Here is a 72,089-nt window from a genome sequence, read left to right as displayed (position 1 = left end):
TTGTGTCATTTTGCTGTGTTTTTAGAAATTTTTTATTGGTTTAATCAACTTTGTTGAGCCAAAATTCACTATTTCACATGCAATATTCTTAGGTTGACTTTTTATATATATTTTTTTCTTTATTCACTATTTTAAGTACAAACACATTGTTTTACACAAAAAAACAAAAACAAAAACTTAGGAAAAAAAAATACTTTTCATCCTTTATGTTTGGGGTAGTTTAGAATTCTTTTTTAAACATCAAAATCAAGCAATTTTTCCCTTAATATTTTGGAAAATAGCAAATATGTCATATTATTATTCTCTCAGTTAAACCCTAATGAAAACTTATTATTCTTAAAATATTTTATTGTGTAATGTCTAAATTATTCCCGCTAAATTTTAACATCCTAAAAATTTTCTTTATGTATTTTGAGTTTTAAATGATAGAAATTCTTAGAAAGTTAGAATGATGATAGAAGGTGTTTTATTTGTTATCTAAAGAACGTTGATTTTCTAGGTTTAAATTTTCAAAACTTATAATTTATCTAATGAAAAATTCGATGACACGTGTCTTTTGTTATCTTTTATTTTATTTTTTAAAATTTTCTTAGCAAAACTCGGTTGTGTATTATTGGAAGATGATGATATTCATTATCATTCTTAAAAGTTTTTAGAGAGTAGATATATCGTCTTTAGCAAGTAGGTACTAAAAAACTATTATAGTAAAATAAATATTTATATGTTAAATAGCTACCCTAATTTTGTGGTTGATTAAAATTCTTATACGAATAAGATTAACTTTTTACAACATAATTATCAAAATTCTTAAAATTAATATCTCTTTTGATTAATGTAAATCTCTATATACTTTAAAAATAAAATGATTTATATTTTTGTTTGTGATATAAATAAAATCTAGAATTGACTTTTGTGGGGCCAGAAAATCGAGTAGCCAAGGCTCACTTCAACCCAGGCCCAAATGGCCCACGCCGAGGACGCACGATGGGTCCGAGGATGACCCTATCCTCGGTCGTCCGAGACCTCGGTACGGAGAAGGGCAAGCTCTAGGCGAACCATCACCTCGGCATTGAATACGTTCACCTAACCCCTCTGGCCGCATTAATGGGGATGTAACCCCTTGCCAGGGCGACATCGATCATGGTGAACCACTTGATCACGGATATGACCTTTGATGGGATAGGCGGTCAGGAGGAAGGCCAATAAATGATTAACAGGAGGAAGAAGATGAGGATATATAAGAAATGTGAGCAAAATGTATGAGGGGGGTCTTTTTGAATGATGGAAGTGAAAGCCTCCTCGGCCATGGTCCGAGGAGGCTCCCCCAGTTGTAAATTGCTCTAAGTATTTTTCAAGGAAAGAAAGGGGTTTATGCTTCGTGAACGTCGGCCAGCGCCTAAACCTTCAATCCACTCTCTACAAATTCATTGTTCTGGGTTCATTGGGCCTTTAACCCATATCCTTTGGGCTTGGGCAACAAAAACCGACCCTACAATTGGCGCCGTCTGTGGGAAGGATTAGTGCGCTGGCCGGCGCAACAGGCGATGGCTCTAAGTAATCTTTCTATGAAAGATTGGTGGTGATGCAAAAAAAAAAAAAAAAAAAAACTACCATACAAACACTGCAGAAAGATAAAAGTTCGAGACAGAAGATGCAACAGCAAAGAAAGAAAGTTTGGTATTATTTCATAAAAAGAAAAGTACAGAATAAAATCAGAGGCTCAGGCAGGCGTGTTTTAAAACTATTCCTACAAGCTAGTCCTACAATCAGAGGCCCAGGCGGACCCGTCCTAAAACTAGCTAGAGGGAAGTGTCAACCCATACCCTTATTAGCATTAAGAGAATGGGAGAACTTGACAATAAGGGGGCGGAAGGGGGCTGAGGCTGGCTCGCTTCAAGGCCACCAGAACTCCTTTCTTGGAGCGGCGGAGCTTGAACAAAGTGAGGAGCAGATGCAGGGGCTCCGGGACGCCCTCCCCCGTGATGTTCCCTTGATTCTCTCCAATCCTCACGAGCGTTGGCCGTTGGAGACGTCAACACTCGAGCACCGCCCATGATGTGAGTTTGCACGTCTCCTCCTTCGGGGGTGCGCTCCGAAGAGAGACATTAGGTACTTCAACGACATCCTTCCGAGCCACCATGCATGGCGCCATCGAGGTTACGCCTAGACTCTGTCGCACCGGAAGCCCAGTGGGGGCTGCGGCCACAACGGCTCTTGGCACAGATGTCCTCACACCCGCCCAAAGCCGCCCCATATCTACTAACTCCAGTCACAATTTCGGCGGGGTTATTAAAGGGGCTTGGGGAGCTGAAAGGGTGCGTTCTTTCTATTTGTGTTGGAAGGTTTATGGAGTATGGAGAAACCATCCCCCCGGAAAGCCTTATATAGAGGATGAGGGTTGGTGAGAATTAATCCACGCAGAATTCAAAAAGAGAGTTATCAGCAGGGCTAATAATGAAGCTACCAAATTCCAAGGGGGCCGTAGACCGTTGGACTTGTGTTAATTCATGAGGACATTAATGAAGGCGCGTCTCGCGCACCGAAGCCTCAAGCGCGAAACATGAACGGCCAAGGGACGCTTCGCAAATAAAAAAGATGGGGGCTCGAGCTGGAGGCCAGATCAACGCCATGTGTAAGATCATATTCCGAACCAAGGAGGAATTGCCTCCAGCAAAGTGGTCCGAGGACAAACCCATACTTACAGAGAAATGAAAGCGTTAGACAGAACCAAGGCACTGCATGGTCCTCGGACTCAGGCCTATGGGGAAACTAACCGCTCCTCTACACCTGGGTACTAGACAGAACCAAGGTATTGCATGGTCCTCGGACTCAAAGCTATGGGGAAACTAGATACTTACAGAGAAATGAAAGCGTTAGACAGAACCAAGGCATTGCATGGTCCTCGGACTCAGGCCTATGGGGAAATTAACCGCTCCTCTATACTTGGGTACTAGACAGAACCAAGGTATTGCATGGTCCTCGGACTCAAACCTATGGAGAAACTAGATGCTTACAGAGAAATGAAAGCGTTAGACAGAACCAAAGCACTCTATGGTCCTCGGACTCAGGCCTATGGGGAAACTAACCGCTCTTCTACACCTAGGTACTAGACAGAACCAAGGTAGTGCATGGTCCTCGGACTCAAACCTGTGGGGAAACTAGATACTTACAGAGAAATGAAAGCATTAGACAGAACCAAGGCACTGCATGGTCCTCGGACTCAGGCCTATGGGGAAACTAGCCGCTCCTCTACACCTGGGTACTAGACAGAACCAAGGTATTTTATGGTCCTCGGACTCAAACCTATGGGGAAACTAGATACTCACAGAGAAATGAAAGCGTTAGACAGAACCAAGGCACTGCATGGTCCTCGGACTCAGGCCTATGGGGAAACTAACCGCTCCTCTATACCTGGGTACTAGACAGAACCAAGGTATTGCATGGTCCTCGGACTCAAACCTATGGGGAAACTAGATACTTACAGAGAAATGAAAGCGTTAGACAGAACCAAGGCACTGCATGGTCCTCGGACTCAGGCCTATGGGGAAACTAACCGCTCAATTAGACCAAGGTGCCGAACAGGACAGGGGCATCGCATGGCCCTCGAACTCAGGCCTACAGGGAGGCTAACTACAAAATACCCCAAGTTAGGAAAGGACCAAGCCCCACCTAGCCCTTGAGACACAAGAGAGCTGCCCATGCATACGTTCTCTCTCCTTATCGTCGTTACTGGAGCGATTGGCCAACATACAATTCAAGCTAAAATCGTACAGATCTATGGAAAAAAGAAGAAGCAGGCAGCGCGTACACAAATAAGCAATTCAAATAAAGGGAGATTAAATTAGCATTACAACGATGAGTTCGTAAAAATTGCATGGCAAGAGCCACAGTACACAGAGGAGAAGCACAACAAAATAAAATGACAACGTGAAAGTAGGACAAGCCGAGACGCCGGGGAGCCTACTCCTTTTGCTCAGGCAGTACAGAGGCAACCCCTGATACCTCCGAGCCCTGGCCTGAGGGGACGGCTTGTGGGGGTACGGCGAGAGCAGCTGCTTCCTCAGTGGTGGGGGTTGGATCATCAGAAGGGATCTCCATTATCTCTTGGGGCAACTCCTCGCTCGAATGCTCCCCCAGTTTAGCTGCCCCCACCTCTTCAACAATCTCCCCAACCTTAGGGTCCTCAGGGTCGGCCTCGCGGATGGCGGGGGGGTAGTACACGTTCTCTGCCTTCCATAGGTCAGACATGGCCTCCACCCTAGCTTGTTTGAGGGCCTCAGCCCAGACCTGAGAACAATATCGCCTACACACCCCCGAGACTTGAGCCTTGTAGGCGGCCTCTATCGAAGCCATCCCATCAGCATAGGCTGCAGTCTCAGCCTCCTCCTTGGCACGCTCGGCCATCTCCCTGCCATGGTCAGCCTCGTCCTTAGCCTGCAGAGCCTGGTCTCTGGCCAATTCGGCCTCCCTCTAGGACTCCTCGGCCTTTGTCACTTTAGCCTACAGATCAGCGATGAGACCCCTCGCGGTCTGCAATTGCTCCTCCGCCTCGCCCAGGCGCCTCGTCTGCTCATTGGCCTGGGTCTGGGCACCCTTGAGACCAGACAATGTCTCGCTCCCTGGTCGCTGCCATCAAAGCCTCTCTGGCCTTGGTAAGGTCAGCCTCAGACTTCTTCAGAGTCCCGGTGGCCTGGTAGCGCCAAGCACGCTCCCGTTTGAGGTCCTCCTTCTGCTTGTTTGTCACCCCCCCCAACATAAAGATAGCTTGGACAGCCTGCCAGAACAACCAATATGCTATAAGCCCAATAAAATAAAAAGAGTGGGGGAAGAGTCGAGGTTCTAGCCCTTACCATCCCCACGTAACTCTTGAGGCTGAGGAAGACCTGCTCGCTCGTCAAAGAGTTAAGCTCAGCCATATCTGCTGGGGGTAGCAAGCTCCTTTCCAGCGCATCAGCCACGCGCGCGCCTTCACCCTCATTGAAGTCCCTGAGGGAGGCGTTATCCCTCAAGGGCTCCGCACGGAGCATTGGGGTTGGGAGCTAGGCCTGGACCTCGGAGGAGATGGTGTCGACGACCTNAAGTCGACTTAGCCTTCGGAGGAGGAATAGGAGGTTTCTGTTGGGACTCCCCTAGCTGGCCCTCAAGCAGGTCCAGCAAGTTGGTGGTGGGCTTCCTCTTATAACCCATTGTCGGCCGAGGAGGGGCTTCTAAAGCAAAGAGGTCTGCTTCGGTCAAATTGGGATCACCCAAGTCCCCGGGAGGGTCCTCAGACTGATCAAGTTGAGCGAAAACGTCAAACGCGTCCCCTTCCCCCTTTGGAGCTTCCTCGGCGGCCTCAGCGAACGGTTGGGAAGAGGAGGGGACGGTTAGTGTGACAGCTTCCTGGTCGGAGGGATCCTCGGGGAACGAAAATCCGTCCTCGGTCACGGTAATCCTCTGAAGCCAAGGATCGCCGGCGAGGATGACGTGCTTCGGAACCAAGAACGATTTCTGGGTAGGTTTATAACCCAAAATTATGTGGGCGGCCCTAACCTAATTGTCGTCCTCGTTTATATACACCGGCGCCCTCAGCACCTTTTGCAAATCTTCCCGGTTGACCAGATGGAAGTGACGCTGAAAGGCGTGCGAGTCTGCAAACGAAAAGCACCATCGCGTTAGTAAAAAAAAAAAGGGGGCAAAGAAAAAAGACTAGAACTTGAAACCCTTGCTGTCTCCCACTGCCCTACCTGGTGTTCCTTCTATTGTTGGGCAGTGAAGACCATCGTGCCACTCCCCTGACACGATGAGGAAATCCTAGTAGAATCCCTTGCTGGACTCTAGGAGGCACTGAATGAGCCGCACCCTGTCATCTCTCGTCTTCAGGTAATACGACTTGCCCTTGAGAAGCTGAAGGTTGTAACACCAGTTCACGTCGTGGTGGGTCAACCTCAGCCCCATCTTCTCGTTCAGGGCGTCCACACAGCCCAGAATCCTAAAGACGTTTATCCCACACTAGGTGGGGGCCAACCGGAAGTGCATGAGGTAATCCCTCATCACCGGCTCCATGGGGATCGTCATTCCCCCTTCAAGGAAGGCAACTATGGGAATTACCACCTCGCCCTCCTGCCTGTGTATGCGCCATTCCCCGTCCTCACAGTATTTCAGGCCTACATTGCCGGGAATTCTGCGGGCGGTGATGAACTCCTCCATCGCCTCCGCGGTATCAACGTATTTCTTAAACCTACCCATCCCGGTTAACGCCTAAAAGAACTAAGAAAGAACAGGCGAAGTAGAAAGAAGGGTAAAAAGAAAGAGAGACAGAGCGACTTACTGGAAAGAGGAAGGGCTCCTCGGACGGGCTTTTGCACTGGAGGTGCTAGTGAGAGTATGGCTGAACTTAGGAGAGGCGCGCGAATATTCTTGATTACAAATGAGGAACAGGAAGAAGCGGTTCGTACGGGTATTTATGCCCCAAATCGAGGAACCATGCGGGTTTTCCCGCCCATAAATGCAAGACGAACCTCCACCGTTGGATGGGTAACGCCTCATTAGACGTGGGGGGCACAGAGCTGCCTGAATTTAATGATGGGCACGTTATGTGCTCCGAAACGTCAACGATGTGCCTTTGGCAGGTGAATGGACCCCAGCACTGACGAGGGGTGGGGGGGGTAAGGCCGAGGATGTCAAAATCCTTCTCTCCGCCCGAGAATGCGTGCAGCAAGATTTTGAGGGGCTATTGTGGGGCCAGAAAATCGGGTAGCCTCAGCCCACTTCAACCCAGGCCCAAATGGCCCACGCCGAGGACGCATGATGGGTCCGAGGATGACCCTATCCTCGGTCGTCCGAGACCTCGATACAGAGAAGGGCAAGCTCTGGGAAAACTGTCACCTCGGCATTGAATACGTTCACCTAACCCGTCTGACCGCATTAATGAGGATGTAACCCCTTGACAGGGCGACATCGATCAGGGTGAACCACTTGAGCACGGACATGACCTTTGATGGGAGAGGCGGTCAGGAGGAAGGCCAATAGATGATCAACACGAGGAAGAAGATGAGGATATATAAGAAATGTGAGCAAAATGTATAGGGGGAGGTCTTTGGAATGGGGGAGGAAAAAAGCCTCCTCGGCCATGGTCCGAGGAGCATCCCCCAGTTGTAAATTGTTCTAAGTATTTTTTTTCTTCAATAAAAGAAAGGATTTCATGCTTCGTGAACGCCGGCGAGCGCCTAAACCTTCGATCCACTCTCTACAAATTCATTGTTCTGGATTCGTTGGGCCCTTAACCCATATCCTTTGGGCTGGGGCTACAAAAACTGACCCTACAAATTCAATTTTGAATTTTAATACTGGTAAACAATTCCTATTCACACTTTGCCCTCCCAAAGCTAAAATTCTGCTTTGGTCCTCGGAAAAGGATACTATTGACCAAGTTTCACAATTTTACAAAGCCCCAATGCAAAGTTATTCAAATGCTAATTGGAATGGTTGTTTATGTTACATAAATGCTCTATATTGGAATATTGCACCTTTTTAGGTGGAAAAATCTGTTGTCATGGTTTGCTATGTTAATGATTGATTTAATCCATCTCAAAAAATGTATAATTTTTTAAAGGCTCAATTTTTTTTTACATATTATAAATTTTCCAAAACTTATTTTTAAAGAAAAATAAATCGATGAGAATAAGTCATATAAGATAAATACTAATAAACAACAAAACAAACACATGAGAAATTGAACATGAAAGCAGAAAATATTACTCTTTAGCATTTAGTGTGACATATCTAAGATATAATTTAGTTTTGCCCAATATTACATGTTGTACACGTTTCTTTCCAAGTCTAATCATTTTTATTGTGATAATATTGGTATGACATATATTTGTCTATAAAATTTTATGTTTTGAGCTAGGATGAAGCACGTTAAGATTGATTTTTATTTTGTTAAGGAAAGGGTATTTTTATGGTGGCATTATGATGCTATGTACCCCACGAGTAAGCCCATAATTTCACTAAAGAGCTTTTTTTTGCTAAATTTTAGAAGATCAAATTCAAGCTAAACCTTCTTTCAATTCGTGCTTAGGTTATTGCCAGCAAATATTTGTGTAATTGTATTTGTCGGTCCTTCATACAGTTGGTACTTATGCCCTTCATATAGCTGCTACAAGTACATACAACCACACGCATTGTGGGGGTGGAGTACGAAAATTTTCATTTGTCATTCTTTACCTATTGAAACTAGAGTACAGATTTTCTTATTCAAAAAGATTTTAGAATGTCAAACAGAATATCTTTATAAAATAATTTAAAAGCTTGGCATATTAACTACAAATACTAATAACTTGAGATAATTTTGACTGATTTTGGTCCCGAGTAACATACTACTTGTAAAGCTTATAAAATTAGATGACATACCAAACTAGGGTAACAAAATTACACCTTGAAAAATAACTTGAGCAATAGCGTAAATATCAGACACCCCTATTTCTGTTTCCAAGAAGTGCCAATTTGATTTTGTTGACCTTGGCCACTACGTCCTTGATTTCAGGTCTTTCATCTGGTAATTCTTCAGAACACCTCAAGCCTAATTCCAAGATAGATGAAAGGATAGTTTGCACGACAGTTACATCTCTTCCATCTTCTATACCAAGCAAACCATCGTCCATAACTTCCATTTTGTTAGGAAGTGAAGCAATCCATTGCCTCATACCTAGTTCTCCAACAAACATTTCATCGGAAGGTTTTTTTCTTGTGATCATCTCCAACAATATTATCCCATAGCTATAAATGTCACATTTGGTGGATACTCTCCCTTGAGAACCATACTCTGTCATACTCAAATATGTCAACAAGTTTTTAAGTTAATGATCCACATGTTTGTCCAAACAAAGTAAAAACTATACAAATAAAAACTTTTAGTGGGTACACACACCCACACCCCATTCATACAAGGATTAAAATATGTATATATATATATATATATATATTTTAACTGTATCCATTCATTTTTTTTTTTTTTTTTTTTTTTTTGAATATTTATATGAGCATGCATATATATTGGTACACTGACACAACAATTGTTAAAAAGTGCGAATGCACATAGCTACAATGTTTTTGGTTTGTTCAATTGACTCTGTAGCTACAGTAGCATATATATATATATATATTGTTATACTAACACAATAAATTTCACAATATTTTCATAATTATTGAGGTATAAATTTCTTATAGGTCGAAATAAAATAATAAAATATGAGACTGTGACTAGTCATAATTGAAAATAAATGTTTTTTAAAAATGTTGTAAAACTTGTTGTGTAAATATGTAAAGGCTACTGTACTTTTTGGTTTACTCAATCAAAGTTTTAAAAACCAGACGGGACTGACCAGTCTAACCGGTTGAACTGGGAATTGAAGGCCAGTCTGATTCGGAAAAAATGGTTAAAATCGGGGTAAAACAGGAAAAAACCGATGAAAATTGGTCAAAAACCAGGAATCAGAAAAAAATCTTGTTTTATCTCCAATTCGGTTTTTAAAACATAGTGCTCAATATGTACTGTTCATCACTTCATTAGTTTTTATTTTTTATTTTTTATTTAATTTTTAATTTTTTTCAATCATCTGTTTGTGCTCTTTTTAAAAAAAAAATATTTATATGCGTTGGCATATATATTGTTATACTGATACAACAAATTTCATAATATTTTCACAATTATTGAGGTGTCAATATATTATAAGTCGAAATAAAATAATAAAATATGAGACTATGACCAACCACAAAATAAATGTTTTGTGAAAATGTTGTAACATTTGTTGATCTTACAATATTTTCACAATTGTTGAGATCTTAGTTTCTTACAGATCAAATGAAAAAAATGCTAAGTACACAACTTTTTCACTTTAATTTCACAACAAATCATAAGTAAACTACTATTGGTGGACAAAAAGTGATATTAGTCGTGGATCTATTTTAAAATCAGTTACAACTTTCTATCTAGAATTTGTTATAAAAATATTATGGAGATAGCATTTCTATAAAATAAATAACAATATATCAGACTGAAACTTACCATGGCTGAAAACAAATGTATTGTGAAAATATTGTGACATTTTGTTGTATTCCTAGACTTTTTTTTTTTTTTGGTTTAATCAAATTTGGTGAGCAAAAATTCACTGTTTCAAGTACATTTTTTTTATTGGTTTTTCTTTTTTTTTCTTTTAATGCATAGTTTAAAGTGGTTGTCCCAATTAAAAACCAATAACAATTTATCACCTAGGATTTATTGTGAAAATGTTATGGATGAAACATTACTTTAAAATAACATTATAAAAAGATCATACTAGGGCACACCATAGCTAAAATAAAGGTTTTGAGAAAATATCGTGATATTTATTGTGTTTCTGGCTTCTTCTTTTTTTTCTTTAGCCAATTTGTTGAGTCAAAATTCATAGTTTTACGGACAGTTTTCTTAGGCTTTTTTTTTTCTTTTTTTTTTTAACACATTGGTTAAAGTAAAAAATACATAGTTTTACTAACAAAAATGAATTATGTAAAAAATTATTTTCCCCCTTTATGTTTGAGGTAATTTCATCCCTCGACTTTAAAGTTGAATAATTTCATCTTTTATATTTTGTAGACAAATATATAGTCCCTGTTATTACTCTCTTAATTGAACCTTAACAAAATATTATGATTCCTAGAATATTTCATTGTGCAATATCTAAAATGCCTCACAAAATTTTAATGTCCCAAAAATTTTCTTTGTGTATTTTGAGTTTTATGTGTTAGTCATACTTAGAAAGTAAAAGTGGTGATTTATGGTATTTTATTTGTTACATAGAGAACACTAATTTATCAATGGTTTAAATCTTCTAGATTTATAATTTTATCTAACAGAAACATTAATGACATATGTTTTTTGTTATTATTATTATTATTTATTTGTTTTCTTTCTTAAAAGGTGTTCATTATAAATTAAGCTAAGCATCGTAGTTAGGCTCATAAAATAAAATGATAAAGAAGGAAGTATGAATAAGAAAATATTCATTGCAAATGGTTGTAGGTATTTAATTTGATGAAGAGTTTCAATTGTAGCATATGTTATGATTTATTGTGAAAATTTAAATATAGCGACAGTGTTTTATCAAACCTTAGTTGTTTATTGTTCGAAGATGACGAAGTTATCATTCTTAGTAGATTTTTTTTTTTTGGTGAGTAGATATATATTGTTTTTAGTAAATAAGTTATATGAAATGAAAAAGTATTTTATATCAAATAATACCACATCATCCGTATCAAAATCTAATAAATGAGAGACGTGTGGGCAAAAATAACTACCTACTAGCACATGTCTTTCAATTGTTAGTGAGTTAGTTATTTTTTGCTTACATGTCTCACATTTATTAGATTTTGATATCGCTGACATGATATCATTTGATACCAAATACCTACTTTTAAGAAATTATCACACTAAATAGATAGTCATATGTTAAATGACTATTCTAAATTTAAATACATGGTTTTATACTACTAAAAAAAAAAAAAAAAAAATTCTATCTTAAATTTTCCCATTCAAGGGCAACACGTTCAACCCTTACTAGTATATAATTATATATAAAAAGAGCCAATAGGCTCATGAACAGTGCTTTTGGTTCAGTGAGCTACCCTTTTTTTTTTCTTCAAGTTCCCCAATTTGGTTTGATCTTTTATTTATTTATTTTTTTTTTAATGGATCTTTATATGTTTATTGTGTACTTGTAATGTAAGCTTACATTGTATACACACAAAAAGTGGCAAATATTATATCCATTTGCAAATATATATATATATATATATTGTACAAATTTTGCAAATGTGTACAACATTTGCCAATTTTTATGTGTTTACAATATAAATTTACATTGTAAGTACAATGTATATTTCTATATATAAAAAGAGTGAATGGGAAAAGTCACAATAACTTCACTATAATAGTTTTGGTTTGTTAAATTTTCACTGTTTCACTGACCGCATTTTATTTTTTATTTTTTATTTTTATGAATGCATAAAGTTGCAGTAGATTTGCTATATTAATTTTTTTTTTGTATAATTCGTACTGTTTTATGTTATAATAAAATATTAACACAACAAATTGACGTAATATTTTCACAATTGTTGAGGTTTTAATTCATTCTAAGTCAAAATAAAATAATAAAATATCATATTGGAACCAAACACAACTAAAAATAAAGGTATTATGAAAAAAGAAGTGCTACATCCACAATATTTTTCACAACACTTTTATAACAAATCATAAGTGGTAAACTGTTATTGGTTACAATTTAAACTAACCAATGGAACTACTTTTTTGCCCACTAATAACAACCCGTAGCAATTTACTACTTATGATTTGTTGTGAAAATGTCATGGACATAACATTTTTTGTGTGAAAATGTTAAGGCATCTTGTTGTCGTTACAATATTTTCAAAATTGTTGAGTTGTCAATTCTTTACAAGTCAAAATAAAATATAAAAATATTATAAAGGTATTATGAAAATGTTGTGCCCTTCCATTGTATTTTTAGAAATTTTTTATTGGTTTAATCAGCTTTGTTGAGTCAAAATTCACTATTTCACGTATAATTTTCTTTGGTTGACTTTTTGTATTTTTTTTCTTTGCCCACCATTTTAAGTAAAAACACATAGTTTTACACAAAAAGACATAAGCTTAGGAAATAAGCACTTTTCATCCTTTATGTTTGGGGTAGTTTACTATTCCTCCTTAAACTTTAAAATCAAGCAATTTTTCCCTGAAAATTTTGGAAAAGTGCAAATATGTCATATTCTTATTATCTCAATTAAACCCTAACGAAAGCTTATGATTCTTAAAATATTTTATTGTATAATGTCTAAATTACTCCTGCTAAATTTTAACATCCCAATTTTTTTTTCCCATGTATCTTGAGTTTTAGATGATAAAAATTTTTAGAAAGTTGGAATGATAATATAAGGTGTTTTATTTGTTATCTAAAGAATGTTGATTTTCTAGGTTTAAATTTTCAAAACTAATAATTTATCTAATGAAAAATTCAATGACTCATGCCTTTTTATTTATTTATTTATTATTATTTGAATTTTTTTAGCAAAACTCAGTTGTTTATTATTAGAAGATGATGATATTCGTTATCATTCTTAGAAGCTTTTAGTGAGTGGATATTGTAGACACTCGATTTTGTACCCATAATTTAATCAAGGAAGATGACTAGAGTGACCATCCATGTACCAAAAAAAAAGTCATTCTCGCATCACATGCATCATTTTATTCTTCAATCACATGCATCATTTTTCCTTTGCATTAAATGCATTAATTAATTCATTTCATATCATAAAAATGATCTTGAGATTCTAACGGTCGCAACGGTGTTTCCAGTTTCCGAATCGGACCATCGGATTGAAAGATATCGTATGATCAAGTTTGCACGGTCAGCATGTATTGTGTCTAGGTAGAATCGACCACATATGATCAATTTAAATTAATTCTAATTGGTTAAACAATTAAAATTAATTAAATAATTTTGTGATTGGTTGATAATTAGTGTTTAAAATAGGGATGCATGCATGGGAATAAAAGGGATGATTGGATAACAATAAAACTGTGAATAATCAGAACTTTATCAAGATTTATTTTAAGATATTTATCTTCAAGATAATTACTCTTAAAAAAGCCTAAATTTTACTTTCAAGTGTTTATCGGTCTTACTTGAACTCCCACTTTGAACATTGCTCACATAGTTCACATTCACTTTAGAATTGGTGTTAGTCTCATCTCTAACGCTATTTTTTTCTTCAATTCGAAGATGTTGTCTGAATTGTTCTAGAGTGAGATCTTTCAACATATGCAGAAGTTTCTTCCTAAAACTATTCCAACTTGGTGGGAGTTTCGCAATGATTTCACTCACTTGGAATGATTCAGGAATATTGATTGACAAATCACGGAGTTTATTGACCAAAATCTATAACTCATGCACTTGATCTAAAACTGAGATATTATCAAGCATTTCATAATAAAATACTTTTGAATAATAAACTTATTTATACCTACTTTCTTTGTTTTGTACTTTGTCTCCAAAGCATTTCAAATCTCCTTCAGTGACTTCATTGATGTGTAGAGATCATAGAGATAATCCGAAAGAGTATTGAGAATATACCATCTGCAAATCAGTTCATCTTCCTCCCATTTCTTTCTTTGTGCCTTTATCTCATCAGTGTCTTCATCACTCGTAGTAGGAAAAGGCATCAAATTCGGGTCCAAGACATAGAAGAGTTTGAGTGCAATAAGTAGGAATTTCATCTTGTCTTTCCATCGAGAGAAATTGGTTCCATCAAAGTGATACAATTTTACCAACTTATGATTCAACATCTTCAATGCTGAAGCATCACTTGCTCCTTCAATCGTAGGAAATATTATCTAAGATTGTTGGGGATATTAAACAAAGTAATAATGGAAGAACAAGGTTAACACAAAAGACAAACAGAAAATAGATAACTTGGAGGCACAATATCATTTTCCTTAGACAATATTTGCCCTCCTCACTCTATTGTTACTACAGGGTAATCGCAAATTTGTCCACAAGATACATCCAAGATGTTGGGTTCTATAGATAGTAATTCTAGAGAATGACCACATGATTTCTTGTGTTTTCTCTAACTTACTATTTTTTGAGGAATTAGTTAGTTTTAAAGTAAACATAAGCCTCTATTTATACCCATAGGGTTATATTTTATCAAAAGGCACGTATGGATAGTTAAAATGTTTCATAAAACTGTTCACAAGGCTTGAAACCTCTTAAACCTTTTTGAACAGTCACTAGAAAATTCTGCAGAAAATCTTGTTTAACGACTTTCGATTGGTTGAAAGTTCCTTTCAATCGATCAAATGCTCTTTTAGATCGATCGAGCAGGAATCAAATAGTGATCAAATCATCTAGAGGATTATTTTCTTCATCATTTTGATTGATCGAGCCAAAGTTTCTACTGATCGAAAATACTGAATTTCGAATTTTCACTTAGAAAATTCCAGAACTTGAATTTTCACTTTAACAACTTTATGAAACAATATTCTCCAAGCTCAAAGACCATTATTACAACCTATCCATGTATATACCTATATACAATATTGAGGACCAAAATATGAACCAAATTTTTTTGATCATTCAATAATAGAAAATATATTAAAATTTAAAACTAAATTGATTCATAAAAAATAAAATTAATATCTATTAAATAATATCATAATATAAACAAAATAAAAGATACAACATAACTATTGTTTAATATATTTCAACTTAATCATTAATAATTTTATATATTAGTAAAAATATTTCAAAATGTCAGGGAGGCCTTTACTGCATTAACCTATGGAAGCTCTTCAATTGTCACAAATTTCATCAATAAAGGTAAAAATAAATAGCTCTTGTTAAAAAAAAGGAAAAGACAGTTAGATGATCAATTTCCACTTTGTTATATCTTCTATAAGAGGCACTAATCTATTAAAGAACTTAATTTAATCATTATAGGTAAAAGTAGGATAAGTTCCTGAAAGCTTGAAAATGTGTTAAAAACATAAGAGCTGTTTAGACCCCTAAATTAAAGTTACGGCTCAATTGATTTTACACTAACTTAATACTAAGTGCGGAATAGTGTAAAAGTGAGCGGAAGAACAAACAAGTTACTCTAATCCATAATCAAAGCAACACAGCAGTAAAATGGAATGTAAAAGAATAGGGAAGAAAGATGCAAACACAAGATAACACGTCGATGTGTCGTCGAAGAGGAAACCAAAGAATTCAGTGAAAAACCTCTCCGCCGCCCTCTAAGCAGAAATCGATCCACTAAACAATCAGTTGAGATACATGAGTTAGCAAGAGATTCTTCAAACCTAATCTACCCGATGTATCTAAGCCTTCCAAGTTCCTACTCCAACAGGGCTTCTCAGAGCCATGTCTTTTCTAGCTTTCCAGATCCTGCAATACACCCGATTGCATCCACCAAGCCTCACGGCTTCTTTTAGCAAATCCCCAAAACTTCTCAAGATCCAAAACACTCTCTACACTCTGAATAGGTGTGGGTTGTGTTTGGGTACAAATCTCCTCTCAAGGTATGACAATGGGAGAGGGAAGAAGAAGAGGCTACAATGATTTCTCACTAAGGATGAGTAGCTTTCTCTCTAAAAGATGGGTGTGTGTGTCATAGAAAGCCTATCTAGGGTTTTTCTCTTTGAATGGCCTCATTTACATTTGTGGGTAATGAGGGTATAAATAGTATGGGTGAAAGGTAAGAAAGTCACACTTAAAAATCCTCTAGGCAAAATATTTTACGACTACCTCGCAGAAAGGCCTTAGCCGCGAGACACTTGCGAAAACGATAGCCTGTCATGACTCTTCAGCTTCCAGTTATGTGCTTCTCACATGGCTCTTTCGCAAGTTAGCTTCTCGCGAGCTTCTCGCGAAATCCACTAATCTTTAATTAAGCTTGAGTCTTCACCAACTTAATACTAAACCCAATACAATAAAATCTCACAAAATATAAGGAAATAAAATAAAGCAATTACAACACTTTTTGTCATGGAATAAAGCCAACATAAAACGTAGTTGTAAATCACAACTTTATAATCTCCCTCTTTGGCTATTCCGTGACAAAACACCTTATAATAGACTCTAAACTTAAACATGAGTTTGGGAACAATGACAAAACTCACTCACACCTAAATCTAGAAGCTGTGAAGCACTTGGAACATGTATACTTGTAAAATAAAAATGCTACAAAGCATAAAGAACATGATATGCTGAGGATGATGGAACATGATATATAACTAGGTATGACATAGACACAAAGAACATGTTATATGTGCTAAAAGGTCTAAAAAATCTTAACTAGCATAAGTGAATACAAAAACATGTTAGGTTTTTAAGTCTGTGTAGCAAATATGCATCTAGTGTGCATCTAGTGTGCATGTGAGATGTATAACCAATACATGAATAAGCACTCACAGGGTAAGATGTATAAAACACATAACCAATGATTAAAACATGATAAACATGAATAATTATAGTGATCCCCAAAGTTTGGTACTCATCAGAGTTCAAAATAACGAGAAAATGCCATTTGGGTATTTTATCAAACACTTAGAATGCACACACTACACATGTATGTTAAACAATGCATGAACATATGAAAATCTTGCCTAAATACATGTTATTTTTGTCACAAGGGGCTAACATCCAAAGAAAATCATCATTTAAAACAAAACCTAATAAAAAAGATTGACAAAAATTAAGTTATCCAACTCCCATTTGAGAAAATCCTAACTATGAGCATAAAACCCCCAAAAACATAACCTAAGGATCAAAATCAATGAAAAGAGTTAAATATTACCTAAGAGATGTTTATGGAATATACAACACTTGAAATTAGTTGGGTTTTAATGTTGAAGCATTAAAATAGGGGTTTGGGAGAGGATGGGAGATGTTTAAAACAAAAAACCCACAAAATGCCCTTTAAAAAGCTGATCTGAAAATTTTTGTGGTAAGCTAACTCACGAAATTACTCGTGAAATTTTTCGCGTGTAAGTCTTACTCGCGAGACAATCACGAAACAATCGCGAAAGTCTCTATCCAAAGTTGAAAAAACTTTAAAATTGGACCATTTAACTCCCAATTGAGCCTATACATGAAATAGGTTACGAAAACACCCATAAAACATGTTTTTCACACAAAAACACTTTAAAAACTTTGATAAACATAGGTGATACAAATCACTTCCAAAAGTAAACAAAAAAAACAAAAATCTTTTTGGTTTGAACCACATATGGTTGAGCGCACACACATCATATTTGAACATGTACAATCACACAAATGAAATAAGCATTCATTGAACAATAGACTTGTGTGTTGTATGTGAGTATCAAATGTAGAATAATTCTTAGACTAGAGTGAAATTTCAATGATCAATTCAATCAAGTTATACACAACTAATATTAAGACAAGTGGACTATCTTAATTACCGAAATGAACATATATGACCTCCTACAAATTGATTACAAATCTTAGAAGCTTTTCATTTGGCTTCTGCATAAATCATAACTTTTGATCCATTTTAGATAATACATTTCTTTTTGAGATCGGTGCTTGATATTTTTCATATATCAACATTTAGAATTAGCTTTTGGCTTTTTGAGCATCATACATTTCAATACAAAAGTCGCTTTCCCTTTTTCCTAATCAAATACTAGTATGTGCGACAAACTTTTGCAGCTCATTATCTCTTTTCATTTGGAGATTTACATTTGGTGAGCTTTATTGCAAAACATAAAAATAAAGTGGGAAGAAATATAGGCACAAGTCTATGCAAGTATCAAGACCATTAAGACTATAGACCAATCATTCATGACAAGGTTGAAAATCTATTTACAACAATCACACATAATTTTCAAGATTTCTCCCACATAGATATATGTGCATACAGAACAAGTTAAGCTCGAAAATGCACTATGCCATTAGTACGAAGGTACTAAGCCAAACTCACATGAGATATGTGCTCAAACATATATGATCAAACTTTTTAAATTTTTCACTTTTTATGTGGTTTTGGATTTTTACACACACAAAACAAAGACATAAAAGTAAAATCAAAAATCAAAAAAAAAAAAAACAATGCATATAAAGAAATGCACAAATGCATGACAGTGAAGTATCTAATGCATGAAGGGTCCTACAAAGATCGAAAGAATTAGATCAATGACCAAAATAACAAAAGCTCAACCATAGGAACCCTTCTTCATCCAAACGGAATAATTCTTTGGAATGAGTGTCTCATGAGAAGTGAGACGAGGGTTGAAAGAATGAGAACAGGAGATGCACATAGACAAGGTGTTAAGAGCATTAAACACTTTCTTTAATAGTGTGTTATTTTCACTCAAATCCGGTTTACCATTTTTAGCATGACTTCCAAGAAGTTTAAGTTTCTCTTTTCTTTTAATTCTTTTAAGAGCATGAAACTTAGAGTAATGAGGTCTTAGATGACCAAAAACACCACAATGGTGACAAACAATGTGTTTAGGTCCACTAGGCCTTTTGGAAAGGGATCTAGTAACATGAGTTTGTTCTCTCTTCAACTTATGATATTGAGATCTTATATGACCAATCACACCACAATGGTGGCAAGTAAGAACAAACTTAAATCCACTTGATTCCCTAGGATGGAACCTAAACAGTGGCATAGGCTTAAGAGCCTTTCTCTCAATTTTTTTATTTCTTTTATGTGGAGGAATGTACATCAATTTGTCCTTTGAGGTAGAACACACAATAGGAACACAATTAGGTACCACAACATGATTGCAACATATATTTTCTTCCTTTTTAGCAATAGGTTTAGCAATCAAACACTTGATATGCATTTTAAGAGATTCATTTTCACATTTAAGATCATCAACAAGTTTGTTAGACAAAACAAATTTAGCATCCAAGTCCATATTCAAAAATTCAAACTCTTTCAGCTTTTCAAGAGAATTTTCAGCAAGTTTCTTATATTTTTTAACCAATTTGTTGGATTCATTGTGCTTAGTAATCAAATAATTATTTTCACAAAAATAACTTGCTCAAATTATTTTAAAACTTCTTAGCATTTTTCTTCAAGAGTTTGTCAATAGCACCTATAGATTCAAGTAACATGTCATCACAATTATGAGGATTAACACTCATAGAGGCATTTTTACAAACACATGGCATGTTACACTCACAAACATCCATAGAAGCATACAAAGCATTATCAATGGCAAAACACACAAGGGGTCAAGGATTACACTTAGGTAATGAAACCAAATCAAGTGTGCTCGCTCTAATACCAATTGAAAGCTCGAAAATGTGTTGAAAACACAAGAGCTATTTAGACTCCCAAATTAAAGTAACGGCTCGATTGATTTTACACTAATTTAATACTAAATGAGGAATAGTGTAAAAGCGAGCGGAAGAACAAACAAGCTACTTTAATCCATAGTCAAAGTAACGCAGCAGTAAAATGGAATGTAAAAGAGTAGGGAAGAAAGATTCAAACACAAGATAACACGCCGGTGTATTATCGAAGAGAAAACCTCAGAACTCAGTGAAAAACCTCTCTGCCGCCCTCCAAGCTATAATCGATCCACTAGACAATCAGTTGGGACACATGAGTTAGTAAAAGACCCTCTAAGTCTAATCTACCCAATGTATGTAAGCCCTCCAAGCTCCTACTCCAACAAAGTTTCTCGGAACCATGTCTTATCTAGCTTTCCGGGTCCCGTAATACACCTGATTGCATCCACTGAGCCCCACCGACTTCTTTTGGCAAATCCCTAAAACTTCCCAAGTTCCAAAACACTCTTTACACTCTAAATAGGTGTGGGTTGTGTTTGGGTACAAATCTCCTCTCAAGGTATGACAATGGCAAAACACATCCATAGAAGCATACAAAGCATTATCCATAGCAAAACACATAAGGGGTCAAGGATCGCACTTAGGTAACGAAACCAAATCAAGTGTACCTGCTCTAATACCAATTGAAAGCTCGAAAATGTGTTAAAATCACAAGAGCTGTTTAGACTCCCAAATTAAAGTTACGGCTTGTGGGAAGGCCTTACCCGCGAGACACTTGTGAAAACGACAGCCTGACACGACTTTTCAGCTTCTAGTCATGTGCTTCTCACATGGCTCTTTCGCGGGTTAGCTTCTCATGAGCTTCTCGTGAAATCCACTGATCTTCAATTGAGCTGGAGTCTTCACCAACTTAATACTAAACCCAATACAATAAAATCCCACAAAATACAAGGAAATAAAATAAAGCAATTATGACACTTTTTGTCATGGAATAAAGCCAATATAAAACATAGTTGTAAATCACAACTTTACAGTTTCAATCAAGATTGATACGATACTATCCTATCATAGTTTCACCTTATTTTGTTATGTTAGAAAGTGAAGAATCAATTTAATCCAAATAATTAGGGATATTGAGTTCCACGATTCTATTTCTTATGGATGCGTGTATAACTTCATATAAAACTAGTGTGCAACCCCGTGTATATGCACGGTACATTTTAAAAAAATCACAATTATATATATATATATATATATATATATTGTTTGCTTATTGATTATGAATTATATGCACGGTACATTTTAAAAAAATCACAATTATATATATATATATATATATATTGTTTGCTTATTGATTATGAATTAAAAACAAATTGAAATTAACATTTAGAATAATAAATGTAAAAATAGAATTAGTCATGCTAGGACAACATTTCCTAAAGGACCAATCCCTTCACCAAAATAACTTGGAAAATAGTTTGACAAAGAATATCTTGCTAAGAAGTGTAGCTTTGTTAGCATTCCTATACACCCAATTAAACTCCAGCTGATCAAATTTACTAGGGCAATTTGGATCTATTGGTCACTACCTCAACTCAAATTTTGGAATTACCCTTAATTACCACATTCTAAAGCTACTTTTGACCTGCTAATTCCACTGCCCACAAAAAAGCTTTGGCTTCCACTTGAATAGGGACCTTAGTAGCAAGTGGTTAGGGGTTGAGATTATATTTTGAGAAAAATGTAAGAGAGAGAGAGAGAGAAAGGAGCTTGAGAGTCTACGTAGAAGTGTCCAACTGAAATGTTCTTGTTTAGGTTATTTTTGTGGCATTCTTGGTTTTTGTATTAGGTGTTAATGTATTATTTATTTTGGCACAAAAATTTTAAAATTTAGATAGGACACATGACGCAAAATTGAGAATCCAATTCACTCACTTGACCCAAAAAAAAAAAAAAAGACATATGGCACAAAATTGAGAATTCAATTGAAATCTAATTGAATTTTCTCTCAGCTTCACCTATTATTATATATAGAGATGAAGTGTGGCCATGCACATAGCATGATTCTCTTCTATAGAATTTTTTTTGTTAAAATAAAATACATATATCTAAAGCAAACTTGTATAGCTTTTCAAAAAGTTGTATAAGAGTAGTCTGAAATTTAGAAAATAAAGATGTGGGCTACGCTGGTTTGGCAAATTTAGTTTTTAGATACAAATAATGAACGTTGCATATGGATTGTTAGTTGTTACAGGACTTCAAGCAAGTGAATTAATGTATGTTTCAGTTAATTCAACTGGTAAAATTTATTATTTTAAATAAGAGATATGAAGTTTGATCTATGCATACAAAAAAAAAAAAAAAAAACTAATTTGTGTATTGATATAATAATAAAAAGGGATAATTACACATAACCCACCTGTGGTTTGGGCGAAAATCACTTTGCCTACCCGTGGTTTGAAAAGTATCACTTAACCTACTTGAGGTATGTTTCTGTCACTCTCCGTAACCCACCTCGGTCTCTGCCATTACAAAAACACCTTCTGACCCCAAAACAGAACATAACGAGAATCAAAACACCTAAAACTCAAAAGCTTTTCAAGAGAAAGACCCGAGGTGCGATTAGCTTATTCTTCGTGGTTTGGAGCGTCTGGAAGGGGAGAAAACACTTTGTTTGCATCATCGAAGCTAGGCAAGGTATGTGTGACTACTGTTCATCTGCATTTGAGTTCTTCCACCTATGTTTTTTATCGCGACCCACCCACGTAGTTAGGTTTTGTTGTTCATCTGCACATTTAATTTTTTTTTGTATGTTGAATGTGCATTTTGCTATTTATATGTAGAATCGCTTAGGATTAGATGTACTGCTATGGTTGTTTATATAATGCATATACCTGAAAGAATCGTGTTTATTTGTCAATGATTGCACTTGTTTGTGAATTGTGGGTAGTGTGGTCCCTATGAATTTGTTAGGAATTTGGTTTTGGATGTGCTTTATGTGGTCCTTTGTTCGTGTGTTGTTGTCTTGTTGTCTCTTTTGGCTTCTTGTCATTTTCTGCATGTCAGTGTGTAAACAAACTATATTTGAATTGCAGATGGTTGACTTCACATTTGACATTGAAATTCATGTTGGGGGATGTTTTATGGAGGAGCCAACCATTAAATATGTGGGTGGGTCTGTACGTTTACTGACAGAGATTGACCCTGACAAGTTGAGTTTCTTTGAAATTCGGGATTTATGCCATCCTGTTGGTGCTCCAAAAGAACACAGTATATATAAGTATTTACTTCCTGAAGGTGATCTACAGGATGATTTAAGAGACATAGAAACAGATACAGATGTCCTAAACTTGACTACCCTTCATAGGGCATGGCCAGCTGAAAAAATCAGAATCTATACTGAAATTAATGTGGAGCCACTGGCAGTTGAGTATCCTGATGGAGGGGGAGTGGCAGATAGTGGTGTAGGTGGTGATGGGCTTGGGGGTGTAGTAGATGGTGGTGTGGGTGGTGATGGGCTTGGGGGTGTGGCAGATGGTGTGGTGGTGATGCAGGTGGTTTAGGTAGTGATGCAGAAAGGGATGAAATAGATTTGGATAGTGATTATGATGAAGATGATGAGATTGATGAAGAAAAAGATGTTGAGGATGTTGAGATTGGTGCAAGAGATGAAGAATAGAATGTTGAAGGAGATGATGATGGGCTTGATGATGATGATGCTGATTGGCTAAATGAAGGCCTAGAGGGGGATGACTTTGGTGATGATATATTTGCTGCTCAAAACTCAGCTTCACAAGGTTCTGCTCCCAATACAGCCCCAGAATCAAGCAATGCACCTCACACAGCCCCAGAATCAAGCAATGCATTATATGCAGACCCTGAATGGGTTGAGCCAGTCCTTGAGGATGACCTAGTAAGCATGGATGGGTCTGATGATGAGCAGGTAGCTGAGCAAGTAGAGTTTAATGCTAAGAGTGACATGAGAAATGTTGTACTAAAGAAGGAGATGAAGTTTCCTAATGCAAAGGTGTTTAGAGCTGCTTTGAGGGAGTATGCAGTCAAAAAACCTGTTGACATCAATTCAAGCTTAATGAGAGGACCAAGATATCAATTCACTGCAAGAATGGGTGTGGGTGGAGATGTTATGCATCTCAAATAAGTGGAGAGCCAACATTTCAAATTAAGACCTTGACTGATGATTGTACTTGCCCCAAGTCTTTTAAAAACAGTTAAGCAACATCAGCTTATGTTGCTAAGAGGTTCATTGAGGATTTTAGCAAAAATCCAAATTGGGAGGTGAGTGGTGTACACAACCATGTGATGCAAAATTTATCTGTTGACCTAAGTGTAAACCAAGTGTATAGGTCAAAGAGAAAGGCAAAGGATTTGATCAATGGAGATGAGCAATTGCAATATGGTGTCCTTAGGGACTATGCACAAATGATAATCACTGTAGACAAGGGGTGTAGGGTTATACTGTAGACAAAAATGGCTGATGAGACTTCCCAGCCAAATTTAAGAGGATGTAGGTTAGGTTCAATGCTCAGAAGGTAGGATTTCTAAGTGGATGCAGGCCATTTATAGGTTTAGATGGTTGTCACATAAAGCACAGATTTGGTAGGCAAATATTATCTGTCACTGCCAAGGATGCAAATGACAACATTTTTCCAGTAGCCATAGCTGTTGTGGAACAAGAAACCAAGGAGTCTTGGATATGGTTTTTGAAAATTTTTGCTAATGATATAGGGAGGCCAGAGGAGCTTCAGTTGGTCTTCATTTTTGATAGGCAAAAGGTATGCAAGTTTTGTTTTGTTTTGTTCAGTTACACTTGAATAGTTTACTTTGTTTGCTGAACTAACTTGTTTTGTTTGTTTGTTTGCTTATTTGCAGGGGCTTATACCTGCAATAGAGACACAATTTCCTATTGTGGAGCATAGATACTGTAAGAAACACATCTACAATAATTTCAAAGTTGATCACAAGGGATTAGAGCTGAAGGATGCACTGTGGAGGTGTGCTGCTGCCAGAACAGTAAGGGAGTTTGAGAGATGCATGTAGTACATAAGGGATTTGGATGAAAAGGCATACGAGTATCTTGCAAACATTGCACCTGCACAGTAGACAAGGTCACACTTCAGTACTAGGGCCTTAACAGATTGTTTGGTAAATAATTTGAGTGAATCTTTTAATGCAATGATATTGAAGTCTAGGGACAAGCCTATCTTGGCAATGTTGGAGTGGATTAGGGTTAGACTTATGACTAGGCTTTACACAAAAAGGGAAGGGATACAGAAGTATGCTGGAAAGTTGTGTCCAAGCATACAAGATAGGTTGGAGAAATTGAAGGTTGAAAGTAAGCCATTTAGTGCTACTCCAGCTGGGAGTTTCCTTTATGAGGTAGGTAGTCAGTATGAAAGGCATGTAGTTGATTTGGTGAAGAAGACATGTAGCTGTAGGTTTTGGGACTTAAATGACATTCCCTGCAAACATGCCATAACAGCCATTTATACAAACATTGAGACACCAGAAGACTATACCCACCCATGCTACTTCAAAGAAACTTACATGGAGATATACAAGGAGGTACTTCCTCCCATGCTTGGCCAGTCATAATGGGCTGAAACTGGACAGCCTGCTCCCTTAGCACCTCACATATGCAAACCATCAGGCAGACCACCCAAGCAAAGAAAGAGGGCTTCTGATGAGCCTAGGAACCCTTACAAAGCAAATAGGCTGAACAAACATATAAGATGTGGGAAATGCAAAAAGGAAGGGCATAACTCAAGAGGGTGCAAGGCTGGCATTACTAGGGAGACACCATGGCAGAGGAGATAGAGACTTGCAAGAGAAAAGGCTGTAAGTAATTAGGATTTAAATGAAAAAAAAAAAAAACTTGTTTTTCAACTTACAATAAACACTGTATTGAAATTGGGTTTTGTTGCAAGCAAGAGAAGGGGAGCCTGCACCTAGATCTGCACTTGAGCCTACACCCCAGCCACCATCCCAGCAGCCTACCCAGACCTACAACATGATGTCTGCCACTCAGCCTTCATCCTCACAGCAAGGAAATCAACCTAGGCCATCTCATAGGAGAGCAGGATGGTTCTCTTCCTCATAGCCAGAGTTTCACACACCCAAGGAGACCTGGGATACCTTACCAAGTTCTTCACAGGTAACTTGGTTGACTAACCTCTTTCCTAAATGGTTGTGTAGACTGGGATATTTTTTAACAAAGTGGATCTATTTTTTATTTTGTAGCCTTCACATGCAAATAGGAGCACTGGTGGTGTGAGGACTAGAGGACTGCTTGCTGTACAAAGGCCACCAAAAATGAATTCAGTGGGTGGAAAGAGGAAAGAGTAAAGGCAAGAAATGAATGAAGCTAGTAGGTACGCATGCCAGCATTGGGAGTAAAGCTAGTGGGAACATGTAGGCCTTTTGTTTTTTTGTGAAGACCACTGTTGGCTTTTTGTAATTATCAATTAGTGTAAAAAACAATCACCTTGTTTTGAGCAATTATATGTATGTTTATATATGGGTGTATATATATATATATATATATGTAGCTAGCCTTGGAATGTGCTTTTTTGTAATTAAAGTACAATACACTCCAGGTTGTTATATGGAAGTTGTGGTATTACAATTTGTATGGAACAATATTTGTCCAAACTAGATTATATGAACGTTTATTTATTGCTACTACAGATTGTGTCTAAGTATATTTTTCCAATATAGATTGCATCGAAGTTGTTATTGTGGAATAGTTGTTATGGTATGCACAAGTCATTGATAATTGACATTATTTGCTCAAACTAAATTATATGGAAATTTATTTATTGCTACTACAGATTGTGTCCAAGTATATTTTTCCAATATAGATTGTATCGAAGTTGTTATTGTGGAATGGTTGTTATGGTACGCACAAGTCATTGACAATTGACATTATTTGTTCAAACTAAATTATATGGAAGTTTATTTATTGCTACTATAGATTGTGTCCAAGTATATTTTTCCAATATAGTGTATAGAAGTTTTTATTGTGGAATGGTTGTTATGGTATGCACAGGTCATTGATAATTGACCAATACTTCTTTCATTATATGCCCACAAACTAGTGGCATGACCAATATTTCTTTCATTGAATGGTTGTTATAGTATGCACAAAATACTCAATAATTGACCAATTCTTCATTCATTGACACATCAAAATATTACATTAGTAGACTAGTGCTATTACAATGCAAATTCATTAACACCATTGCCATAACTGTCTCTACTAACCAATTAACTACTTCAGGGCAACAATCTGGGTCTCTTCACTCCAGAGAACTCAATTGAGCCAAAACACAATAACATAACAATAACAAAAAAGATCCATGACAAAATGCATGCAGACTTCCACATTCTCTGCTTCTCTTCATCAAACATGGCTTTTTCCTTAGCTTTTGCACAGACGGCTCGAGCCTTTCTCTCCCTCTTCTTGGCTTTGGCTTCCTTTTCAAGAGCCTTTTCTACCATTTTCCTAGCTTCTTCTGCCGTTTCTAGAGCTATCCTTTCCCTCTCATTGGCAAGTTGGAGAGCACTCTGAAGCCTAGACATCTTCTCTAGAGCCAAAGGTGCAGTTTCATTCCCACAAGGACAGGTTGGGTTATCAAGCCAAACAAAGAAAGGACACTTAGGACTAACCTTATAACAGCTACAACCCAAGAACCTCTTCCAAAATTGTACAAACTCAAGCTTGTTCTCAAAACACAAGTTTGCTCATTGCACATATGTCCACATGAACCCGAGAAATTACCACTTGATGAAGACATATTAACAGAACACGATTCCTGGGAAGTACAAATTTAGACTTTCACACAGTAAGTTCACACTTTAACAAATCCTGAAACCCTAAATCAATAACAGACACAAATATGTGGGTGGGTCGTGATGAACAGCAGTTACACATACCTTGCCTAGCTTCGATGATGCAAAACAAGTGTTTTCTCCCCCTCCAGACGCTCCAGACGCTCCAAACCACAAAGAACAAGCTGATCGCACCTCGGGTCTCTCTCTCGAATAGTTTTTGAGTTTTGGGTGTTTTGATTCTCGTTATGTTCTATTTTGGGGTTAAAAGGTGTTTTTATAACGGCAGAGACCGAGGTGGGTTACGGAGAGTGATGGAAACATACCTCAGGTGGTTAAGTGATACTTTTCAAACTACGGGTAGGCAAAATGATTTTCGCCTAAACCATAGGTGGGTTATGTGTAATTATCCCTAATAAAAAACAATAGCAAACATTATAAATTGAAACTATTTATCAAAATTAAAAAACGCAAGACCCAACATACCATAAATTTCTAATATGGAGTATTGCAAGAGTCGGCAGGCCACAGTAACCAAGGAGATAGAAAAGATAGCATATGTATATAAGAAAGAGTTTTGTCTTGTGAGTAAAATCGCAAAGAGCTAGTTATACACGGAAATTGCTATGCAACAGGATAAGAAACCATTGACTCAAGAGGAAACTAGCTAGCAAATGATCAGAGTTCTGAATCTTTATGGGTTGATTCCTCTGGCCCTGGCAGCACAATGCACATGCAATGGTTATGCTATGCTGACATGAGTTTTGATGTACACATGCTTACTTCTTTTTCCATCAATAAAAGTATTTTTACGTGTAGTATATAGAAGGTGACAGGTTCTTCTCAAAAACAGGGCCGGCCTAGCTAGACCTACGCCTATGGCTTCCTTCTTAGAGAGAGACCCCAAATTTTGGGACAAAAAATTGAAATATATTTTTAAAAAGATTTTGAGATATAGAAAAAAAATATATACTTTTTAAATGTATAGGGTTTACAAATATGTGTCACTATTACAAGAAATAATTCAAATAAAAAATATTAAAAATACTATAAATTTTACTTTAAAACATTTACAAATTGATGTGACAATTAATATGATTTAAGGGCGTTAACAACATATTAAATACATTTTTAAATTACTTTTTTTTTTTTTTTTGGTGATTGGTGATATATCTTTATAAATCTCATGTTGTAAAATTTATAATATTCCCAACAATATTTATTCAAATGCTTTTTTATTATCTTCTTGAAGTGTCATGACTAATCACATTCATTACTACATCGTTTGTGAGTTTTTTGTAATAAAATTTGTTGTAGCTTTAGTACTTCTTCAAAAAAAAAAAAAAATTCACATATTACAAGATAAAAAGAATGGATTTTTGTTATAAAAAAATTATGATATTAAAAACTAGATTTTATTTAAGTAATAACAAAAATGTCCCATTTAAATATATCGTCTTAAGCCTTAAAGTTTGTTGGGTTGGCATTGCTCAAAAATGATTTTGCAGATATATATAAATTGACATTTTTATATTTATGAGTTTTTATATATATATATATATATAAAATTTTAGTTATGAGTTATGATCGTGTCTATTATTAAATTTTAACTTGTATTTTTATATGCATGTTTATGTATGTATGTGCTTTGAATTTGTCTTAATATGTAAATATCATGGTTTGGCATTTCAAACAAAAATTATTAGTTTTATTTATATCTATATCCAATAAGTGTAGAAATAAACACACAAGTGCTAAGGTAACATAAGTCTTAATAAAAGTAACGTTAACAATAGGTTCATGTGAAAATGATGTTATTTCAATTACAACTTATTAACATCATTAATGACTTGACTTAAGGAAAAAAAAAAAAAAAATGACCAACCCTCTAACTTGAATTGACTTGACTTGACTTATCCAATTGATATTTTAATGCTTTAGTTCATATTACATGACAACTCAAGTTACTCCATTTTCTACCATTAAATTCAATTAACTGAGTATATCTGAACTTACTGAATTTTATCTTCTATAATAAGATTTATTTGTTTGTTTGTTTGTTTTTAATTTTTTAATTTATTTATTTTTGAATTTGATAGTTGAAGAATGGGAGGGTGAATTTTTTTTTTTTTTAAAGATAGTTTCAACTTATAATATGCTATTGATGATTGTTATTTATCATCAAATCAAGATATTAATTGAAAAAAAAAAATTTACTAATTAAACTAAATGGAACCCAAGAAAGAAAATTGAAACTTAAATATATCCATTGAAAATGTTAAAAAGTGATGTATGAATTGCAAAACCCTGACCATACCTAAATTACTTTCTAGAAAAAATTATCATAACATGATTTATTGATGTTAATTTACTGTTAATATTATATCTATATTATATTATGGCCCACAGACAAAAACTTTATGCCTGCCTTAATTGAATCTCACTTATAATAAAATAATCGCACAGATACGATTTGCACACTTTTCTTGACATATTTTTAATCATTTTTATCAATTCACACAAACCCTCAAATTCGTAACCAAGAGCTAGTGGAATTATATATGTTACCGTATGAATTGGATTTCTGCCTTGGGAACTTTCTCTTTCTTGGGCAGCTTACTTTTAAAAGTAGTATCCCTTTTAAAGTTTTAAAAAACTATAAAAAATAATAATAAAAAAAATCTTTTCAATAAATAGGGTTTTAATGGAAAATATTTAGAATTTNTAAGACTCTTTTACCCTTCTTTTTGAATTTATTTTCATGATTTCATGCATAAATCCATGCATTTGAGGGAGATTTTCGGACTTAGCATTTTTGGGATTTTCTGTTGATTCAAGCCCTATTTTGTGCAATTGATCATTGGGTTTTTGTGGGGACACATCATAAACATGATCCTTGCTTGTTAATTTGATCAATTTTGAGTTTGGTGAAAAATTGAAAAATCTAGGGTTTGTTCTTGATCCGATTTGGGGCTTTTGTTAAATTAGGTAGAATTTGATGAAATTGGCTTGTTGTGTTGATGTAATTAAGCATTATAATCTATGTGCTGTGTTTTGTAATGCTCAATTCATCAATTTGTTTAAAAATTTCAACAAGTGGTTTTCAATTTTTGGGGCTTTTGATAAGAAATTCCTTGCTCAAGCCAATTTTGTCAATTTAATCTCAATTGAACTTAATTGCTTACTGCATTAGTACATGCATCATGGCATTGTATTTGTTCATGCATCATATAGATTTTCATTCTATTGTTTTTTGTGCTAACTTGCAGTCTGCCCTTGGTTTTGTTTTCTTGTGTTCTTTTGGTTTTCTCTTTGTGTCTCTATTCTTTCCTTAGCATCATGCCTAGGAAGACTAGAGCCCGTAGGACTATTCCTCCTCTTCTCCATCCCCTCCTTCCTTTTTGACCGTGAGAAGTTTCTAAGTGAGAAAAATCAAGAGATTTTTGAGAAGCTAAACCTTAGGAGAAAGATTTGGGCTGAATGTTCTGTTCTGTTAGATGAACTTGATCCTGCCATTAGGGCAAACTTTGAGCGTCGGGGCTGGTTACCCTTGGTGGATGTTTCTGATCCTCCTCCACCTTCTGCCTTGATTAGAGAGCTCTTTTCGAACATCTCTATCCGCATCTATGATTGCAACACTTTAGTAAAGAGTTAGATACGAGGCGTAGAGTACACCATTACTCCTCAGGTAGTGGCTGATGCTCTAGGGGTAACATTGGTCCGGAATCCTGTCTATCCGTATGACGAGTCTCCCGAGTTGAGCGACGTTTTTTCTTACATCACTAGAACTACTGTCCAGTGGGGTTCTGATCCTAGGATCACTTCTGCTGAGCTCTCCGGGTTGCAGTATTTGTTCTTTAGGATAGCTTGTCATTCTATCTGGCCCATTTCTCATGTTCACACCATTCCTCTTGAGAGGTGTGTGTTTTTGTACGCCCTGGTTACTGATGTTCCTATTAGTTTTCCCCATCTCTTTCTTCGTTCTTTGAACGATGTTTATAGGAGTTCATCTACTACTCATGCTCTTGTTCATCCTATTTTCATTCATAGGATTTTGCTTTATCTTGATCTTAGTGGCTTCCCTTCCTCTGAGCCCGTTCATGTGATAGCTCCCATAGGTGCGTCTTTTCTTAGACAAAGGGCCGCTCATCTTCGAGCTGGTTCTAAACACCTTAGGTCTAAGCCGTCTAGTAGCGCACCTCCTCCTTCTTCTTCTACAGGTCTTACTAGTGAGGATGTTCCTGATCCAGTTGGTGATGATGCTGCTGCTGCTGATGTTCCTCTAACTCCTTCGGCTGACTTTGATGTTCGTCGTACTCTGGAGACTGTCATGACCGTTCAGGCAGCTCATGGTCAGATTTTGGTGGACTTACTAGATGAGATTTGTGCTCTCCGAGCCGACTTTGCGCGTCTTTATTCACCCTCACCACCTCCTTTTGATAGCGACTCGTGATTGCCCTTTGGCATTCCGTCACAAAAAGGGGGAGTGGAGTTTTGACTTGTAGAGGAGTTTTTGTAGTTAGGAGGAGATTTTTTTGTTTCTTTTTGTTTGTGAGGAGCTTGTGGAGTTTTTAGATTGTATCTAGGTGCTTCACTTTGTATATCATTTTTGGGGATATTCATGTTAGGGGGAGTAACATTGATTGATATACATGTTATATTCATTGATTCTTGTTGCTTTGTGATTCACTACTTATTGATTTATATTTATGAGTTGTTCATTCATATATGTCTTTATTTTGTGTTGTATGAATCTTACAAGAATGTTATACCTGTTGTTTTACTCTTTTCTGTCACTCATGCGTTTATGCGTTTGTTGAGTATTTCAGGAATATACAGGTTGATTCAACTAAGCTGCTATCTATACTTGCAACCGATGGATAGTAGTTAGGGTTGAATTTGAGTTTATGAGCATTATCTTTGTAAAGGGCTTTTTACTTATAAAACTTTGAGCTTTTAATTAGGGTTTTGTCACGGATTACCAAAGGGGGAGTTTGTTAGGTTCTAAAGGTTTAGGAATTTATGTATTTAGAACTCTAATTTGTAATATTGGCAAATCATGATCAAAACGATATGTTTAGTCTTGTTATAGTGTGCTCAAAGTTGTTTAATTATTGTAAAGTTGGAATCGAGAGACTGTAGATGCATTGGAGCATTTTGGTATGGCTCGATCGATCGAAGAATAGATTCGATCGATCGAAAGTTGACCAGATTGCGTTTTTGGCAGAATTTCCAACTCAGCCCTAACTCATTGAACGATTAGGGTTTTATGTTTTTGCCCTAGGTATATAAGGCAAAACCCTAGCCACGTTTTTAGAGTTGCTCCAGTTATATTGTTGCTCATACATTGCTGTTTTGTGTAAATCTCTTGTGAGATCTAGAGGAGCTTTCCTTTACACAAAACTTAGGGTTTTCAAGTTAGAGATAGTATCAACATCTTGATGATCAACTTGGTTGCTACCATTGAAGCTTAAAGAATATCAAGCGTGGGTGCTTGTAGCTGATTGAAGAATTCAAGAAAGAAAGAGTCCGTGGATTCGGAGCTTGCACGTGGTCGTGTCAGTAAGTTCTATTGGTGGGTAGCATTAGGAAGTCGAGCAGGGAGCTTGTAGTCCTTTTGTATGAACTTCGATTCTTTCATAGTGGATTCAGGTTTGCCTTGAGGATCGGTGGGTCAAATCCTCCCCAGGTTTTTACCGTGTGGTTTCCTGGGTGATCATATCATTGTGTCTTTTATTATTCTGCTGCTTTATTATTTTCATATGATTATTTGATTGCTTTAACCTAGAATTGCATAATTTGACTAAGTAACAACTTGACTAATTAATCTAGGCTAACCAATCTAGTTGTATTTTAAGGGGTCTAAAATCGTTCATATATATATATATATATATATTTAAATAGTGAGTTGGAGTTACTAATAAAATTTCTTTTGATTGAATAAGAAATTTGATATAAAAAATCCTACTTATACAAAAGAGAATTACCTTTGTATCTTGGTATGATAGTGGTGCTATAAGCAAGTCGAGTTGAGCTGAATATTGAAAATTTCAGATTGTTTTATTTAATTTTATTTTGAACATAAGCTGAGTTTGTGCTCATCACCAAATAAGGTTATAATGTTTTTTTTTCTTTTTTAGGAAGGTTATAATGTTATATGTTCACGCTTGGTTTATTTTCTTGTCAAGTTTGTTCATGAGCTACTTATAACTTATACTTTTCCCATATATAGTAAAACGATGATTAAAAGCTTTTACTCTTTCACAAATCTATGGTAATGATTAATAATTAATAACTTAATTATAATTGAAATTATGTTAATTGACTTTATTAGATAGAATGGTTTTGTTTATGAATTCATAAACTTAGATTCACCAAATCAATATTGTAACAAATTATATATAGTTTTTATTACGAAGGAACTGTGTAAATTATCAATAAATTATAAAATAATAATTTGATACCGTATAAGCTTTATTTACAAACTTACTCAATCCAATCTTAAGTCTATATAAGCAAAGTTTTAAACAAGTATATATATAAACATATAATATTATATTTACTTCAATTGAGTTTTATCTTCATGGGCTTGTTTATGAATACATTTTTTTATATATACAAGATAGAAATTGTACTCTAACATAATTTAAGTTTATATGTGTGTGAAGCTCCATCCAGGAGACTTGAACCCCGGTTCTTACCCCCCCTCCACACCCCACAAGTACTTAAACTTATGGAGTGATCATTGCATCAAGAGTTTATGAATGCATTAATATGTTTGAGCTTGACTTGTTTAATATTCGAGTCTAAACTTAAGCTTGAGCTTGACTTATTTGCTAAATAAACAAATATAAAGAAGCATTTTCTTGAGCTCAACTTCAACTATTTATAAATAGATGAATTCATTTACAACCTACCTAATAGTAAAGAAAAAATAATGTGGTGGGAACTTATTAGATTCAAGACCTATGATATCTATAACACACAAAACGAACAAAAAAAAAGTTAGATTTGAAAATATTGGGTAAAATAAACTGATTAATAAACTATACCAAGCACTTGGTCCACCAAATCCAGTTAAGTTCCTTTTAAACCAATGAAATGAATGAGCCATAACCATATGTGGATATAAAAAGGCAACCCCATTCCATAATATCTAAGCCTTTGCTTCTTCTTCTTCTTCTTTTTTTTTTTTTTTTTCCATGAATTATCTACAGCCTTTGCTTAGCTCTCTTTACTTACTTCTTTTTAATAACCAAAAAAAAAAAAAACAAAGCAAACTAAGCCACAAGTGGTTCAAATATATATATATATATATATATGTGTGTGTGTGTGTGTGTGTGTGCACGCCCACACGCAGGAACAAATAGCAATAATAGTTGGATCAGGCACCTCCGAGCTTGCCACAGTTGCTTGCCTAAGCTAGCTATCAATCCCATAAATAATCCTTGAGAGGGAAGACTGTATTGCTTCTTTATGGAAGAAATAGTCCTATGACCGTCTTCACCTTCACCTTGGAAAGCAATTTTGTGAACTACCTCACATGTCTTTCCCTTCCTCTTATCCGACATACATGCCCAAAAAGTTGTTCATACAATACTTAGATGACTATGTGTCCGTTTGGCAAAGATTATTTTTGCCAGCTTATTTTTGCTACTATTCATCTATGTTGCACGGACACAGGGATATGGCAATTTTTGAAAAATAAGGACACGACACAATGAGGACATGACAGTTAAATAATTAATTAAATTTTATATTTAGGCATATTTTTTAATATTTTTAGACATAAAATACGTTATAATTTAGAAGGCAAAACAAAAGGCTGAGAAAAGAAAGAAAAATAAATTCATAATAAAAAGTATAACACAGTGACAGTGACATTGTGAGTCTATGACAAAGTGGGATTAAAAAAAAAAAAACAAATAGACAAACGCATTATAAATTTATAACTTATAACTTATAAGTGGGTAACATACTGACAGTACACCCATTCACCAAAATATCTGGAAAAAATAAATAAATAAGAAGAAGAAGAAGAGAACTAGAGAAGAGATTAGACCTATTGTCCACGCCGAGAGAGAGAGAGATTGGAAGGGATGGGGCACAGCGTCAACATCTATAGAGCTTGCCGATCCACCCAATCTAGCTCCGGCAAGGGACAAAGGGCAACGGCAACTGGTAGAGGTCAAAGGGAGGGAGGGACGGTGGGTTGAGAACTTGAGATGTGGGTTTTAACTTTCAGTCTAATGACTTCTCAGACACTAAACTTGCTTTTTTGTTTTAGGGTATATCACAAAATCAATGGTATTCTGTCAAAATCTGTGATTATTTTTTTCACTGCTGGCATGTCGAACGTGTCAGAGCCGTGTCGGAAAAAAAAAAAAAAAGAGACACTCACTGGACACCAGAATCCAGCAAGTTGTACCCATTCCGGTGTCCGACATAGACACGGCGGCAAAAATGGCATGTCTGTGCAACCTAGCTATTCATGGGTTTCCTTGCACATTTTGGTACCAATTATGGGTCCCACTATACTATTTTAGTTAACTTTTACCTTTATTTACAGTACTTTCAGCAAAAAGTTTTCAGTTTCAGTAAAATAAACAGATCTCAAACGGACCCTATATCTCCCATTTCAACATTAGTCCTATGTACCAAAGAACTGTGGAGTCTGCTGAGTACAGTGAGGCTTCCAAGAAATGGCTTGTGAAGGCTAGGAATGCAATTTCAGGTGAGATTTTGAGATATATTGTGCAAAGTTTTTAGTAGTGGCCATTGGGGAGACAACCAATCCTTATACTCCAGAGGTTGAAAGATTAAACACTTTCCCTGAAGCTTTAAATCAGGGAAGTAGTTAAATAACAAGAATGTTTTGGGTGTTGGGTCTGGAAATTCTGGCATGGAAATTGCTCTAGACCTTGCAAATCATGGTGCCAAAACTTCTATTATCGTTCAAAGCCCGGTATATATGAAATTAATATCATCTAACTTAGACTGAATTTTTCTTTCACGGATCATTGTTATTAAGACAAAAACTTAGTTATAGGGTTAAATTTAATTAGGAAACCAAGATACATGAATTGTGCCTAAAGGTTACCCTTATTAATATATCCATTCATCATTGACAAATACCAATTATTGGATTATATATGCAAGTTCATTTGATCTCACTATAGATGGTGGACTTGGCCAAAATTATGTTGAAGTATTTTAAGCTTAGCTTGGTGGACTCCTTGATGGTCATGCTTAGCAAGCTGGTTTATGGGGACTGACCAAGTATGGGATAAGAAGACCTACAGAGGGTCCTTTCTATATGAAGGTTCAGTATGGCAAGTATCCGGTTTATTGATGTAGGTGCCTATAAAAAGATCAAGTCAGGAGAAATTCAGGTAAAGTGTTTTGAGTGAGAGAATGTTTCAAATAATTAAAAACTCCTATTAATTAACTGTTAGAACTTAAAATTGTGGTTGGTATCCGGCGAGTTAAATTTGTTCTACACTAGCACTAAGTTATAAATAGGATTTCGTTTATTTTACTTGTTTTACAAGTACATGGACCTGCAATGAGTTTAAGCTTTTAACAAAGTTCAAGTTATTAGAAGGTTTTCAATAGGTCCAGTCTATTTTCATTCTCTCATTATTTATTAAATTAAAATCCAGAGGTCAAATCCTCTTAACCCTCATTTTAAGTAAAATAAAAAGTTATCAGAAGTGTAATCTTTGAATAAGTTTGATGCTTGTCTATTGGTAAAACATACCAGTCGTTTAACTACTTTGTTAACTTGGTCCATGAAGACCAATGAGCTGGCTTTATTGTCTTAAATGATAGAAGTTTAGAAGACCAAAGATTAGAGCCTCAGAAACCAAGTATATGAGTCACATTCATGTGTAAATCATGTAGTATAATATAATATAATGTATCTTTTAAGCTCCTGTTTGTTTTTCTTTGAATGCCTGTCTTTGATTGATCCACATGTTATGTAGGTCTTGCCGACAGTAATACTAAACGTAAGAGGCAATGACGTATTATTCAAGAACGGCAAGTTACATCCATTTGATACAATTGTTTTTTGTACAAGATTCAAGAGGTCAATAAACTTGTGGCTTAAGGTATTGATTTTGTACTTACGGTCTCATATTGTTAATCTTTTATGAGTATTTCTATGGACACAAACTTCACTACACACTTTACTACAACTTGTATATTTGTCAATCTGTGATTGGATTACATCACTTTTACACATATGCAAGTTGTGGCAAAGTATGTCGCATAGTTTGTGTCCCTAGACTTTTTGGTCTTTTACTGGAGTGTTTGAAATTTAAATTATTAATACTAAGTTTTTACTAGTTTTATCTCTACTTAAATTAAAGACAACAATTTAAAAAACCTATACCATTTTATGTAAAAGGCAATGCATTAAATGATATTTTTTTAATAAAATTAAACAAAATTAAAGGAAAAATATAAGATGAATCTAGATAGAATTAACAATATAGAACAGAAGGAAGAAGTGTCTTGTAACAATGAAGTTGTCTAATCATGTTTTGGAAAGGAAAGAGCTCAGTATATTTCCCAGGTGTGGGGGGAAAATGAAAGTTGCAAAAAACCCATAATTTTTTTTTTTTTGGGTGTTACCTAGTGGAGAATGGAGTAGATCAGTAGACATTGTGGTTTGAAAGGACCCATAGGTAGATTCCATCTGTGGATGTTTTTAAACCTAATCCCAAGTTTGAAGGCATTGAGCTTTAACCTTTGATGGTGGCTAACCTGCTTCACCAACATTTTGGGAGTTGGGATGTGCATAAATTGGTCCAGTTATTTGATGCAGAATCTGTCACAGCCATTAAGAGTATCCCTATCACAAGAACTCAGAGCTTAGACAGGAGAGCATGGATTGGTGACAAAACTTGTACTTTTCTTTATATCTACTTATTAGATTTCAACTCTCAAAGATTTAATTTTTGTGCATAGCAGTACAATTCTTGATGAGGTCCATACTAGAAAAAGCACTGGAAGAGTAGAATTCTTAAAAGACTAAAGGTCCAACTATGGAGAATTGCAGTAGGAGCACTTCCTCTAAAACATAGATTTGGCCTCAAGATTAAAGATTGAAGAAGAAGACGTGTTCCCTTTGTGGTCTAGAAGACTAGAACTAGAAACTGATGCTCGTCTATTTAAGAATTGTATAGTTGCTAAAAAGACTTGTTAGGATGGTACTTGTTGTGGACTAAATTAAGAGATTTTCATGGCTACATCTAGTATGGACCTCATCAAACTAATGGCAGAACCACCAACCCAGTTGTCAGGACATGCGAATAAGGAGATTGTTGAGTACATCCAATTCACGTTAAGGCACAATCCTTCATCCATGTGCAAATTCAACTGGGTCCAAATAATTGGGAATCAGGCAGCCCATAATTTGGCTAGTTGGGTTTTTTGTTTCTCACTCAATTTTTGGTTGTTTTTTTTTTGCCATTGAGTCTCCCTAATTCTGAGCTCAGGGTCATTGAGCTCGACTCTACTGTTTAATTTTTATTTTGTGTTTAGTCCTTTTTGTTTTAATGTATATCTACCTATTTTAGCAAAAAAAAAAAAAAAATTATAAAGACTCACTTTTTAATAGAAACTAGTAGCAGACCCACACAATGCATGAGAATAAATAATTATTTTGTATTGTAATATAAGGTAAAAAAATTTATCTAAAATTTTTTAAAGATAATTTGTTCTCCCTAAAAATTAAACAATTTCTATTAAGTCTACTTCGGTCTAATTCGGTTCACTCGGTCAATTTTGATCCTCCTTCAGTCCATTTTAGATTAATTGGGCCTTAAATTTTTTTTTTTTTTTGTAGGTTTTATTTTCAAGTTTAGCTCAAAAATTCATTTTTTTTTTCCTTAATTTTTGGGTTGAAAAGTATGAGATTTCATTATATTTGGGCTAAACTCTTTAGTTTTGAGTTAAAGATTACAAAGAAAAATACTAAAATAGACATTAGAAATTAGAAATATGAGCCCTAAAAATGCAATAAAAATGAAAAATATTCAAAAGTCTTATTTGATCCACATTGGTTCTATTCGGTCCATTTTGTCCTCTTCGTTCTAATTTAGTCCTATTCAGTCCATTTGGTCCACTTTGGTTCTATTTGGTCCAACATGTCTTCTTTGGTTCTATTTCGTCCTATTCAGTCCAAATTGGTCCTATTCAGTCCACTTTGATCCATTTCAGTTCTATTCAGGCCATTCGGTTCACTTTGGTTCTATTCGGTCCACTTTGGTCTGTCCAATTTGTCCACTTCGGTCCTATTCCATCCAATTTGGTCCCTTTCGGTCCAATCTGCCTACTTCAGTCCTACTCGATCCACCTTGTTCCTATTCAGTCCATCCAGTCCTATTCTCTCCATTTGGTCCAATTCGGTCCATTCAGATCACTTCATTTCATTTTGGTCCACTTCAATATATTTTTATGCACTTACCTAATGAGAAAAGACATGTTTGGGCTGAAATCACCATAATCTAAATCCAAATTTATTAATAATAATAAAATCTCAAACTCATAATATCTAAAATCTTGAGCATTTATTGTTACTACGCTTTTGTTAAACCACATTAATGTCCACTTCGGTACGACTAAATTGAATTGAAAGTTTTTCTAAGCATAAAAGATATGAATATACAAATGTAATATTTAGGGTAGTTATTCATTTGTTTTAATGTTGTTACTTTTTAAATGAATAGTGTGAGGTTGATTATACATTTAAGCAAAATAAATAAATAAATACATATGTATGTGTGTGTGTGTGTGTGTGTATAATTTTTATTTAAATAATTATTCATTCTTTTAAAAGAGACTATCATAACAATGAAAACTCATATCAAACTTATACTGAATATGTATCATTTATTCTCTAAATTTTATTGTAGAGAGAAAGAGAGAGAGAGACTACTTATGATAGGGAACTAAAAAATACAACACCAATACATATGAATCCAAAATAGAGTTTTAAAAATCACAATGATTCATCAATATAAAGTAGAGTTGTAAGAAAAAATAAAAATCAAGAGAAAGAGAATAACCACTTTTTCAAGAGAGAATGTGAAAGAGAATAATAAGAAATTTATATGAAATAATATGAGAAGAAAAGAAAAAGTAAAAATAAAAAATATTGTAACAGACACCAAATTATCCATGTCATGTTATGTAATAAAATAACATTATATATATATATATATAACCAAATATAACATTATATTCTTATATACTATTTTTATAATGCAATATGATAACATCTATGACTTTAAAGGAATAAAAAAGATAACAACTTAAAAACACAAAACTTAATCACATCAACCCAAAGAGGAGTTCCAAATAATACACAAATTAATCAACCTAAAGTAGAGATGCAAGAAAAATATATTAAAAAATTCACCAAAAATGAAGAAAAAAAAATGAGAAAGAGAAAGAGAGAAAAATAATCTTTTGTGTGTGGAAAATGAGAGAGAGAAAGAGAGAGAAATAACATTTTGTGTGTGAAAAAACTATGAATAGAATGGAAAAGAGAATTGTAAATTATATAGTAAGAGGAGGGGAATAAGAAAAGCAAAAAATAAAGGAAGATAAAGGGGTAGAGGAAAAATGATATTAAGGTAGATAGTAGTTGGGAGATAAAAAGGTAAAAGGGAGGAAAATTAGAAAAAGTATAACAATAAGTTTGGAAATTAATAAGGAAAAAAATTAAAAATAAGATAGAGAATGTTGAAAATGGGTGGATGATTTGGCCGTTGATGTGGCTTAACAGTAGTATAGCAACAATAAATGCTACACTCTAACTTCTAGATATACTAGTCGCGGACCTTATGCATTGCGTGTGATAGTCCTTTTAGGATGGTCTCATTAAATTTATTTATTATTTCATTTTAGACTAATTTTTTAAATAGTAATGTAATTTATAATCATATTTTAATTTATTATAGGGACAATCACAAATATAATATATATTGTGGGGACCAAATAGCCAGAAGGTACTGTTAAAACTATATACATTGGGTCTATGGCCCATTCCGAGAATATTTACTTATTCGAGGATGGTCAAATAATGTTATTATGGGAATAGTAGAAGAGGAAGAGATAAAGGTTGTACATGATAGTCCAAAAGATGTCCGAATAGAAAAGTCATATCGGAAATATTTATCTGAGATCAATAGGAATGTCCTATCATCCTGAACATCCTTCTAGATTGCATCACAGTTAGAAGTCAGACATTGGCTAAGAGAGGAGTAGAAGAAGGCAACAAATATCTACAAACCTCCACATTAAATGCGTCCCAGCTAACTCTCTGGCCGCATTAATATAAAGGTGATACCTGAACAGTGGTATAGTAGCCTTACAGCTGCTAGTTGAAGGTTCTGGGAGATGTTGGATGAGACAAGAAGGAGTACCTAAAATCTAACCTGCACGTTTATGGTGGGGATGATGCCAAAAGTTATAGTATATAGCATGGAAAGATAGCCTAAAAGGTGAGAGAGAGAAAAAAGAAAGAAAAAAAGAAATCACATGAACGATCCTTCTTTAACTCTTGTAACCTTGATCATCAACTTGACATTATAACAGAGCTCCTTGGACTACGCTGAGGACCAATTTTCTTATCCTACTTGTGTCTGATTCTCTTAAATAAACAACGGTTACTGTCTTTCTTACTCACTAAAACTAGTTCATTCACCCACGCTTTATAAATTCATTGTTTGGGCTTATTGGGCTAAAACCCAATCCTATATTGGGTTCGATCCAAAAGTCTAGTCTGAAGATATTTCGAGTGCGACGTTTAGGATGGAAGAAGTAGGTCCACACCAAGCAGCAACAGGTCCACATCAGGTGGATGCAAATCTACACCAAGCAGAATCTAGGGGGTCTTAACATGGCAATTCGTTTACGAACCTCGAACGGAGAAAGGATCGTGAGGGAAGTGTGCACACAACGTATACTAGTAAAAGCCAACCTCAAGGGAAGAGTCGTGTTTCCCATGCAAAGAACAATAGAGACATGCAACGTGAGATCAATGAGTTGAAAAGGGAATTACGTCATGCACGATGAAGACGTTTATCGTCCAACTCTGAGCTGTCCTCTGAGGAGACAGACAATGCTAGTTATAGGCAGAGGTCCAGAACTCTGCCCATCGAGTTTTTCTCCTACGATAAGGAGTACTACTATAGACGTAGATATAAGAGCCCGTTGTGTAAAGGCCTGGGGAACAATGCCATGGACTAGGCGTTGAATCAAATCTCCAAATCACCCTTCACACGAAGCATAGAAGGCGCTAGAATTCCTCAGCGATTCCATCAGCCAACGTTCACCATTTATAATGGTCGAACAGATCCGGTGGAACATGTTAGTTACTTCAATCAAAGGATGGCAATCCATTCCAAGGACGAGGCTTTAATGTGCAAGGTCTTTCCATCTAGTTTAGGCCCCGTGGCGATGGTGGTTTGATGGTATAAGGGCGAATTCCATTGACTCCTTTAAGAAGCTCACCCCGGCCTTCAGTGCTCGCTTTATCACTTGTAGCAGGTCTCCTCGGCTTTTGGGTTCCTAATTTTCTATGTCTATGCGGGAGGGGCAGACCCTGACAACATACTTGGATAGATACTGGGAGAGGTATAACGAAATAGTCGGAGACTTCGATGATGTGGCCATTAGTACTTTTAAGGTTGGCCTCCCAGCCGAGCATGATTTGAGGAAGTCTCTGACTGGTAAGCTTGTTACCAGTGTGAGCTAACTTATGGATCGAATTGACAAGTACAAAAGGGTTGAAGAAGACCAACTACAAGGGAAAAGAAAGGCTAAGGTGATCCCTCAGGAGAGGAGGGATTTCAGGTCGAATCGGTACAATAATAACCGACCTTGGAAAGACTTCTTTGGGCAGCCAGGATTTGTCAACACCCAGGTGGTCAATGCTGTGTTCTGAGAACCAGTGCAACAGGTTCTGGATAAGGTTAAGAACGAGCCGTTCTTCAAATGGCCGAACAAGATGGCAGGAAATCCTATGAGGCGTAAGCAAAGCCTTTATTGCCAATAACATCAGGACCATGGACACACTACTGAGGATTGTAAAAACTTGTGGGACCATTTAGATCAACTGGTCTGGGAAGGGAAATTAAAGCAACTCTTGCATCATTCTAGTGGTCGGGGGAGTCAAACAAGTTCAGAGTTTCAGGAAGATGCTTCTTCGAAACTCCCTCTAGGCACGATAAATGTCATATTTGTTGCCCCAGGGAGGACCAAGTCTTGCCTCTCCAGAGTAATGTCAGTATTTCGGTACCCAGTCGAGGAATCCAGTTCAATGCCAAAGAGAGTCAAGATGGGCATCCAACTGGTGTTAGGTTTTTCAGATGAGGATAAACTTGGTACCATACAGACTCACGATGATGCTTTAGTGGTTACACTTAGAATCGGTGGGTACGATGTAAAAAGGGTGATAGTCGACCAGGGCAGCGGTGCTGAGATTATGTATCCAGACTTATATAATGGGCTAAATTTGAAACCTGAGAATTTGACAGCTTACAATTCTCCTCTGGTGAGTTTTGAAGGTAAAATGGTCATTCTGAAGGGTTAGATTAGATTACCCATACAGACTGGCTTAGATGTGGTGGAGGTGGACTTCATTGTGATAGATGCTTTCTTCCATATACGACCATTGTGGGCAGACCCTGGCTTCATGCCCTGGGAGCCGCCTCCTTCACTCTTCACTAGAAGGTGAAATACCCCTCTGGAATCCAGGTTATGAAAATATTAGAAAGTTAGTCTACAGCTAGGCAATGCCTGGTAGCTACCATCCAACATCAGCCTGAGGCTGAAGTATCGACCACTGCTGAGAATAGTTTATAGCAATCAAAAACTCCAGTGTTGCTTTTCAATAGATCAGCCAACGAAGCGAAATGTGAAGATCTAGAAAAGGTAATTGTTGGTGATGAGCTGGAGAAGTTCTTTCAGGCTGGGGCACAATTGCCTCTATAGGAGAGGGAACAATTGATTAAATTTCTTAGAGAAAATGTTGATATGTTCGCATGGGATGCGTACAAAGCCCTAGGTGTAGATCCAAGCTTCATTTGTCATCATTTGAATGTTAACCCTTTCCATCACTCCCAAGAGACAGCACCTCAGCGCCCGTCCAAAGAGCATGCCAAGGCTGTCAAAAATGAGGTAATATAGCTCAAACAAGCAGGGGCTATCAAGAAAGTTTTTTATCCTTAGTGGCTAGCTAACATAATGGTGGTGAAAAAGAAAAATGAAAAATGGCATGTGTGTGTGGACTTCACAGATCTCAATAAGGCTTGTCCAAAAGATCCTTTCCCTATGCCTCGGATAGATCAGCTAGTGGATGCGACGGTAGGCCATCCTTGGATGAGTTTCCTGAATGCTTTTCAAGGATATCATCAGATACCACTAGCACTGGATGATCAAGAAAAGACAGTTTTTGTCACTCCCACTGGAAACTATCATTACAAAGTGATGCCCTTCGATTTGAAAAATGCAAGGTCTACTTATCAGCAGATGATGACTAAAATGTTCGAACCACAGTTGGGCAGGAGCATTGGAGTCTATATTGATGATATGGTGGTAAAGAGAAAGGTGGTGTCTGAGCATGTGGGAGACCTCACAAACATTTTTGAAATTTTGAGGAAGCATAAGTTGCGTCTAAATGCTTCCAAGTGTTCGTTTGGCATAGGATCAGGTATGTTTTTGGGCTATATGGTGACTCACAGGGGAATTGAGGTGAACCCTGATCAGATTAAGGCCATTAATAGCTTGCAACCACCTCGGAATCCCAAGGAGGTCTAGAAACTAACCAGGATGACTGTAGCTTTGAATCGATTTATATCTAGGTTAGTAGATAGGTGCAGACCCTTCTTCCTTTTGTTGCATAAATGGAAAGAATTCGAGTGAACCGAGGAATGTGCTGTGGCATTTCAACAACTTAAAGAATACCTATCTCGGCCACCCATCATGTCCAGTCCTGAGGTGGATAAGGTTTTGTTTGCCTACTTTGCGGTAGCCTCTCATGCGATAAGTTTTATTTTAATACAAGTAGATAGTGGCATACAATGACCAGTCTATTACATGAGCAAGTTACTTCATGAGGCTAAGGTGCATTATTTACCATTGGAGAAGGCCATTTTGGCAGTAGTGCATGCTACATGAAAATTTTCTCATTACTTCCAAGCACACACGGTGGTTGTCCTAACTCAGTTTTCGTTCAAATCAATACTTCGAAGCGCGGATTATACCGGAAGAATTGCTAAATGGGGCACAGTTCTAGGAGCTTTTGAAATCAAATACATGCCTCGGATCTCTGTAAAAGGCCAAGTCCTCGCCGACATGGTAGCCGAGTTTGGTAAGCTTCCTGAAGAAGTAGAGGTAAAGAAACAGGGCATAGATGAAAAATTGGTTGGCATGATCTCCACACAAGACCCCTCACCCTGGAAAGTATATATGGATGGAGCGGAAAACTAGCAGGGATCAAGAGTGGGGCTGGTTTTGGTATCTCTTGAGAAGATCACCATCGAAAAATTGTTGAGGTTGGGGTTCTCGACTACAAACAATGAAGCAAAATATGAAACTTTATTAATGGGAATGGTGATGGTCCAGAAAATGGGTGGAAAAGCAGTAGAAATATTCTCAAACTCAAGATTGATCGTAGGCCAGGTAAAGGGGGAATTGGAAGCCCGGGATGCCAGAATACAGGAATATTTGGGTCAGGTTAGGCACATATAAACAGAATTCTAAAGGAAGATGAAGGGGCAAAATAATATGGAAAGTTAAAATTGCCCAAGATGAATACATAAAAACAAATACTTTTGTTTGATTTTCCATTGATTTATTATACAGATTATAACATCAAAATTAAAGTATATGAATATGTAAAGTTAAAACCGCCTAGGATGAATTTATAAAGCCAATATATTTATATATTTAATATTGTAAAAAAATTAAAGGTAAAAAATAAATATGAAAAAACTAATTATGTGGCTAATGAAGTGGCGATAAGGTGGCTCAATAGGAGCGTAGCAACAATAAATGCTACGCTTCAGCTTTTAGATATATAGATTTAGATTATTTATTTAAACCCCACTTCTTTAAACAGATTCCACAAGAACAATTCACTTTTTAAAAATAAAGCTAGAAAATTTAAGTAGTAACAAACACATACTAAAACCATATGAAAAAGAAAGATTTTTTAGTTCTCAATTAACTTCTTTTTTCTTTTCTTTTTTCTTTTTTTTTTTTTTTTTTTTGAGTAGGGGGAAGAGTGTCTTTTGAATGAGAATGGGCTTTCAAAGCCAAATTATCCTAACTATTAGAAGGGAAAAAATGGCTTATACTATGTTGGACTATTTAGAAGAGAGTTTTATGGTGCTAGCAATGATGCCCAAAACATGGCCAATGATATCTAGTCATTGGCTATTGTGATGCAAAGAAAGCGACAAGGACTTTTACAGGCACATATGAATAAAGAAAGAAAAACAGTGGAGAGAAGTGTAAACATTCATAAGCTAGCTTATGTGATCGATCTTGGCTCGATCCTTTATTTGTTACTGTTTTGTGTCTGTACACTCAGTATGTTTCATGTTTTAGTCTTTTTTTTCAATGTAATTAATAAGCTAACTTTTTCATTAGTCGTGTGATCATTCCAAAGGAGAAAGTCTTGATCTTTTCCAATCAATTATTAGCTTGGGTCCGTAATTGAACTATTAAACACTTCAGATTGAATAATAGATTTGGGATCAAATCTCACCTACACTAAAAAGAAATACACTGGTATCTTGGCCTAATAGTTGGGTTATAAAGGAGCTAAACTGAACCAAGAATTAGAAGTTTAGATTGTTTATTTAATTTAACTTCAAACACAAGTCAAGTTGGAGCTCATCACCAAACATGCTTCAACTTGGTTCATTTTCCTGTCAAACAAGCTCGAGCTTGTTCACGAGCTACTTGCTCGAGCTTATTCATGAGTTACTTGATTAATTTGTTATTTTCATTTTCCCATATATAGTAAAATCATGACAAATTTTTTGACCCTTTCACAAATCTATGCTAATAATCAAAAAGTAATTAAAGTTGAAATTACTTTATTTGAGCTAATTAGATAAAATTATTTTTGTTTATGAATTTATAAAAGGTAGATTCACCAACCTAGTATTGTTACAAATTATATAAAAATTTTAATACAAATAGTTTGTTTATATTATCAATAAAGTGTAGATAATGATTTGATATCATAAAAACTTATTTGAAAATTTACACAATACAATCTCAAGTCTATAAAAGTATATTTTTAGGCAGGTATGCATATAAACATATAATATCATGTAAACTTAAATTGAGCTTCATGTTCATAAGATGTTCATGAACATACTGTTATGTTTGAGCCTAAACTTAGTGTGGGTTTGGATCCAAGTCTACGTTTTAAGTCTGCGTTTTCCCCTCTCTTTTTTTCGTGCATTTTAGGGAGTAATGCGGCTACTGTTCATCCACTGTTCATAAACAGTAGCCACAAAGGTTGACTTTTCAATCGTGAATATTGCATCCGTGCACTGTTCATGAAGTCACAAATATCACTTTTCAGCTACTTTTTCATTAAAAATAGGTCCCACGGTACTATTCACACATTTAAAAATTATTTTGCTACAGTATTTTCAGTTTTCAGTTTCAGCAAAATAAGTTCTATCCAAACGGACACTTAATCTTGAACTTAGCTTGCTTACTAAACATAAGCAAGCAATTTCCCAAGTTGAGCTTGAGTTGTTCATGAACAACTCAATTTGTTTATAGTCATACCTAACAGTAAAGAAGACAAATCAATACGAAGGAAATACTATAGTTTCAAACCTAACGTATCATATTTATAACACAAAACACAAAAATAAAGAAAAAGAAGAAGTTATATTTGAATGGATTAGGTAAAATAGTTAAGCGGATTATATTAATGATCCATAACAAACCACTTGTTCCAATTATAACCCGATTACAGTCCTTTTATAACCAATGAAAACTATGAACCAAACAATAATATGTGGATACAAAAAGGCAACCCATTCCATATTATCTAAGCCTTTCTCTTTACTTCCTTAGTTAAAATTACAAAAGAGAGGACACCAAGCAACCAGTGATTCAAAAAAAAAAAAAAAAAAATGCAGGAACAAGTAGCAATAATAGTTGGAGCAGGCACCTCTGGGCTTGCCATGGCTGCTTGCCTAAGCCAGCAATCAATCCCATACATTATACTTGAGAGAGAAGACTGTATTGCTCCTCTATGGAAGAAATACTCCTATGACCGCCTTCACCTCCACCTTGCAAAGGAACTTTGTGAACTCCCTTACATGTCTTTCCCTGCCTCTTATCCCAAATACGTGCCCAAAAACATGTTCACACAATACTTGGATGACTATGTCTCCCATTTCAAGATTAGTCCTATGTACCAAAGGAATGTGGAATCTGCTGAGTACAATGAAGTTTCCAAGAGATGGTTTGTGAAGGCTAGGAATGCAAGTTCAGGTGAGGTTGAGATATATTGTGCAAAGTTTTTAGTGGTAGCCACTGGGGAAACAACCAACCCTTATATCCCAGAGGTTGAAGGATTAAACACTTTCACTGGTGAGGTTCTTCATTCTACTCAGTTTAAATCAGGGAAGGATTTCAAAAACAAGAATGTTTTGGTTGTTGGGGCCGGAAATTCTGGCATGGAGATTGCTTTAGACCTTGCAAATCATGGTGCCAAAACTTCCATTATTGTTCGAAGTCCGGTATGAAATTAATCTCATCTAACTTAGCTATAAATTTTCTTTCATGGGTCATTGTTATTAAAACAAAAATTAGTTACAGTTCTTTAGGTATTGTACACTTGTACTCCCAGTTAAATTCAACTACATGATTGAATTTAATTGAGGAACACACGAACTTGAATTTAACTCTTATTATTATATAATTAGCTCTGTTATAATATAACCATGCATAATGGTTACAAATACCAAATATTAACTGGATTATATATGCAGATTCATATTCTCTCACGAGAGATGATGGACTTTGCCAGAATTTTAGTGAAGTATTTAAAGCCTAGTTTGTTGGACTCCTTGGTGGTCATGCTTAGCAAGCTGGTTTATGGGGACTTGACCAAGTATGGGATAAGAAGGCCTACAGAGGGTCCTTTCTATATGAAAAGAATGTATGGCAAGTATCCTCTTATTGATGTGGGTACCTGTAAAAAGATCAAGTCCGGAGAAATTCAGGTAAAGAGTTTTGAGTGAGAGAATGGTTGTTGCTTAAAAAAGATGTGTAAATCATATGTACGTAGTCCATCTTCATGTGTAAATCATGTAGTGTAATATAATTTAATCTTCTATCTTTTAAGCTCCTGTTTTTTTTCTTTTTTTTCTTTTTTTCTTCTTTCTAATTTTTGCTTTGAACGCTTGTCTATTTGATTCTTCCACATATTACTCAGGTATTGCCCGCAGAAATACTAAACATAAGAGGCAATGACATAATATTCAAGAACGGAAAGTCACATCCATTTGACACAATCGTTTTTTGTACTGGATTCAAGAGGTCAACAAACTTGTGGCTTAAGGTAATGATACTATACTTTTGGTCTCATATAGTCATATTGTTAGTCTTTTATTTTATTTTATTTTGGAGTGTCCCAAAATATAATTATTTTTTAAAAGTCAATAAATATTATATTAATAAGTTTTCTAATGTATCATTTTGCTTGAATATCTGAAAGGATAATTCTTTTTTTCTTTTTCTTTTTTTTGAGAAATGAAAGGATAATTCTTAGTTTTTAGTTTATACTAGTTTTATCTTGGTTTAAAAGAACAATAGTTTTAAAATTTTATACCTTTTAATTTAAAGACAATGTATCAAATGATGTTCTCTTGAATTTTTTAAATAAAAAATATAAGATGAATCTAAAAATGACTAGTAATATAGAAGGGAATAGTTATCTTAGAGAGAAATGTTATGTCCACAACATTTTCACAATAAATCATAAGTGACAGGTTGTTATTGGTTGTTATTATTAGGAAAAAAAATTATTCTCAGTGATAAGTTCAAATTTGAACCAATAATAGCACTTCTCATTATCTTAGAGTAAGTGATGAAGTTGTCTAATCGTATTTTATAAAGGAAAAGAGCTCAGTCTGCTGCCTAGGGGTGGAGGGGAATTGAAAGTTGCAAAAAAAAAAAAAAAAAAAAAAAAAAAAACCCATAACAAAAAGGTATGTGTTACCTAGTGAGGAATGGAGTAGACATTGAGGTTTGGAAGGAACCATAGATTCCATGTGTGTTTTAAACCTAAAACCAAGTTTAAAGTGATTTCAAGAGGTTCAGCCACTGATGGTGGCTAATGTACTTCATCAACATTTTGGGAGTTGGTATGTGCATAAATTGGTCCAATTATTGATGCAGATTCTATTACAGCCATTAAGAGTATCCCTATCCCAAGAACTCAAAGCTTAGACAAGAGAGCATGGATTGGTGACAAAACTGGTACTTTTTCAATTTTAAAAATCTGCTAATTAGATTATCAACTCTCAAAGATTTAATCAAGAGCATAGTAGTATATGGAAAATGCTCTTTAGACCTAGCAATTGAAGAAGGGTTTTTTTCTCAATCCATAATTGAATGAGATACTAGGACAATCATGGAAGCATATGAAGATGATGAAAAGCCTATTAGGTGGGAGGTGACACACTGATGCAGAATGTTGAGGACATCCGAGCCATGTTAAGGCACAGTTCTTCAACCAAGTGCAAATTCAACTGGGTCCAAAGAAATGGGAATCGAGCAGCCCATAATTTGGCTAGTTAGAGTTTTTCTCATTCAGCTTCTTATTACTTTTTGCCATGGAGTAAAAGTTTAAAACAAGTCCCAAAAGAAAATCCACTTTTAAAAATAAATCTTCAAAGTTTATACAATAACAAACACATGCTAAAACTACATGAAAAAAAGAAGAAGAAGAAGAAGATTTCTTAGTTCTTAATTAACAAATTTTTTGTTTTGTGTAGGGGGATGATTATCTTTTGAAAGAGGATGGGCTTGCAAAGCCCAATAATCCTAACCATTGGAAGGGAAAGAATGGGTTATACTGCGTTGGGCTACTTCAAAGAGGGTTTTATGGAGCTAGCACTGAGGCCCAAAACATAGCCAATGATATCAAGTCCATTATGTAATGTCCTCCAAAAAGGAATGAAATAAAGGACACAAGAAAAAAGGCTACTGTGATATATTCTTGTTTTGTTTGTTGCTTTCGTGGAGCATTAGTGCTGTGAGAAAGCAATGCAAAGCAAGTGAAACTTTTACAAGCGCTTTTAAGAATAAAGGAGGACAATTGAGAATTCTTTTTTTTTTTTTTTTTTTTTTGAGAGAGACAATTGAGAAGTCTTAAACATTCATAAGCTAGCTTATGTGATCAATCTTGAACCCCTTTATTTGTTATTGCTTTGTGTTTGGACACTAAATTTGTTATGACAGTATTTTTGTTAGAAACTTTTTATGAGAAAAGAAAAAAAGCAATTTACTTTTATGACAATTTTTATATTTTTTATAAAATTAGTATCAAAATTTTTCTAAAATGATTTATTAACAAATGCCTTAAAGGCATCCGTTAATCAACTCTTAAATGAAACTTTAGTCAACATTACGACTTTTGAATGTGATACCCATTGAGATTATACAATCAATGAAACAAACCCCTTTTCATGCTTTATGATACTAATCTAATGCAAGTAATTGCAATACAAATATAAGAGTTGAGCAAAAGCATAAAACTTGAATCAGAAAAAACATCTTCTTTCCTTTTACGTTGAATAATTAATCATTGAACACTATTGTAAATCAGTGCATCACTGCTTTCATGGCAAAATGGCAGTAATTTCATACAGACTATGTTCTCCCTAATCGATATAATAGATAATGAAAATTGTTACAATCAAAGCTAATTAACACCCCCCAACCCCCAAAAAAAAAAAATTAAATAAAAAATAGAAAAAACAAAACATGTAAGCAGGAAAAAAGAGAATATGCTCGAGCAACCAATTTGGAGGCATATGCTTCCCAAGTATGGCTGCTGAGAAAAATGAGATTGACCTTTCAACTTACGGTAACTATGCCCAGAGGAGTGCATCGATGCCAATTTGCAAATTTGAAACTGGGCTGTCACCAAAATCCTGATCTATTGCTTGGTTGTCTCCCAATGAATCCACATATGGCTCCAACAGATCAGAAGATCTTTCTGACGGAATCCCATAACCTTTGAGAATACTAGAGGAAGCAGCACTAGCTGTTTCCCTTTCCAAAACAGCAACGTAATTGTCTTCAAATTCAAAAACTAGATATTTATCCTTGCATGCTGCTTAAAGGCAGAGACAACCATAAGAAATTAGAGTAAAAAAAATAGACAGGAAACAAATGAGGGATGCTGCCGCTTACAATCAACAAGATGCGCTAGGTGACGGATGTTTTTTATTCGAGTTCCATTGAATTTTAAAACCTGCAATTTTTTTGTCTTAGTATACATATGCACGAATTGACATTGCATGTCAAAGTTGTAAGTGGTAATTGGTAACTTACTTGCTGATTGCTCATATCCTCATATCCAATGTTCACTTCATTTGCCAAGACCTATCAATGTAGACAAAGGTAAGCAAAACTGTACTAAAACACCAGGTCCACAACTTAAATTCCCTAGAAGAATAGCAGTTCAATACAATGCAATTGGATATATAATTCTTCCCAAGTAAAACGAAGAAATAACCAGGATACAGAACCTATGCCTGTCCCTTAAACCAATAAAAGAAGCAAAGCATAAAGAAGCATTAAGTTCTACTTGTACAATGTTGGATATAATTCAACATTGTATCAACAATCCTGCCTATATTTGGAGAAGAAAGAAAGCATGAAGCTAACCTGTGATAAGACCACAATCTGCTCCCCTTTGAACTTTGCCAAGGAATAATGTGCCTTTGCCAGCAGTTTCAACTAACCACAAGAAAGAACAACAGATTAAACTTCAAACCAATGTTATGCGACTCTGGTCATAAAATATTAGTTGACAATATAATTGTGGTTAGAAGTGTCCTTTATAAACAACTTACCCCTATAGAGTCTTCACACTCCTCACTGTAGATAAATAAATCCCGAAAAAAGCATTAGTTTATTCTTAGAATTAGTAGTCTTCCAAAAATAAAACATGTAGCCATGAAAAGGGAAAATGCATCTACAAATAGATTTTTGTGATGCCAGGAATGAAAACTAACATACTCTATCAGTGGTTCTGAGAGTGGAGTAAACACAAAACCAGCAATTATTAGATAAGAAGGCTGATCTCCATCAATATGATAGGGAACCTATGTAAGGGCATAAGAAACCCAAATTAATTAGCATCACAACATGAAACTTACAAAAGTGACATAAATGCACTCCATCATTACATACATATAAACTTTCTGATGCATACCAAATGAACTCGTGGATTCAAAGCCACTTGCAATTTCATGAAGTTTCCTGCTCTAATAATGCCAAGTTCTGCCACATCACCAGCAAATCTGAACGAGAGAATCATTATTCACAATGACAAATATTATTAGGATGGCCTGAAAATGTCACAGCACTAAAATATGGATATGGAGAAAAAACTACAGGAAAGAATCACTATGAATGTCATGGGCATGAAGAGACTGAAAAATGGACGAGTGCTAGGCTGAGTATAATTCCTCAGTAGAGATTTAGGGCCTTTTACTTTTGACTAATGAGGTAGCGAAATGCAATGCGCTCATTTGTTCTGAACGGCACTGTTCCTTCACATCCTACTCGAACATCATCGAAGCTTACAATCACGTCCCCCTGGAAAAGAGAAAGTACAATTGAAGTTCCTAACATATGAAGACTCACATTGTTTGGTACACTATAGAGAGGAGGCCAAATCAGAAAAACTTATATTAAATTAATTTTTTCTTCTTGTTGGTAGGCGAGTTGGTTTTGTCGGGTAGATAAAATTATGAAAAATTTCGACAATGTTTGATAAAACAAACATATCTAAAAACAAGGATAATGCAGGAAAGATGCCCATGAATAAGAGGGAAATATGAGATGGATTATAAAATTCTAGTGCAAGGTGGACCAGACTAAATTAAAATGCCTCTTTATGATTATGCTTTGACACTAGAGCTAGCTTAGGAGCCTCTTTCATGTAGCATTGTTTTTCCATTGACTTCTCTCCTAATATAGTAGCTTTTGATTTCACAAAGTCCTTTACCCCTTGCCTGTAACAGCTTTCAGACTATCCAGAAAAATAAGATCAATATGATCAAAGATCTAATAAGCTGTATAAATTAAGAAGCACTAATGAACCAACGGTCCTTTTGAAGTGACTGCTTTAGAATGTAGAAGTGCAACTAAAGTGCAGCTAGTTCTGGAAGCTGCATATTGCAAGCTTACCTCCTTTAAGACACTATGTGCATCAGAAGTAGGTTCAATTCTCCGTACCAGTACACCCTGCAAAAGCCAGATATCAAGAGGAAATGTGTGAGAAAACTAAACTAATTAGTAGATATAGAGCTACCAAGTTCACATGAGGATAAAAATAAGAATTAGTATTGTGTTTGTGTCATATGTACCATGTGAAAAAAGTAGTTAATTTAATATTCAAACCAAACCTGAAAATTAAATACTAGACAAGGCAATTCATGCATTACATGATCTATATACACTTTTTTCGAAGTAAATAACATTACATGATCTATACACAACAACTACATATGAACACCTCAACTCTACTCTTTCATGTCAACAAAATTGCATAGAAAATCCCATTCATCACCTTGGCCATTTGCAATTCTTTGACCACAATGTTTATCAAATCCATTAATTATATATTGGATCTTTATAACAGACATCAAACCTCTTCCTTTCCTCCTGTTTTGACATCCTCATTGGCATTTTCACTTTTTTTCTTAGCCTCCACTCTTTCCTTCACATATTCAACTCCTTTCATCCTATCATCTCCTGACAGCACCCCCCCACCCCCCTTCTCTCTCTCTCTCTCTCTCTCTCTCTCTCTCTCCCTAAGTATTACCCAACCAACTTTCCTGGGACCACCAGAAATGATCCTAGCTGATGCAAGACAGATTAGAGGATCTGTCAACAGTGTTTGTGGTGTAGTTCTTGTTTAGAGAATTTGAGAATTCAGGAACTTTAGAAAGTAGGGCTGAGGATCAAGAATGATTAGACTTTTGGAAGAGAAGGAAAAGATTTATCTAAGATTGCAAAAGAGGTGAGAAGAAATTGATTTTGAATTTGTCCATTAGTTATGAACAGTATACAAAATAGTGCACGTGAACAGTAGCATCAACAACACCCGTGAACAATTTCAAGAATAGTAACAGAGTGCCAAAAACTTGCCTCAATAAGGCACTCGGTTTTTCTATGAATCAACTCTTCTCTTATTTGAGCGCAATGACACACTCGTATAGATTATAGACTCTACAACCAAGCCCACACATAAAAACCCATAAGCTAAATAAGACTTACCTATTGACAAAATTAAACTCAATGCCCAAAATCAACAATCGCAAGTTACAAAGATACCCTTCACCGTAGAAAAACCAAATAAAATATAAGATAAAAATATTAATGACCTAATTAACTATCATGGATACTTATTCTCAGACCAAAAACAGTTCTTGTTTGGCTTTGCCTTAGGCTTCTAAAGAGGATACTTCTTCTCTAGCCATGCAATGTTTTGTGCCATCACTACCCCACCAAAAGGAAAGACTTTTAGTAGTAGGTATTAACTTTTCAGAACACAACCCTACAAAAATTTTGGTGTAAAATATTACAAAGACCATAAATAATGCAGACAACTTAAAATGCATACTGAAAGTCTACCATATTCATAGCAGATGACATATCTACAAAATGTGTACAGATCTTTATATTACTCTTAACAGATTTAAGAAACTCCTCTAAACTAGGTAAAGACACATACCTCATTAGATTGTACTTTTAAGCATGCACGTAGGGCTGGATTCTCCAACTTTTGCAACAAGACGCCAAGACAAGGGAAACCTGGAAATTAAATTTTAAACTTTTTTGGCACATTTTCATGTATTACTTCTTTGAGTAACAAGAATCACACTGAATGATAATATTTGAAATAAACTTAAGAAAAAAAAAAAAAAAAGAGGGGTAAAGTCAGTAATATGAAATAGATAAATAATAATAATAATTAACAGCATGTGTTACATGTGGATCACAGATTTTAAAGGCATTCATGCTACTGAGATCTACTACTACCATCACTCAGTTACATTTATCTTTGCTTCTGTCTAGTCTAGCTCAAGCATTTGTGGTAAACATCATAAAGCAAAATTATGCAGACATTTGGCTAAGTGTATAATGTCTACAACAAAAATACCTATGAAGAAACAGCTTTACCATAATATGGCAAAGACAAGAAACATCAACTTTTTTTTCTTTTTTTTTTGGGGGGTGCGGGGGTTGCGGGGGGGTGGGGGTGGTGGGGGGTTGGGGTGGTGGTGTGGAAACAGAACACAAGGGCCACTTATAAAGTGTAGAGGCTAAATCAGATTAGGAAGGAAAAATTCTTGTTTAAGGATAAAGTATAAAATTGCAATTCATATATTGCTCTTACAACAATCTGATTGTCACTAAAGTTGAGAGGAATTGGAATAATCGCTTTGAGGGTCATAAAATAATTTTACATCCCTAAAGTGATATGAGAGAAGTCTACGCTTTTGCTTTCTAGATGCTGTTGCACTATTAATCTTTGTTAAAATCCATGCATTGATCTTGCAAAAAAGCACCCCAAATATGCCCCTTATGTATATGCAAGTGAAGAAGAGATTCTCACCAGTGTATTTCCCATTCCTTTCATAGTCATCCAGAAAATGAGACACAACCGTAGTTGGAATCACATATCCAATATTCTCAGCCTCTTCAGATCTGTAAACCTAAAGGAAGTGTCTTGTAAAAAAACAATAGACCAGAAAAATAAGCATCTGGATATAAGAACAAGTGGTCTTTGCATAGACATGAGCAAAAGATATTAAGAATTATCAGTCAACATAACTAAGAAAATGACTTGGCATGACAAGCATGTTGCATTCTGCCCAAGGTAGCAAGTGGAAGGAACGTTACAATTAGAGATATGTATCCAAGGAATTTAAGCCCAACTAAACAATGAAATATTAACTTTGACAATGTGCCAGCAAATTTACCTGAAAAGCCACCCCAATGCACTCCCCCTGATCATTGAATGCAGGACCACCACTATTACCTAAAATCTAGCAAGTATAAGCAGTTGCTATCACAATGATATGGAATAATGTTTAGAATACCAAAAAGAGAAATGATATTCAGACAAAAAAAAGAAGGGGGAAGGGGGAGTTGTAAAAATTGAGCTATTGAAAATATGTCAATTGGAATGTTTCAACATGAAAGGATTACAGTTATAAATCTAAGTCTTCTACCAACCAGGATTTATTGCTGCATCAATTTGAATTCCCAACAAATCAGATGATCCATGTGCATATGATGTAACCTGATAATATAAAAATGGTAAGAAACTTGACATATAAACTATGTTCCAAGACAACATGACACTGGCCTTATTGATGGCATCAAAAGTGACTAGAAATCAAACCTCTATACGTGATACTACTCCCTTTGTCACTGATATGGTGTCTCCTCCAAGGGGATATCCTACAACAGTTACTGCTTCCTGCTCAGAAAGTGGCATAAAGAGCAGTTTAAAATATTTTCCTAGAAGAGATGTTTACAGCAAGTAGAAAGAAAATTTCCAAACTATGAATTAAAAATCTCAACAAAAAAAATTACATCTAGCTGGAAATTTTCACATTTTGATAATTTAAGCAAGTTAAATAACCTTGGCATAGGTGTTACAACCATGGCTCTAAGCAACTTTCAAATAAGAAATATGGAACTGTATTTAATCCCAGAATATTTTATGTCAATTATGGACTTGGTGGTCAGATATAGCTTCTAAAATCACGGAATGGATGTAACCTTTCTATAAGTTCAGAGGGTCATGAAGTAGATGCTAAATATTGGTTTTCAAAAAAAAATTGTGATGTAATAAAGTTAACAGTTGTTTGGTTATACTACAGGAAATCATCCTTTCAATTCAGGTGAAGAACTCAACCCAATGCCTGTTGATTGATGAAAACTTTTTAATTGTGCAAATATTAATTCCTTAGCCATCTAGATTCATCAAGGTTATTACCACACTGATGGCTTTTGAAATCTTTGACAAAGGCATTGCAAAATCACAGAGTGGCCCAAATAGACAAATAAAGAATAAGAAGTACATATGGTAGCATTCCTACAATAAAAAGGGGTAGTTTGGACCTGAAGACGTGGCAAGTGCCCAAAATTGAGTGGTTCTGCTCCTTCCCAAAATTCCTTACTTTCTACTGAAAGCAGAGCTATGTCACAATCAACACCCCTTGCTAAAACCTGTACATAAGATCATTATGTATCAAGGTGAACAACTGAGGAAGCACTCAGTAAATTCCCAACAGTTATGCAATTGAAAATATCTTTTTATTTCGTTTGCCAATGTGACAAGAAAATCACTTAAAGTTACATAAGTTCAAGCACATTTAAGTCCCTCAAAAATCACTAATAAAAAACATAGATCAAGCAACTTAGGAGTATAATACCATCTTACCAAAGTGTAATAAGCACCATACCATCTTAAACAGAAAAACTCAAATCAAGCAACTCAGAAGCACTTAGCTTGAAATTTGTGAATTAAAAAGATTGGCAAGATTGAGTCAAGCACTAGGACCACAAGTTTGATCTTGAATATGCCAGTCAAAGCACAACCATCTAAAAAAGGTTAATGGCTCTATATTGCCAAATAATTAGCCAAAATATCAGCTGTAAAAAAAAATACTCATTGTGTTATTAAAGACAATTTTCATTCAAGAACATTCTACCCAATGTAATTCATTGCTTAGTTCAGCAACAGTCTTTCATCTTTTCTTTTGACAATAAGCATCAATCCCAATGATTGTGTTTGACTTTAGTGCCCTTTGCTTTGACCCAACAATATATTTTAAGAACCAAAATCCTTTTGATGAAATTGTAGGCGAGTGACCCATTTAACAAGCCACCAACACTCACATCCCTGGAATCCATTTTACTTCCAAGGAGTCCATTTATGCTCGCTGTTGTACCAGACATAATACACCAATTCACAATGTTTAAGGACGCTAGAAAACACAAAGGTAATTTCTGAAGGAGCATACCTTAGCAACATATTTTGTATCATCTCCCCTTCTCTTCACTTTTACCTAAGATCATTGAAGAAATAGATAATGACATCATTGAATTCAGGAAACTTATACCAGAGCTTACATGGTAAATTAATCGAAACATTAAAATAAAATAAATATATGAAAATTGACACAATGTACTAAAAGTTTAAGATTAATAATGGAACTTGCTGATTTCTCGGCTAGTTGGTAAACTTAAGTATTTCAAGTTCCAAGCTCACAGTGAGAAATTGGGGCTCTGTAGGCAAGGTGCTGCATGTTTAGAATAGAATCCTCTCTACCTATTTCTAATGATAACAGGCAATAGCAGCTCCATATGCAAGGCACTGCATCCATTGTTTTAATATGAATTTTTTAAAGTTTAGACTAGTGATTTTTTAATAAGTAAAATCAATTCATTAAAAAATGCGCTACAGGGGCACAACCCATGTACACGGAATTCATTAATTAACAATGACAATTACAAAGATCTAGCATCTCACGTAGATTGAAAAAGGAAAACTTCCCTGAAGCATTCATACTCAAATAGAACTTGGTATATTTGGCGAATCAAATATATGGTCTAATAACAAACCATTCTTTTTTTTTTTTTTTTTTTTTTTTTTTTTGTGCTACTTATTTTGTTTTGTTAATAATTACACAGAGAGGTTGAGATCAAATAATATAGATTATTGTTCATAGGCCAAAAACGACCTACTATTGAAAGGTATAACTTCTCAATTCTCATCATATCTCAATGCTATATTTTCAATTGTGGATGAAAACTTATTACCAATGTCTTAACTCTTAGTTTTTCTCAACCCAAAAAAAAAAAAAAAAAGGCTCTTGAAGTTTATATATATATATACACACACATCCTCTTTGTTTATTATAATTTTTTGGTATGGTGAAAACCACTCAAGTTTTGGTGTCTTCTTCCATGCTTTCAAGGACAAAAATTAAATTTTCTTGTAAGTCTCTCTACTTCAAATTCTTAAATGTTTATTAATTTAAATTGTTCTTAATTATTGAATTAATGTTTCCACTTAAATATGCTTTCAATCATTTTTTGGATAGTTTTTAATTACTAAATTTAAGGTTTTTCCATTTAAATATTATTTGAGCCTTAAATTTTAGGTATCTCCTTTCATATTAGTTACAAACTATCTACCATCTTCCATTCAATTATTATTATTATTATAATATTATTATTATATATATGCCTTTTATAATACATTAGTCTTACACAATATGCATTCATTATATAACTTAAAAGTAAAATAATCATTAATTATCTATTTTATAGTTTACATATGAATTTTGATTAAACCATGCATCGCACGGGCAAGCTTCACCAAATTGCAGAAATTTTATTAAATTTTTAGATTTTTAAAGAACTAAAAAGAATAGTATACTACTAAGACTCTAATTTATTCTTATCATTAAATAAAATTAGATTAAAATTATTTTTTATTTGTTAGGATATATTTATTAAATTAAGGTATAATATTGAACATACAAAAATTTAATTTAGATAATATTTATCATCTAATTAACATTATTTTTTTTATTTGTTAGGATATATTTCTTAAATTAGGGGATAATATTTAACATAAAAAAAAATTAATTTAGATAATATTTGTAGGGTCCGGGTTTGGGACACTTCTTCAGATTGAGAGAGTGGACCCAAGCCCAGCTTGCCCTTCAATGAATTTGTAGAGTATGGGCTCAAGAACTAGGCCCTAGTAAGGGGTACAACTGCCCTGCATGGTTGCATGTGGATTTATCAACTTGAACATGGATTGGGATGCACAATGATGCTCATCAGACTGGTCTTCTGAAGTTTGGTGTTCTTATTATTTCTTTTAAGATTCATTACAAAGGTTCCCCAGGGGCATGGGTTATTACAGGACTCCTTAATACCGATCCTCCGTTCCTCTTTCAGGAGGGACTCCCTACGTTATATACCCCTTTAAACTGATCCTAGCCCTCCATTTGTCGATCAATCAGGCTACCACTTGAGGGCCTGTCCCATCAGCCGCATCCCTGTTCCTCTAGTGGGTTGCAGCACCTAAGGCGGCGCTGTTCAGGAGTCCTGTCCTCATTAATGCGGCCAGGACGTTAGTTGAGGGCATTCAATGCAGAGGTGACAGCTCGCCTAAGTCTCGCTCCTTTGCCGTGCTCCCGTCGCCGACGCGTGGCACTGGACCCTTTCCTCCTTGGATATTCAAGGAATCCCCTTCGGTGGGGAGGTGCTCGCGTTCTTTCGAGGTCTCGGAAGCCCGAGGATGGGCCCCTCCTCGGATATGTTCCTCAGGGGTTGGTCCTCGCGCTTTCATCCTCGGGCCCCTTATGCATCCTCGGTGTGGGTCCTTGGGCCTGGCTTGGAGTGGGCCGAGGCTACCTGATTTTCTGGCCCCACAATAGCCCCTCAAAATCTTGCTGCACGCATCCTCGGGCGGGGAGAAGGATTTTGACATCCTCGGGCCTGCTCCGTGCCCAGTTGAACCTTACACCTCCTGTCAGCACTGGGGGCTATTCATCTGCCCAAGGCGCGTTGCTGACGTTTCAGAGCGCGCAACGTGCCCATCATTAAATTCAGGCGGCTCTGTGCTCCCCACGTCTAACGAGGCGTTACCAATCCAACGGTGGAGATTTGTCTCGCGTTTATGGGTGAGAAAACCCACATGGCTCTTCTATTTGGGGTATAAATACCCATTCGAACCGCTTCTTCCTGTTCCTTATTTGCAATCAAGAATTCTCGCGCGTCCATCCTGAGTTTAGCCACACTCTCATTTACATCTCCAGCACAAAAAGCCTGTCCGAGGAGCTCTTCCTCTTTCCAGTAAGTCGTTCTATCCCTCTCTGAGCTCTCTTCCCCTTTACTCCTTCTTCTCCTTCACCTGTTCTTTCTTAGTTCCTTTAGGCGTCAACTGGGATGGGTAGGTTTAAGAAATACGTCTACACTGAGGAGGCAATGGAGAAATTCATCGCCGACTATAATATTCCCGGTAATGTAGGTCTGAGATATTGTGAGGATGGGAAGTGGCTCTTTCAAAGACAGGAGGGCGAAGTGGTCATACCCATTGTCGCCTTCCTCAAAGGAGGGATGACGATTCCCATGGGGCCGGTGATGAGGGACTACCTCACGCACTTCCGGTTGGCCCCTACCTAGTGTGGAATAAACGTCTTTAGGATTTTGGGCTGTATAGACGCCCTGAACGAGAAGATGGGGCTAAGGTTGACCCACCATGACGTGAACTGGTGCTACAACCTTCAGCTCCTTAAGGGAAAGTCTTATTATCTGAAGACGAGGGACGACAGGGTGCAGCTCATCTAGTGCCTCCCTGAGTCCAGTAAGGGGCTAAACGAGGATTTCCTTATCGTGTCTGGGGAATGACACGATGGCCTTCACTGCCCAACAACGGAAGGAATACCAGGTAGGGCAGTAGGAGTAGGAGGGGTTACAAGTTCTCGTCTTTTTTCTTCCCCTTTTCTCTTTTACTAACGTGGTGGTGTTTTCCCTTTGCAGACCCGCATGCTTTTGAGCGCCACTTCCACCTGGTCAACCGGAAGGATTTGCAGAAGGTGCTGAGGGCGTCAGTCTATATAAACGAGGACGACAACCAAGTTAGGGCCGCCCACAAGATCTTGGGGTATACTCCTGTCCAGAAGTCATTCCCGGTTCTGAAGCACGTGATAAGAGCCAACGACCCTCGGCTTCAGAGAATTACTGTGACCGAGGACAGATTTCAGTTCCCCGAGGGGCCCTCCGAACTAGAAGTTGTTACTGTAGCCATCCCCTCTTCTTCCCAGGTATTCGCCGAGGCTACCGAGGAGGCTCCAGAGAGGGAGGAGGACGCGTTCGACATTTTCGCCCAGCTTGATCAGTCTGAGGATCCTCCCGGGAACTTGGGCGACCCTTGTTTGACCGAAGAAGACCTTCTCGCTTCAGAAAGCCCTCCTCTGCCAACAATGGGTTACAAGAGGAAGCCCCCCACCAGTTTGGTGGACCTGATCGAAGGCCAACCAAGGAAGTCCCAGCAGAAGCTTCCCTCTCCTCCTCCGAAGACTAGGTCGACTTTCTTTCAGCAAAAGCTTCCTCCTCCTCCTCCTTCCCAAACGAGCCAGCCTTCTGGGTCTGTGTCTGCCAACCCCAAGAAGAAGAAGGATAAGGGCAAAAGGCTTATGGAGGATAAGCCATTGTTCTCGCAGGAGGAGGACAACGCTCTGCGGCCGTCCAAGCAGATTAAGATAGGCGGCAAAAGTTAAGAAAGGCAGGTCGTCGACACCTCATCCGAGGCTTAGGCTTGGCTCCCAGCCCCGATGCTCCATGGAGAGCCCTTGAGGGATGACGCCTCCCTCAGAGACTTTAATGAGGGCGAAGGTGCGCATGTGGCCGATGCGCTAGAGAGATGCCTGCTGCTCCCGGCGAACATGGCCGAGCTGAACTCTTTAAGGAGCAAGCAGATCTTCCTCAGCCTTAAGCGATATATGGGGATGGTAAGAACTATAACTCTGACTCCCCTTCCTTTCTTTTCCTTTCCCCCCCCCCCTCCCCCCCCCCCCCTTTTTTTTTTTGTTGGGCTTATAGCGCATTGGTTACTCTAGCAGGCTGTCCAGGCCATCTATAGGTTGGAGGAGGAGGCCAACGACTAGGGGAAGGCCTTCAACAAGGAGCGTAACATGCGGTTTCAGGCTACGCAGATACTGAAGAACTCCGAGGCTGATCTTGCCAAGGCCCGAGAGGACTTGAAGGCGATGACCAAGGCTCGGGACAGTGCAGAGTTTGGCCTTGAGGGTGCCCAGAACCAGACCAAGAAGCAGACAAGGCGCTTGGGCGAGGCGGAGGAGCAGCTGCAGATCGCGAGGGATCTGATCGCAGATCTGTAGGCTAAGGTGACTGCGGCCGAGGGGGCACAGAGGGAGGCAGAGTGGGCTAGAGACGAGGTTCGGCGGGCTAAGGTCAAGGCGGATCTTGGCAGGGAGACGGCCCTGACCGCCAAGGAGGAGGTCGAGACTGCAGCCTACGCTGATGGGGTGGCTGAGGTAGAGGCCCTCTATAAAGCTCAAGTTTCGGGGTTATGTAGGCGATACTGCTCCCAAGTCTGGGCTGAGGCCCTCAAGCAAGCTGGGGTGGAGGCCACGTCCGACCTGTGGAAGGCGGAGAGCGTGTACCACCCCCTTGCTATCCGCGAGGCCGCCCCTGATGGCGTTAAGGCTGGGGAGATTGTTGACGAGGTGGGGGCCGCTGAAGTAAGGGAAAATCCGAGCGAGGAGGTGCCCCAAGAGGTAGCGGAGGTCCCATCCGATGCTCAAATCCCTACCACCGAGGAAGCAGCCATTCTCGCCGTACCCCTGCAGGCCGTCCCCTTAGGCCAGGACTCGCAGGACTCTGAGGTTGCCCCTGTCCACCCTGAGCAGAAGGAGTAGATTCCCTGGCACCCCGGTTCAACCTGCTTTTGCCGCTTGCTTGACCTTTGTTTACGCTTTTTTATATCATTTCATTTTATTTTGTTGTCCTTTTTTTCTTTTTGTTTTTATGTAAGGTGGCTCTTGCCACGTAACTTCTATGGACACTTTGTTGTAATGGGAGCTTAATTCCCTTTTTTACTTATTTTGGTTATTTATTCGTTTACATGCTGTCTGCTTCCTCTTTCTTCTTTTTGTTTGCATGATTTTAACTTGAATTATATGTCGGACAATTGCGTCAGTAACAATGATAAAGGGAAAGAATGTATGCGTGGTCAATCTCCTTATATCCCAAGGGTTAGTTAGGGTTTTGATCCTTTCCTAACTTAGGATATTTTGAAGTAATTAGTTTTCCCATAGGATTGAGTCCGAGGACCACGCAATGCACTGGTTCCGTCTAACACTTAGGATATTTTGAAGTAGTTAGTTTCCCTATAGGATTGAATCCGAGGACCATGCAATGCCCTGGTTCTGTCTAACACTTAGGATATTTTGAAGTAGTTAGTTTCCCCATAGGATTGAGTCCGAGAACTATGCAATGCCTTGGTTCTGTCTAACACCTAGGATATCTTGAAGTAGTTAGTTTCCCCATAGGCTTGAGTCCGTAGACCATGCAATGCCTTGATTCTGTCTAACACTCAGGATATCTCGAAGTAGTTAGTTTCCCTATAGGATTGAGTCTGAGGACTATGCAATGCCTTGGTTCTGTTTAACACCTAGTCTTGTCGTCAGGACGCGAGATACATAGTCATAATAGGGTAAGCATTTGAATCCAAAAAAGCTTCTTCATTAATAATAATACTTTTCAGGTTATTTACATTCCACGGACGAGGTACAGGTTTTTCATCTAGATCTTCTAAGTAGTACACACCTATCCCCGCTACTGACGTGATTCAGTAGGGCCCCTCCCAGTTGGGTCCCAGCTTTCCCCAAGAAGGGTTCTTAGCAGCCCTTACGATTTTTCTCAGCACCAGGTCTCCCGGTGTTAGTGGTCTAAGCCTTACATTGGTATCATACCCCTGCTTGAGCTTTTGTTGGTAATAGGCCAGCTAGATCATCGCTCGTTCCCTTCGTTCGTCTACTAGGTCCAGGCTCCTCCCCAGCAGTTCATCGTTGCTGCCTGGGGTGAAAGAGCTTGTCCTTAGTGTCGGGAAGCTTGTTTCCAGGGGGATTACTACCTCGGCACCATAAGTTAAGGTGAAAGGTGTTTCCCCCGTTGACCGCCGGGGCGTGGTCCGGTATGTCCAGAGTATGTGGGGCAGCTCCTCTACCCATCTCCCCTTAGCGTTGTTAAGTCTCTTCTTAAGCCCACTGACGATGACCTTGTTGACGGCCTCTGCTTGCCCGTTTCCTTGAGGGTAGGCGAGCGTTGAGTATCTATTTTTGATACCAAGCTCATGACAGTACCTTCTGAAGGCCTTGCTATCTAATTGGAGTCCATTATCCGAGACAAGGGTGTGGGGGACCCCGAATCGCGTCACAATGTTCCTCCAAAGGAATTTCTTTGCGTCCACGTCCCTGATGTTGGCCAATGGCTCGGCCTCGACCCACTTGGTAAAGTAGTCCGTGGCCACCAACAGATACTTCTTATTCCCTGGCGCTCTGGGGAATGGCCCTACAATGTCCAAGCCCCATTGGGCGAACGACCACGGACTGGACAAGGGATTAAGGACCCCTCCTGGCTGATGGATATTGGGGGCGAACCTTTGGCACTGGTCACACTTCTTGACATAGTCCTGGGCCTCTTGCTGCATCCCCGGCCACCAGTATCCCTGTGTGACTGCTCGGTGAGACAAGGATCTCCCCCCCGTGTGGCTCCCGCAGATTCCCTTGTGCAGCTCTTCGAGCAGTAATTCTGCTGCTTCGGGGTAGACACATAACAGGTATGGCCCCGAGTAGGAGCACTTGTATAGTTTGTGGTCCTCGGATAACCAGAACCGAGGAGCTTTTCTTCGTACTTTCTCAGCCTCTGACTTGTCTTGGGGCAGGATATCATCTTTGAGGAATCTCACAATGGGGTCCATCCAGCTGGGACCCACTCCGACTCTAAGGATGGGGATCGCTTCCTTAGTCGCCTCACTCACCCTCTCAAGGTGCTCGATGAGTATGATCCGAGGTAGACCGTCTGCCGAGGAAGTTGCGAGCGTGGCTAATGAATCGGCATGGCTGTTCCCTCCCCTAGGGATATGAGACAGACTGAAAGGGTCTAAATTCGACTGCAAGTGCTTGACTTGGCTTAAGTATTCCTGCATTCTCGGATCTCGGGCCTCCATCTCTCCCTTTACCTATCCTACTACCAATCTCGAGTCTGAGAACATCTCCACTGACTTTCCTCCCATCTTCTGTACCACGGCCATACCTTGCAATAATGCCTCGTACTCGGCTTCGTTGTTTGTGGCTGGAAATCCGAGTCTTAGGGATTTCCTTATGACATGATCTTCAGGGGACACCAAGACTAGTCTTACTCCCGACCCTCTCTGGTTTGCCGCACCATCAACATATACTTTCCAGCGTGGTGGCCTCGAGACAGAGACCGCTCCAACTGGCCTTTCGTCAACGGTCCTTCCCTCGGTTCCCACTTCTACGGTTGGCTCAGCGAACTCCACCGTCAAGTCTGCCAGAACCTGGCCCTTTATGGCAGTCCAAGGCATGTACTTAACGTCGAAGGCTCCCAGGATAGTATTCCACTTTGCGATTCTTCCCGTGTAGTCGGCGGCCCGAAGTATGGACTTCAAGGGTAATTGGGTTAAGACTACCACCGTGTGGGCCTGGAAATAATGAGGCAGCTTTTGCGTGGCATGGACCACGGCAAGTATGGCTTTCTCCAAGGGTAAGTACTTGACCTCGACTTCGTGCAATGACTTGCTAACGTAGTAGACCGGTTTTTGGACACCACCGTCATCTCATATCAGCACCAGGCTCACAGCGTGGTTCGCCACAGCAATGTATACATATAGGACCTCGTCGACCTCTGGTTTAGACATAATAGGTGGCTGGGCCAGGTAGTCCTTGAGCTGTTGGAAGGCCGTGGCACATTCCTCAAACCACTCAAATCCCTTCCACTTGTTGAGCAAGAGGTAGAACAGTCTACAGCAGTCGGCCGACCTGGAAATGAATCGATTCAGGGCCGCGATCATCCCAGTAAGCCTCTGGATCTCTTTGGGGTTTTATGAAGGCCTTAGGTTTTAGATAGCTCTGATTTGGTCGGGGTCGACCTCGATCCCTCGGTGGGTGATGATGTAGCCCAGGAATTTGCCCGATCCCATGCCAAACGAGCACTTGGATGCATTTAGTCGCAGCCTGTGCTTTCTGAGGACGTCGAATATACAGCCGAGGTCCCGCAGATGCTCGGACACCAATCTGCTCTTTACCACCATATCGTCAACATAGATCTCAATGTTCTTGCCCAACAACGGGTCAAACATTCTCGTCATCATCCTCTGATAAGTAGATCCGGCGTTCTTTAAGCCGAATGGCATCACCTTGTAGTGGTAGTTTCCGATGGGCGTCACGAAGGTCGTCTTCTCCTGATCCTCCAAGGCTAATGGGATCTGGTGGTAGCCTTGAAAGGCGTCTAGGAAGCTCATCCGAGGATGGCCTGCGGTTGCGTCCACCAGTTGGTCTATTCATGGCATTGGGAAGGGGTCCTTCGGGTAAGTTTTATTCAGGTCCGTGAAGTCTACGCAAACCCTCCATTTCCCACTCTTCTTCTTGACCACCACAGTGTTGGCTAACCACTCGGGGTAGAATACTTCTTTAATGGCACCCGCGCGCTTGAGTTTATTGACCTCTTCCTTAACTGCCTCGGCGTGCTCCTTTGACAGGCGTCGGGGTGGTTGCTTCTTAGGGATCACCGAGGGGTTGACGTTAAGGCGGTGATAGATGAAGGATGGGTCAATCCCTGGGGCGTCGCAAGGGTCCCATGCAAACACGTCCAGGTTACTCTTGAGAAACTCCAGCAACTCCTCCTTCTCTCGGGGAGGCAGTTGGGTTCCGACCTGAAAAAATCTCTCTTGGTTGTCGTCTATGACCACTTTCTCTAGGCCTTCGAGCCTCGTTTCCTCGGCGGCCGTGTCAGCTGGTGCCACCGAGGCGGTTAGCTGCTATAAGTTTTTAGCCACGGTGGTCGAGGGCTCCGTATCTTGCGGGCGTGAGGTGGCTGCGACCATACACCGCCTTGCCATTGATTGGCACCCTCGGATCTCGAGGATTCGGTCTCCAGACGGGAATTTCACTTTCTGGTGCAAGGAAGAGGCGACGCCTCCTAAGGTGTGGAGCCAAGGCCTTCCCACAATGGCAGTGTAAGGGGAGTACGTGTTCACCACAATAAAGTCCACCTCCACTACTTCCGGGCCGGTCTGGATGGGCAACCTAATCATGCCCTCCGAGGTGACTAGCTTCCCATCGAAGCTCATCAGGGGGGAGCTGTAGGGTGACAAGTCCTCGGGCTTTAGCCCCAGCCCCTTATAGAGGTCGGGGTACATGACCTCCACCGCGCTGCCACCATCCACCATCACCCTTTTGACATCATAGCCCCCAATTTTGAGGGTGATGACCAAAGCGTCGTCGTGGGGTTGGGTGGTTCCGTCCTTGTCCTCCTCGGAGAAAGTCAGAGCAGGTGACAGCCCCTTCTGGCCCTCTTTGGCTCTGATTGGGACTCCCCGGTGGTCATCTGGGCTACGGACAGCACTCGCGAGGGGCGCATGCCTGTTCTTCCTGGCGCGGCCAAGATCACATTGATCATTCCAGCAGGCTGTCCCATGGCTGTGTCCCTCCGTGGCTCCTGGTAGGTCTGGCCATGTTGGCTACTGGAATGGTGCAGGAGATGCTTCAGCCTCCCCTCCCGGACTAACTGATCCAGATAGTTCCAAAGATTCCTACAGTCCTCCGTAGTGTGCCCGTAGTCCTGGTGGTACTGGCAGTAGCGGTCCTGATTACGCTTCTCGGGGTTCCCGACATTTTATTCGGCCACCTGAAATACAGTTCGTTCTTGATCTTTTCCAGCACCCTGTGCACCAGTTCTCGGAATACAGCGCCAACAGCCTGGGCGTTTGTCGCCCTAGATTGCCCTATGAAATCTCTTCTCGGACGGGCGTTGTTATATCGGTCCGACCTGGAATCCCTCCTCTCCTGAGGGATAGCCTTCTCCTTCCCTTTGCCCTGCAGTAAGTCTTCCTCCACCCGTTTGTATTTGTCGATCCAGTCCATTAGCTGCCGCACGCTAGTGGCGGGCTTACCAATTAAGGACTTCCTCAGGCCATGCCCCATCGGGAGCCCGTTCTTGAACGTGTTAATGGCAACATCATTGTATTTGCCATCCAACTCGTTGTAAATCTCCCAATACTTGTCCGAGTAAGCCTTGAGGGTCTCGTCATCGTGCATGGTCAGGGACAGCAACACGCTCATGGGCCGAGGAGGTCTTCTGTTCGTGACAAAACGGGAACCAAAGGCCTGGGTCAGCTGTCTGTACGAGTCTACGGAATTCGTCCTCAAGCCGTTGAACCACCTCATTGCCACAGGCCCCAAGCTGGAAGGGAAGACTTTGCACATCAGCGCCTCGTTCTTAGAGTGAATGGCCATCCTCTGATTGAACTGGCTCACGTGCTCCACGGGGTCCGTCTTGCCATTATAAATGGAGAAGGTCGGCTGCTGGAACCTCTGAGGGAGCTCCGCCTCGTCTATGCGACGCGTAAAGGGCGACTTGGAGAGCCGGTCCAGCACCCTGCTCATGGCGTCGCTTCCCAAGCCCTTAGATGGTGGACTGCCACGCCTACGCCTCCGATAGCGCTCATCCTCGTGGGAGAAAACTTCACTCGGGGGTGTCGTCGACCTCTGCCTGTAATCGTCATCACTTTCATCGTCAGAGGGTAAGTTGAGGCTGGGTTCAGGTCGCTTTCGTTGTGCATGGCGTAACCTTCTCTTGAGATCGTCTATCTCTCGCTGCATGGCCACCTTGCCTTCCTGCCTCTGAGAGGCGTGACTCTTATCTTCCTGCGGCCTCGTGGCTGGGTCATTATTGCCCCCTTAGGGCATGCAGCCGCTTCTATGCGTATGGCTTTGGCTAGTTTGCGAGGTGTGCACGCTTCCTTCTCGGAATCGTCCGTTCTCCTCGTTCTGGCCGTGCCCTGTGTCGCCATAGTCGTTAGGGCGTTGGGGTCTTGCCGGTTCATGCCGATGTGAATTCCCTTGGTAGGGGTCTGACCCTACCATGCCTGGCTGTTGTCCTTACTGACGCACGAGTTCTTCCCACAGACGGCGCCAATTGTAGGGTCTGGGTTTGGGACACTTCTTCAGATTAAGAGAGTGGACCCAAGCCTAGCTTGCCCTTCAATGAATTTGTAGAGTATGGGATCAAGAACTAGGTCTTAGTAAAGGGTACAACTGCCCTGCATGGTTGCATGTGGATTTATCAACTTGAACATGGATTGGGATGCACAATGATGCTCTTCGGACTGGTCTTCCGAAGTTTGGTGTTCTTATTATTTCTTTTAAGATTCATTACAAAGGTTCCTCAGGGGCATGGGTTATTACAGGACTCCTTAATCCCGATCCT

The 72,089-nt window shown here is 37.8% G+C and overlaps 2 protein-coding genes across 2 annotated transcripts; one reads left to right on the top strand and one right to left on the bottom strand.

Moving 5' to 3' along the window:
* The first annotated feature begins 48,898 nt into the window (after positions 1-48,898).
* On the top strand, positions 48,899-52,291 carry LOC112025634 (probable indole-3-pyruvate monooxygenase YUCCA10). Its single transcript, XM_024058302.2, has 4 exons — positions 48,899-49,510; positions 49,763-49,996; positions 50,209-50,334; positions 51,773-52,291. The coding sequence occupies exons 1-4, from the start codon at positions 48,899-48,901 to the stop codon at positions 51,935-51,937; spliced, it is 1,137 nt and encodes a 378-aa protein (XP_023914070.1). The 3' UTR covers positions 51,938-52,291.
* Positions 52,292-52,535: 244 nt separating this feature from the next.
* On the bottom strand, positions 52,536-62,837 carry LOC112025622 (protease Do-like 2, chloroplastic). The gene is made up of 17 exons (XM_065763876.1): positions 62,703-62,837; positions 60,059-60,103; positions 59,154-59,261; positions 58,429-58,506; positions 58,260-58,326; positions 58,004-58,062; positions 57,637-57,736; positions 56,752-56,831; positions 55,203-55,259; positions 54,505-54,608; positions 54,223-54,310; positions 54,027-54,112; positions 53,861-53,885; positions 53,673-53,744; positions 53,337-53,387; positions 53,196-53,256; positions 52,536-53,115 (listed from the first exon to the last, which is right to left on the bottom strand). The coding sequence occupies exons 1-17, from the start codon at positions 62,835-62,837 to the stop codon at positions 52,871-52,873; spliced, it is 1,461 nt and encodes a 486-aa protein (XP_065619948.1). The 3' UTR covers positions 52,536-52,870.
* Between the last annotated feature and the right edge of the window lie 9,252 nt (positions 62,838-72,089).

This window comes from Quercus suber, unplaced genomic scaffold (genome assembly GCF_002906115.3).
Source record: "Quercus suber isolate HL8 unplaced genomic scaffold, Cork oak 2.0 scaffold_529, whole genome shotgun sequence".
Taxonomy (NCBI): Eukaryota; Viridiplantae; Streptophyta; class Magnoliopsida; order Fagales; family Fagaceae; genus Quercus; species Quercus suber.
Note: the sequence above shows the minus strand (reverse complement) of the source record. Positions and strands in the feature narration are given on the sequence as shown.

Excerpts from the sequence above, each read along its gene's own strand:
- LOC112025634 (XM_024058302.2), top strand. The coding sequence starts at position 48,899 with ATGCAGGAACAAGTAGCAATAATAGTTGGAGCAGGCACCTCTGGGCTT. Across the intron at positions 49,511-49,762 it reads CCATTATTGTTCGAAGTCCG|ATTCATATTCTCTCACGAGA; the intron begins GTATGAAATTAA and ends TTATATATGCAG. Across the intron at positions 50,335-51,772 it reads CAACAAACTTGTGGCTTAAG|GGGGATGATTATCTTTTGAA; the intron begins GTAATGATACTA and ends TGTTTTGTGTAG.
- LOC112025622 (XM_065763876.1), bottom strand. The coding sequence starts at position 62,837 with ATGGACGCGCGAGAATTCTTGATTGCAAATAAGGAACAGGAAGAAGCG. Across the intron at positions 53,388-53,672 it reads AGATTGTGGTCTTATCACAG|GTCTTGGCAAATGAAGTGAA; the intron begins GTTAGCTTCATG and ends CTACATTGATAG. Across the intron at positions 53,116-53,195 it reads CCTAGCGCATCTTGTTGATT|CATGCAAGGATAAATATCTA; the intron begins GTAAGCGGCAGC and ends GCCTTTAAGCAG.